Below are 72089 nucleotides of genomic sequence, written 5' to 3' on the forward strand. Positions count from 1 at the left end.
AATGAAACACTGATAGAATGAAAACTATGTATACATATAAAATATGTTTAAAATATAATAATTACAATAAAAACAGAACACTACCAGCCCACTCATTTGAAGCACTAAGTTTACAAAATCCTGTTGGAAGGAAAGCAAGGAAGGAGCCAGACTAGCTTCTGCAGGTTCTGGAGTCTGGGAGAAGCGCTGAGAAGATGCTCTGTCTCATGCCTAAGCTGATGACCATCACTAGATCTTGTGGAAACAAATTTCACAGTTTAGCTATGCAATGTTTGAAGAAGTTCTTATAACACTTTATGTGGAAACTGTTCAATTATGGTTGTGTAGTTTTTGATGTGTTCAATTTATTGTTTAGGACTACCTTTGCATTTTGTAACTTTAACTATGGAAAGGTGGCATACAAATAAATTACGGTTGTTTCCAAATGTCTTTCTATTGTCTGTAAATGTTTGGTTACTTTGTTACCTTTAGAAAATGCCAGGTAAAGTTGTAGAGTACTTAGTCTCTATGCCTAACTTTAGCCTCTTTCAATTAGACACAGCCGGTTTTAATGAGTATTTTCCTACGCCCTGCAACTTCTAATGTAGTGAGATTGACATGGGGTAGTATCAAACTGACATATACAGGTGTGATATTTTTCTACCCCAAACCAACTCGTATGTGTCTGGGGTGCTAAAATATTCTAAAAACCATATGTATTCTATCAGAAGGTATCTACCTCCCCTGCTCGATTTTTGCTCTTAAAAAATGCCCTCCCCCCATATTAACATTGCTTGGGGTTAAAAAGCACCCTATTTGTAGAATTCAGTTGGGTTTCTTAGGATATTTTTGTTACAGAATGATAACTAAATAAAAAGGCATCTGCAAGTAGGTATGTGGTATAAATGCGGGACGTTGTTTACCGATGTGCAGGTGACAAATTAGGAAAACTAAGCTGTAGGTCTACTTCTATTCTGCAGTGAAGAGTGATTCCATGATGAATTACTATCCCATTTTCTTCGAAGTTCTATTAGCCATGTAACATTTAACCTTACAAGGCAGATAATAAAAGTTTGTAATGATGAAGTATTTGTATTCCTCCAATAAACCCATCAGCTCAATTAGGCTAAGAAACTAGAGAACTGTTCATGAGTAGGCTTGTCAAACAGTAAAAATCCAGACAGAAAAAGCTGTTCAGCTTTTCTGGCAAATTCGCAAAAAAAAAAATATGAATCTTTTGAGCTATTATGAGGGGAAATTGCCAAAAATGGCACAGCCAACATGGGTTCCCCAGACATTTTTTTGTGAATTCCACCCCGACACTATTTCCGACTGCAGTATTCTGGATATGTCTGGGTAATTCTGGATGTATGGCAACCCTATTCAAGAGCACCACACTGAGCTTTGTGGCTAAGACAGGCCTTTAACCAAGATTTGCCTAGTCCACAACAACCAACACTTTCCCTTCTACAACACACTTGCTGTTAGTGCTCATTACCATAGCAGTAGTATTGATCATGACACTTTTGAAAAACGTTTCCATTCTTCTCTTTAGAGGTCTTAAAGCAGAGGCTGGATGGCAACCAATCAGGGATGCTGCAGTAGTGGCTTTCCCATACTAAAAGAGGGTTGGATGAGATGATCTTTTTTTTTTAAAAGTGATATTTATTAAGAGTTTAAAGATTACAAAAAGAAGAAAAAAAGTTAAACAAAGCAAAACAATACAATACATAAGAAACGAAAAACACTACTTATCTTAACAAAACAAAAACAAAGACAGAGACAATAAAAACACACCCAATATTCCCATATCTTATCTTTCATTTACTTGTTTCAACGACCTCCTCACACCTCCTTTTTTTGTATTCTAGTTCAGTTAGCTATTTCAGCAAATCCTTTCCATCTTTCTCAATTTTTGTCCTAAAATTTATCTTAACACAATCTAACCTTATTTTTTTCCCCTTTGGCCCATTAACAGTCTATTTTTACTTAATTCTTTATAACAATTCTGCTAAAGCCAAATAACTTCATTCCAGGATCCTTCTAACATTCATTAATTTTACAGTGTTTCTGTAAATAGTCTTTAAATTTTTCCCAAACATATTTTAACCTTATTTTCCATTAATACTATGGTACTTATTTATGCTTAATTCATTATAACATTTCTACTAAAGCCATATAATTCCATTCCATCACTTTTCTAACACTCATTAATTTTGCATTATTTCTATATTTAAACTTTAAACTTTTTCCAATATTCTTCCACCATCTCTTCTCCCTGGTCTCGGATTCTGCCAGTCTTTTCCGTCAATTCCATATAGTCCATCAACCTGGTGATCTTCTGTCCGAGGCTCTTAACTCTTTTCCAAGTCCCTTCTGCAGATCTTCTTCATATTTATACATGCACTTTACTTTGTCTTCTCCTGATCTTGTTCTTATTTTCCTTCCTTTAATGTTGAAGAGTAGATCTCGGGGAAATTCCCACCTAGCAATGTTTTTATTCCTTCTCGACAGGTCGGCCAAATCTCCATAGTTAGAACTAAGATTCAAAGGATATTTCAGGACGTATTTCAAAGTTCCTCCAAATCTGGAGGTCCCCACAACTCCAGTCTCCTCCTGACCCAAGTCCAGGTCCCAAAAGTCAGTAAATCCCTGCATGAAGGGATCTATCCAACTTTCCTTCTCCAGTCCAAGCGGGGCTCCAGTCCTCAAAATCTGACTTTCTCCAAATTTACCCATAAAGAGCATCAACTTGTAGTCATCAAATTGCATCTGCAAGGCTGGGGCTCTCTCCCTCTCCACTTGTACTACTTTAGGTTCAACAACAACAACTTTCTCCCCCGCCTTCTCCCCAATTTGCCATGTCAAAGTAGATCCCTGTGTCGATTCCTGAATGGTTTCTGTAATATTGTTCACTTTTTGTCCCAAATTAGTCACTTTTTGTCCCAAGTTATCAATTTTTATGGTCATCACATCCGTCTTCTTATGGAGCTGTTCCAATGAATCATTTATCTTACATAATGCAACCACTAAGGCTTCTTCTGTCAACATTCTTAGCGCTCCAAGGTCAGTCCCAGATTCTCACAGTTTTTTTATCTTGCAGCTGGAAAATCCCCCAGCTCAGCTCATGTAACGATTTCAAAAGCTTCCTCTAGGGGGAAACAATTTCTATTTGTATCAATCCTTTTAAGCACAGTTCAAACAATAAAGTTGGTTTCAATTTTCAGTTACTTTTACTCCTTTTTAAACGCAGGAGGAGACAGTGGAAACAATGTATTTCTCTTATTTAACTAGCTGTCAACGAACGATCTATTCACAGTCAATGAGCATTTCCAAAACGTTAGTCTTACTGGCAGCCCGTTTCCAGGTTCAGAGCGGTGGTAATTTAACTTTCTTCACTCTCTCCTGCAGGCTTACACGATCCAAAATTTCCCCCCTCTTCTCCTGCTTCCAAGGGGGGTTTGATGATTTTAGCCGATGGAAGTTTAATCCTTTACAGAAGGCTTTCCAAGACTTTAGCTTGCAGCCTCTTTGCTTCAGTCTATTTACAAAAGGGGAAGGCGGACTTCCTGTTTGAAACCTCCCCGTTTCGATGCCAAATTAAGATGTTTAAAAATCCAATTTTCCGTTCTACTCACGGGTAGTTGTTTTAAGATCAAATTGTCCACAGGAAAAAGTCAGCGCTCTCCGGCAACAGCAATGCGGCTTCACTCCGTGAAAGAAGCAGTCAATTCACAGCACCGCACCACTCGCCCCACGTCACTCCGGATCCCCGAAACCGGGTTTCCCCACGAGTAGGGGAGGCGCAAAAGGTGCTAGCCGAATCCCACGTTCACAGGCTTCTCCCGCCTGTGATTTTTTTGTGGGTCCCCGCCTTCGCTGTGGCGGCCAGACCCTAATTTCCACGAAGCAAATCCCTCCCAATCAGAGGAATTCAGCCATTACTGGAGGCGCTAACCCGGAAGTCCCCGGATGAGATGATCTTTTAGGTCACTAGTAACTCTTATGAGTCTATGATGTCAAGACAAGACAGGCATCACACAGAGTTCAAAAAGCCTATGTGAAGGTAACTTGTGTGGAAAGAGTTAGTTCAGTGTAACACAGTTGCTTTTCTTCTTCTTTTGAAATAGTCGTAAGGATTTCACTTCTATAAGCATTCAGTATTAACTCATGAATGAACAGTATCACTCATAACTCATCACCTAGCGATGTATGTCAGTTAACCTTCTTACATCAAGAAATCCCTCATCCCATTAAATACACCATGAAATTCCCAATGATACCCAGACCACAGCAAGCTGGCTTTATTTTTCTACATATAACTCTTTATTTCACAAAGCTATCTGAATTATATGAACAATCACATTTCGCACTATAGTTTTTGGATAAAACTATATTTAAAGAGGCATTCTGATCCACAGGCATCACATACAAGAAGTATGGTTTTCTTTTTATTGTTTCTACAGACCCTCCTTTCCATCAGAAGGGAAGAGACATTTACAATGCGACGTTTAAAAGCATTCTTCATTTTGAAGAAAAAAAGTTCACTTGACCTAGGTTTCCAATAAGAATTTGACTGGTTCATATGTAATGTTTCATTTCCACAGAGTGCCTAGATAAACAGTACTTGGGCAGTCTGGAGTTAAGTACACATGAAAGCACGATGAAGTCACATCACTGTACTCAAAGAAGCTGATCAACAACCTTGGGCCTCCCTTCATTTGTTTTTCTCAGCAGTGTTTGCTTAAGTGCATTGATCTTCTCATCAAGTTCAGCCAAAGAATAGTTCTGCCATTCAGAAAAAAAGAGGTTAACATCTTGGATTTGTTGCATAAACATTTGAAACATTCTAGTCTCTCCCCCCCCCCCCCGTTTTTATAAAAAAAGACCCTGTGCTGCTTTTCTTTTTGTTTATGCACTTTTACAACATATATATACACCATACAAGATTCATCATTATCTCTTATCCTCAGATAAGAGATAATGATGAATCTTATCCCTCTTATCTCCATTATCTCTTATCCTTCCCAGTCCATCTCCCCATGGCATTCTAGGCAGTCTTTTCTCGGCTGCATATTCTATTATTCCACCCATCTTCGTCTCAAATCTTCCTTTATTTAATGTGATCTGCTGTTCCTATGCTCATTCCTACTTGTAGGTTAAACTGACTATTATATCCTCTGAGATATTCTTCAAAACACTTCCACTCATTTCGTGGTCATAGTTACTAATTCTGTGTATTCTATCAATTTATTTTGCCATATTTATTTTGTGGGTATCTCCTTTTCTTTCCATTTTTTTGCATATACTACTCTAGTTGTGGCGGTTGTGTATGAAAAGAGATTGAGTGCCTTTTTCAGGATTACTCCGTGCTACTTTTCATGATAGAATCCAGAAAATCAGCATCTTATTCATGTTCAACCCACTCTTCTCATTGTATTTGCCAATTTCACCACTTTCATCGAGGTTACATAAACCAGTTTCACTTTACATCACATATGGTATGGGCTTCTGAGGGTGCTAAAAAAATCCTAAACTGTGGTTTAATGCTGGACCACAGATCACAGTATGAAGACTGCTTTCATATTGATGTCTGGAGTCCAAAGTTAGACCACAATTTTCCATTTCTGATGTAATAGGAAATTGCAGTTAAAGAAACCATAAAACAAGCATCAAAGTTGGCATGTAAGGAAAGTCTCTGTGTGTAGGATGCTTATCACTGGCTTAATAAATCATGATTTACTATACATCTGAATTTCCCCAGTGACTATGGTGGTAATTATGATGAAAACTCCTAACGTTTTTTAGCTAGAATAAGAATAATCTGAGAGAGAGAGGAAAAAGTCGCGGTGAATTTAATTTGCTATCTATAAACTACCAAGATGATTTCTCATATTGAGAATTGAGATCCAGTGTAACCCTATGCACATTTCCTTTGGAGTTAGTTGTAAATTTCACAGTGTACAAGGGAACTGAGTGAACACACACAGGATTGTGCTGCTAGAGAACTTAGAAGGGCTGATGCTTTGATTTTTTAAAAAATAATTAAATCCTGGATTAGGACAGATTCAAATGTTTGTGGAATGCCATGTTTGGAGCTCCATACTCCTATGGGAACACTGGATTCTGATTCCCATGAGGATTGGCTGGACTATGCGCGATGTCGGTCCCCAGAGATGTGAGATGTTACTGTTTCCCATGCAATCCAGCAGACTGAACTGAGAAGCAGATTTAAGCACTCCCCAAGGTGCCTGGAGAAGGTTTTTTTTGGCTGGGGCCACTGTGCCATATAAGTCCATCCTATCTTTAAGTTGATGAAACAATGAAATATTTAACAGTGCTAAAATATATGCTAAGTTGACAGAGACAAAGAAAATGCATGTGTTGCGGAGGGGTTTCTGGTGTGTCTATTCTAACTTAAGCAAGCTGAGAGTAGAGGAATACCAAAGGTTATAAACCTCTGAATTTTTAATTGCAAGAAACACACAGGTTAGGACAACTCACTTGGTTTTGTTGGGTTTTCCTTCTCTTGCCCGACAAATTCTGAAAAAAAAGACCAACCCAAAAGTCCAAATATAAGTAAAGCATTCTCTACTATGGTTCTTTTGTATTACAAAAACAAGAAAGGGCAATAATTTTTTTCCTCATCATAATGAAAGAGGCACCAACCTAGAGCCCATCCTTCACACAGGGCTTCCATTTTCTATTGAAGAGAAATGTGAGCACCTGAATCCTCTCCTATATAAAATTTGCTTATTCTAATACTGCTAGGAGCACATTATGTGCAAAAAGATGGGGAACCACATGCATTGATGGACTATCAACATGTGGCTTCCCTTTTTCATCCAACCGCTGAGGTTTCACACATGGATATTAAATCCTGCTGACCAGCTGTGTACGAGTGGGTGCTGGATTTACTACTTCCCCAAACAGTTGTCCAGTGAGTTTTTAACCAACCCTAGCAGCTGTGTGTGTGCTCTTTTTAGACTGGAAAACCTGCTGGAAAAAAGCAAGCAAACCACAGAGGACTGTAGTCAGGCTTCATCCCTAATTTTCTGTATCCTGAGTCCTGGAATACGTGTGTGTGTGTGTGTGTTTAAATCCAAATGAGTAAATTAGCTCGAGAAAACATTTTCACCTTTGTAAGAGGAAAATACTCTGTACAGTTTTAAAAAACTAGTACATCTTCCCAAAACAGTGTCTCAAGAATTCTCCAGTGTGTACATAGAACATATCGTATCTGCTGGTAGCCTAGCTGTCCTCAGTAGAGAGCATCACGAAGAGATGTCCCTTCCAGAGAAATGAACAAGACAGACTGTGGAGCTGGGAAAGTACAGCAGAAAACTCTGTGCCTGGAACAAAATGGCTAGATTGAAGTAACTCCCCCCCTTTTTTTACTATAGAGAACCTCCACATACTTTGCTTTGTGCACCTTATTAAGCGCAACAGAGTTAGACTTACCACAGATTGAAAATATTCGGGAGACATTCCTTCCAATTCAAGAATCTTATCTTCCAGCTTTTTTATTCTTTGATAGATGTCTTTTGGCACTGGTCCACCTGTATTATGGGAGATAGATAGATAGATAGATGGATGATAGATAGATATGAAAAGCTAGCATGACTAGAAGCATTCAAAAAAGAAAAGAAAAGAAAACTTCAGTATAGTGTTTAAGATTAATATCTCAACCAAGATGTGAACATAACAAAAGGGTGCATAGGAGGGGAAACATACAACATTAAATAGCAATACTCTGGTGCCAAGACCTACTGAATCCTAGCAAGGCAGGATTCCAAGATTGGGTTTGGGAAGTGTGTTGCTTATATACATGTGGTGATCCAGGGCTCTGAATGTAACTGCAAAAAAGACATAGGTTTAATATTTTGCTTTGTTTTTAAAAAATAAATCTCATCTTGTATTTTACTTCTTGTTCTTTGAAAATATGTCCATTATGCTCCATCAAACAGAGTTAATGAAACCACTGATCAGGATTTCTGCAAAGGGACCTTGACTACATTTATTGTTGTGAGTTGTGACATTTTTCCATCTGAAGAACCATATGCCAGAGTCCTTACACTTCTACTTCAAAATTTTGTGGATGTACTGTACTGGAAGTGAAACATGACTGGCATGAAAAATAAAATGCACACATTTAGATTTGCAGACTATATATATCTCCCAGAGTATAATACCTCTCTTGGATCTTTACAAGAACATAGTGAGTTTTTCTGTCCATTCCTTATATTGGGAAGAGGCTAGTAACGAACATGCTAGGCTGCCCAGCAAGCTGCCTGACAGCAGTAAACATGTCAAAGACCACCAGCCACTGAGTAGTGTATCCAACTAGACTGAACACCTGCACAAGTAATTCCTACAGATTTTTTTTTTGAGGGAGGGACAAAAAGAGAGAAGGAAATGCAATGCATAGTGCTTTTACATGAACAATTCTAATCCTTGTCTCATCATTCTTCAGCCAGGACAGTCCCAAATTTTGAAGTCCAAAAGTAAGAAATAGGACACCAGGGATAAAAGTGTAGCCTTCTCTATAGTTACACTCTGAATTTATACTTCTGATGGTTTCTGCTGCACTGAATGACTCACAACTGAGGGCACGAATACAAATGATTTGCATACACAGATAACAAGCTTTCTACAAACCTGTTTGCAACCTTAAATGTGCTTCAATGTTCTGCAGTCTCTCTTCTACAGCCTGATTCCCACAATCCCGAGAAAGGGAGTTCGCCTTATGAGTGGACCCATGAGCACTGTCACTTCTAGTCTGGGGTCCGTAGGTGTTTACAACTCGAGAAACTAGGTTCAAGAAGTACAAGATGAATATTTTACACACATGGAAGGAATGAGCAAGGATTATCTGCAAGGACAATGCAATGCAAGGACAATGCAATGCAATGCAAGGACCTTTGACAATGCAATTTCATTAATTTCGCTAGAAAAGTAAGCCCCACTGTGTTTAATAGGACTACTCCCAGGGCTGCTTCCTTAGTTAAGAGAATATAATTCTAGCCAATCTCAATTTGCATTTGTCCCTAACTTAAACTGTAATGTTCCGCATTCTACTCTGGTGGTGGCTAAACTGCACAAGACACCTAACTTCTGAATTCTTCAATTACTCTTCCTTACTGACTCAAATACCCCTGCTGTTTGTACGCCTCATGCTGGGAAAAATAAATACGACTATCCCATGTGCTCTGAATTGTTCTTGTCATGTGCACTACTGCACTGTGATTCTACACTAACTTAAAACACCTCCAATTAGAAACTGCATGGCAGAGCTTACTTTCAATATGGTAAATTAGCAACTATTAAGTACTAAAGATTATGTGGTGCTCAGCTTAATAGAAATGACTCACCTGCTCTTCACCCCGCCCCCCCCAAGAATACAATTAGCAGGAGTTCCAGACTCCCACAATAAACGCTCCACAAAAGAGAGAAAGAGGGAGCAATATCATTTGATTCTCCGGACATTGCTGGATTAACAGCAATGGTCATTCCTGACCATTGACCATGCTGGCTAGGGCAGAGGGTGATGGGAGATTGGAGTCAAACCGGTTCCCCACCTTTGCTCCAGACAGCTATTCTAGAGAATTACTCCTTGAACTTTTCACACTGCCATCTTTTTTTTTTAAGCTAGTCATTGATTTGTTTCTTTATTTACAACATTTATATCCCACTTTTCCTCAACAAACCCAATGTGTTTAGCACCACCAAGTTAAATAACCTAGCATTTTTTTAAAAAATGACAATAAATGGCAATAAAGCAGCAATAACTCACTAAAACAGGAGGGGGTGAAGGAGGGAGAACAAAACTATGAAAAATAATTTAATCGCAGCAATTAAAACCACTTCAAAAGCGAAACAACCATTTATGGTCCAAAAGCTTTCCTAAAGAATAAAGCTTTTGCCCATTCTACAAAGGCAATTAGAGAATCAGTGATATAATAATGCAAGGCAACTTTCACCCAAAAGCCATTTTCTACCACAGTAGCCACAGTCTTTTGTAGAATGCTGACAGTCTGATCACAAGCATACTTACTTCAAAACAAGCCCTGCTGAGTTCAATGGGATTTGTTTCCTAATAGGTGTGCTTAAAATCACAGCTGGATAATTTTTTTAAATAACAGTAATAAAAAAATCATCTCCCCAACCCAAGTTTCTAGCACTTGTTTCTGAAAAGCTAAATTTAATATAAAATGACAAACATTTCTAATGCAGCTGAACAAAGTGTCTCTCATTGGCTTAGAAAATGAACAGATGCTGTAATCCCACAACTCAGTTGGGAACTTTTTTTTTCTGAATAAACGTACATTGGCCTAGGTATATCACCTCAATTGATGTCTCATCTTAGAAAGAGAGAGATCTTCCGTTATCAAGTGAATGTCTAGCTCAAGGGCGTAGAGAAACTGACCAAGTTCCCTCTTGCCTATATTAATTGTATTGGTTCTTTTTTTTTAAAGGGTTACTTTAGAGGACAAAATCCCTCATTAAATACACTGACAGATAATGATAAATAGTACTTACCCTTAACATGACTTTTGAATCCTGGGTAAGGTGTGAACACTGCATCAGTCCTTGCACAACTGTTTTCTAAGAGTGTTTTTAATAAGTGATCATTAGTGCAGTCATTTAAAAAGCCCACACTTCGCTCCAGAGGCTTAACAGAGCCAGCTAGCGTACCTAAATAAGATGCAGTATCCAATTATGTCATATTCTGAGTAGACCCACTGAAATCAATAGACTTAAGTTACTGATTTCAGTCTACCTACCTCAAAAATGACTAAAATTGGATTTCAACCTAAAAGCACAGAACACTCAGTGCTGATGTTCAAACTTGGTTTTACTTACTGTAGGCCAGATTACAGATATACAGATTACTGAGATTACTTTTTCTAGGGACAATAATAATATCCACATTTTAGGGTCTTCATGTTTAGCAGTTATTAACTATACTGCTCTATTAATATTTTAAAAAGTAAAAACCCCATTAACACTTAACAAATGCCGATTTCCAGAAGCGCCCAGCTTTCAGTGTTAAAAGATCCAGAACATATGTAGGAATTCCGTACAGGAAAGGTACAATCTTATATGTTCCAAGTGTGCACCTTAGAGAGAGAGAAAGAAATATTGGCAATACTCCTGTGTCAAATATTTAGGATAAGGATAAGATGATTTGCTTTCCAATTAGACTTGTTTTTATAATGATACTCTTAAATGGAGTGAATTTATGGTTACTTTAATTGTTTGGGCAAGGCACTCATTTAAATAATTTATTTTTATTCTTATTTTAAAGATGGATACTTTCTAAAGTCATGTATGTGAGGAATTATATCATGTTTTCTGTTAAATGCTTTTGTAATAGAATGGATTAGTAAACACTTGGTTAAAATTAAACAAGTTTTGAAATTATATATACACACACACACTATAGATATAGATATAAAAATCTGGTAAAAACCAAAGGTTTATTTTCTGAACATTATCATTTCCTCAAAACATAAGTTCCCACTGAACATAAATTTAGACTAGACTGGGAAAATATTTAAGGAGTGATATTATAGAATATTCATGTGAGTATGTATTTACACAAGAAATCAAGTATTCTATATCAACTAATTTAAGGGGAAATCACTTTAAAATCATGTGCAGGTGGTATACAGCACAAGGTAAATTGAGACAGATGCATTTAATACAAGACGATAGGCGCTGGAGATGCTGTCAGTTCTGCTGATGACTTTGATAATTGGTGGTTTGTTTTTTGTTTTTGCCAAAATGTTTTATTTGGGGTCAGACTTTTTGCTATGATTAAGGAAATAAGAGGGCAAAGTTATAATGCACCAGGTTATATAAAAATTATGTAAAATACGAATAGAGAAAAGTGGTAACTAACGTGTTAATTACTGAAAAAACTGAAATTGTTTCCAAGTAGAGAACAGAAAAAAACCTACTGAAGAATGATTAAGGCTACAATTGTATAAACACTTTCCTGGAAGCAAGCCCACTGAACTTAAAGGAGACTTTTGAGTATACATAGATATGGTTGCACTGGAAGGCAAGCACTTATTGGTGGTGAAGCTTACACATTTCATAAGGTTTAAGAAGTGTAAAGAACATCTTTACCAATTGAATGTGTCACCTTTTGGAAAAGACAATATGATCAAAATACTGAAATGGTTATTTGCCTTTCTTAAGATACTGAGGAATCTTGCTCTGTTTATAAAACTATGGAACTGGTGTCGCAGGCATATCACACATATGTATTATTGTTCGATTTTGATTTTATTCATGACATAATTCATGTGATTGCTGTATTCCATTTTTCTCATCTAGTTTAATAATAATCAAAAGCACAGGTGGAAAAATGTTCACCTTCAGAGTTGGTCCTTTTAATACCCAGAAAGCAATACCACTGATGATGAAAGATGACTTGGGCAGTGGTATGATCTTGGTCACTGGTACAGAAAGAGAGAAATGTAGTTTCTGAGGGATGTGGTGTGTTGGACAAGTGATGGCCATGTATAAAATGGAAATATCAATGACAAGCTAAAGGAGCTTAACAACCATGCTTATCTTCTTCAGTACATCTAAATGATGAAATCCAGAAGTTATACTTCATTAAGAGCATACTTTTCTCCTCACGTTTTAAGAATCATTATTAGTGCACATTATTAAAACACTTCTGTGATACATTTCTGTGCACAGTTACTCGCACTAAAATGCAATTAGTAAGAAGAGAACAGGTTAAAAAACCCAGTAAACACAGACTTGCTTAGATTGATTTATAGTAAGGAAGGGGACTCTATTCATACCCCATATAGCTTTCCCCAAAATATTTTTAGAAAAGCCATATTCTTAGTTAAGGGTGCAGTCTGGAAATCATGTACACTTTTGTATGCCACTACAGTTATTGAGAATACCCTAGAATAAGAATTAGATTACACTGGAAATAAGTTTATTGAAGTCACTGGGACCGAATTATAAATGAGTACAAATCAGGGTGTTGTAAACTAAGACTCCCTTTACGTTTTGTCTAACCAATGCCTTTTACATGGTTAACTATGTAACATTGCCCTTTTTTCATTTTTTGTTAAAGAGCTGTTCAAATAATAGGGCAAGAGATCACACTTAAAAGGGTAAGAAAATTAAACCGCAAGTGGACAGCTACCTTGATTACAATCGATAACATTGCAAAATTCTCTGACATTGTTTTCATTGATCTCAGCTTGCTTCCTTTCAATGAAGGCTGATATTCGTCTTTCAATCTGCAGGTGACAGGGACAACTTGTATTTAGATTTTATTATTTCCATTCAAAATAGGGGAGAAATAGTCTAGTTTAGAAAAGGAAAAAAAAGTGGCCCAAGCCTCACTCACTTCAGCTTTCCCAGCTTTTATTTGGACTACTTCTGGGTCAAAATCAACATGAGCCTCTTTCAGGCTTGCAGAACCAAAAGCTGCATGTGTCACTTCCATCTGCAAGTCTTTTTCTATTACATTTGAATTAGTCTCACACTTTCCACCTTCTGTCTTACTGGAATCATCAGCGGGTACAGTGCTTTCTTCTTTAATCAAAGACTGGAGTTTTTCTATAAAAGGCTAAGCAAAAGAAAGGAGAGAGAGAGGGAGAGAGAGATGGGATTCAAACTGACAGAACACTTTTTCTTAACTGGAATCTCTAAAACAAGCTTCTTAAATTAATTGTGGAGGCCATATGCCATCACCTTTGTGTACATAATCCAATCAAACTAGAATTAAAATACAACATCTCTAAGTGTCACTGCCCTTTCGATCAGTGCCTTTTACTAATCTGTGTATTTGGGGGGGGGGGACAACCTCTGGAGGGTCCAGACTATCTGAGAAAATCTGCCTATTACTCATCTGTTTTGTACCAAATCAAAGCAGCACCCTTCGGCACCAATGCCCCTTAATTTACATGCCATTCAAATGCTTACCCAGAACATTAAGGCTTAAGTATTTTTCCTCCTTAACATGAGAGCCAAGACTCTCATTCTGTTAAAGCTCTTGCTTTAACACTACATCACTGGCAGCATCTCCACTTGAAACGCAGCCACCCAAAATGCATGGGAGAATACAAACATTGTACTCCAGGCTCATGCATCTCCCAACACAGCCAATAACCAGAGAAGCAAAATAAATGCACCTTATTTTTCTCATCATTAAAAAAAAGCCCTATTTATAACCTTTGCATTTTCTATGCAAAGTCATACAACAAAATAAACCCAAATACAAGTTAGTTCATCACTTCTTCTGTTACACTTTTAAAGAACCTGCAATAAAAGGGCTAGACAGCAACCCAGCAAAAAACAGCACTTGCAAATCATGCGAACAATCAAAAACCATGAAGTGATTTACAGCATCAGCAATCCCCCCACTTCCATTTAATTGAGCTTAATGTTTATTCCTTATTTGGAGCTACAAAATTAGGATTTTACACCAATGCTATTAATAGAAATACTTCGGTTGGCACTATCAAATTGTCTGAAAAAACAGTAACAAAATAATAACATCCACTTACAAGGTTATTAGTTCTCATACTAGGAAACAATTGCATGAGAGCACTTGTTGTGCTCACTGCCCTGTAAGTTCTTTTCTTTTTTAAAAGCTTTTGATATATACATTATTTAGAATGATGGCACAATCATCGGGAAATTTCTGCTATACAAGCCCCCCACAAAGACAGACAGGAAATGAACCAACATCATTCTGTTTTATTCCCAAGAGAAGTTGCAAAGGAGATGTTGTGACAGGCCACACCTCAGTTGAATATATTCTCATTGTGGCATCACACAGACACCACATGAACTGTGCTAGCATGCAATCAAAAATGACATCCAAAAACAAGGAGCAAGGCAAATAGTGCAACTTCACATTAATAATGGTTTTAAAATGTCAAATGAATAGGATAACACAGAGCAACTGGTTACTTGACAAGATGAAAGATTAAATATCTAAGAAGTTACTTTGAAAAAAAAAATCTGTGCTGGAAATATGGTTAATTGCAGACACACACACCAGGATGCATCATGCTGGGATAATGCCACTTCTTGATCCACTGAAAGCACTCTACGAACCGCAGAACTCACCCAACGCATGGAATCATTATCATAGCATGACACACACCTGCCGTGTTATTGCTTAATTATAACCCACCACAGATGGAAATGTACTGCATTTACAATGGAAGTGTAGAAATCAACAGGACTGCATTTGCGCAATCTACTTATCCACAGTAGCTTGCAATGCTATTCCCACAATCCTTCTGATAATTGTTTTAAGGTAACAGGTTTAAATCTTTTAGAAAGCACCGTGGAACCTCAGGTGTACAATACAGTAAGATGCACCATTTCCTTACACAGCAGCCCTAACTGCTGAGCTGAGGTTCTGCATTTAAGGATTACTCTGAGAGAGCTGAGTTTTTAAAGTTCCAAGAAAAACAAAATTACCTGTAAACCTGATATATGCTGCTGCAGAGCAGTAAAGAGCAATGCGGGTGATGTACTTTGAAGCTTGCTCCAGTCGATGTTAATTTTCACCACATCTTCTCCAATATTAAGCTTCAAAAGTGAAACAAATCATGTCACAAGAGGGCTTCAACACAACAGCCCTTCCAACCACAAATAGCCTAAGAGTTAAACGGGAATTTCACATCAGTCAAAAGCATCAAGAACAGACTGAATCAGGCCCATGGTCTACTCCCCAGTCTGGCAGCAGCTTCCCACACTGACCAAGCAGATGCTTATGGAAAGCAAACAAGCAGGCCTTCCGTACAAGTCATCTCCTGCTGTTGCTTCCTGGCAACTGTTACTCTGTGAGATACTGCTTCTGAACTATGTTCCTAGTCCTCAGGTAAATTTATAGAGAATAAATCTATTACTATCTAAGCTAGTTGTCATTCTCACTTCTAATGACAGAGGAATCTGCAGGTTAATCAACTCAAGTTTTAAAACAATCATGTTCTGAGGTGACATTCTAATGGCGCACATGTGACAGTTAACTGCATAGATTTCAATTAGTTACTGTAGTTTTATTTTTTCTGCTAAAAATTACTGCCATTTTGAGTCTAGAAACCTAACCCCCTGTTCCTGAACATCATTGCTTTTGAGGATTTTTCAATATTCTTACTTCAGACATGCCCTATTTATGCTGTATGTAAATACAGAGGTGGAATTGGGCCAGGAGTTTAACAATTTGGGACACATTATTGGTGGTTTCCACTAGTGTTTTCCCTCAACTGAAATATTTAGTACACTCTGAGCACTTTGGGGTGAAGGGTACTCCAATATTATGAGCAACAGTGGGGAAGGCATAAGCAGCCTAGGAAACCAGGAGCCATTTAACAGATTATTTCCAAGCCCAGGGGAAAATATGCCACTTTTTTCTACATATAAAAGATATATGTTTTTCAGAGGACTGAAACATATACCATATTTTTTGCTCTATAAGACTCACTTTTTCCCTCCTAAAAAGTAAGGGGAAATGTGTGTGCGTCTTATGGAGCGAATGCAGGCTGTGCAGCTATCCCAGAAGCCAGAACAGCAAGAGGGATTGCTGCTTTCGCTGCGTAGCGATCCCTCTTGTTGTTCTGGCTTCTAAGATTCAGAATATTTTTTTTCTTGTTTTCCTCCTCCAAAAATTAGGTGCATCTTATAGAGCAAAAAATACGGCATATATTGAAATCTTCTGCTATGGCGTAATTGTGCACTCATTAGGTAGCAGGAATGATGTGCAAAATTCTTGGATATAATCTTGCATATGTTGATGATTTCAGTCTCATATTTTAAGTAGTCATAATTTTTGTGCTGTAGAATAATAATAATAATAATAATTATTATTATTATTATTATTTTATTATTCATACCCTGCCCATCTGGCTGAGTTTCCCCAGCCACTCTGGGCGGCTCCCAACAGAATAAAACTTCAAACATTAAAAACTTCCCTAAACAGGGCTGCCTTCAGAGGTCTGATGGGAGGGCGTTCCACAGGGCGGGCGCCACTACCGAGAAGGCCCTCTATCTGGTTCCCTGTAACGTCACTTCTCTCAGCGAGGGAACCGCCAGAAGGCCCTCGGCCTATATATTTTTGAATATTACTAGCTTTTAAAATAAAAGATGTGGAAGTAGTTGATGCTCCCATTTTCACTTTCCCTGCACTCATGCCTTGTGCAACTTTTCTCATATGTTCTGCTTCTCCCATGGATGCCCTTGGGAGTTCAGAAGATGTTCTCAAAATATGGGGATAAGCTCAGTACTAATGGTGGCTATTTTCTATTTTAAAATAATGATACACTTCAGTATACTGTGTGTGTGTGTGTATCCTATGTGAAAACATTTCACTGAAAATTTTAATTTCAACTGAGGCTACAAAAAGTGGGAGGAAGATTTTTACCAAATGATTTACACTGGTTTCCTTCCGCAGACATTACTTTATTTAGCACTTTTAGGTTGCAATTCTATAGACACTTTAAGTGAACTCCTATCCCTCCTCCACCCCATGTTGAACAGCATGGAGAAGGGCCATAATTCAGTGGCAGAGCATCTGCTTTGCACCCAGAAGGACCCTGGTTCAATTCCTGGAAGCTCCAGATAGGTCCGAAACCCTGGGGAGCTGCTGTCAGTCAATGTAGACAATATTGAGCTAGACAGACCAATGACCTGACTTAGTATAGGGAACCTTTCAGTGTTCCTATGATGACTGGATGGACAATGTGTTAGGATGGCACATACACGCCCCTCTGCTGGCTTCTACCAGCAGTAGAAAGGGGAAAGCCCTAACACAGTATTACTGGGCAGTTTTTGATGGGATGGATCCAAAGCTCTGTATATTCCCTGAGAGACTAATTCTCAGGCCCTTCAGCAGTGCCAGCCCAGACTTCACTGTGCATAAATAAAAATGACAGAAACTAGTCCCCCAGTTGTCTGCCAAAGCAGCAGGGCTTGGGATGCAACAACGGATCCACCACATTGCCTTTCCCTACACTTAAGACTGCTGTAAGCTGAGTTAAAACCCATCAATGTCCATGGGACTTACTTCTGAGCAGATATGTTTAGGATTGAACTACTGATGTTGAAAATCATTTACAATCTTCATTGCAAATGAAACAATATATTTGTAATACCATCTTAAGAGAAGGGGAACTGATGATGATATATGGCCAAGGCTACAAAATAAATCCAAAACAGCAATGAAGACTTGAGCCCATATTTCCCAGATCTAAATCTAATCCTTTATCCATTGGAGAAAATGCCACTTTCAAAAAGCCAGACAACTAGTTTCCATCTAACTAATTTCCACCCACTTCATGTAGTTTAACAAAAGACGTAACATGACACTGTTTATTGACTCTGATCAATTTCTATTTCTTCTTTAAAGTTCCTTGATCAAACCACTTCTTGAAACTATAGCTATTGAATCTTTTAATTATCTGTCTCTGTAATAGATCCTTTCCTCATTGTAAAGAATTCTTATGGCTCCTCTCTTCATCCTCTCCCACTTTCAACTCACTTTTTTTAAAAAAAGTTTGGACACTAGAAGTGATACTACACTCCAGCAGCCATCTTACCATCAATGCAGATAGAAATAAACCATTTATCTACTCCTCAATCAATATGTGCTTCTGTTTAATTGAAATGCATGTAAATGCTCAAGGGCGCAAGAGAAGATTTTGAGGACAGGCCTGTATTTGTTACATTTTACCTAGGTTAATAGCAGAGGTTTTTTAAGAGTCATTGTAACACAAGCCTTAAAGAGATTTCTATCCTTTAGAAAGGCAGGCTGTAAAATGTGTGTATGTAGGCATTTAAAAAGGTGGCAAAAAAGCAATTACAGAATGCTGAGTTTCACATGGGATTTTTGCTCCCCTTCCTTACAATATGTAAACCACAATTTGAACTCAGTTCTTCAGCTACTTACATTTGTTCACTGCAGATAGACTACTGTTTGTGTGTCTGCCACCCATGTGCCAGTGTCACACAAGTCAAAATAATGAAGGTTATTATAAAAAAAAAGAGTGGAAGAAGAGGAAGAGCCATATACAAAATAGGTTCCCAAATTTGCAGATTTACATTACACACTCGTGAGTGGTGGGGGGTTGGGGTTGGGAAGCGCAATGTACCAAATGCATCAACGAAAAACGAGCCTGGAAAGGCTAAATGAAATATATGAAAGCAACACCCCACTAGGAAAAACGTCAGGATTAAAACGTCCCTTGTAATCCTATTGATTTCTGTGGGGCATGCATGTCAGCAACAACAATCATCGAGGGTGGCAAGAGGTTCCTGCGGAAATCAATAGCAGTTGCTTCCAAGTAGTAGCAAGCTTAGGTTTGGTAAGCTCGGTTCGATGCTCAGATACGCGAAGCGTGACGGAGAAAACGTGGGAAGGGAGCCCTGAAGCACTATGCTAGGCTTAATCATAAGCCTCTTTTCCTTGGAGAGACTCCTTAAAAACTATTTTAACACGATTGTCTCGTGCAGATACACGTCTTTCGGGAAACTTGTGAAGAGATCGGAGCTGGGTGTCAGGGCCGACCTTTTATTTTCCCCTTTTAGATAAGCCCCCCCCCCCTTTCGAGGATGTTTCCACGGCGGCAACTGCCCCTCATCCCTCCTGCCTCCGACTCCGCCGCCAAGCGCGGCTGCCGCGCTGGCTCCCTCCCCGCCAAACTAACCTGCCCCACCAGCGCCGGCAGCGAGCGCAGGGCGCCTCTCAAGACCTCTCCGGCTGCCTCCTCGGAGGAGTCCCCTAGCGGGGCGGAGACCTCGGGCGGGATGGAGCCGGCCTCTCCTGCGACGGAGGCCATAACAGCCGCCCACAACAAACAGCCCCGGGCGCGGCGGCGGGGGCCATGCCTCCCCCTCCCTCCGCCCCTCGCGCCTCGTCGCACGGGGATGACGGAGGAAGGCTCGCCTCCGGAGCGGCTTCAGGGCCCCGCCCTCTCACGTGACCTATGGGTATAGGGAAGGACGCAGCTGTGGGTTTGCTGAGACGCGCTATCTCCTGCCGTTCTCCGTGTAAACGCGGTCCTTCTCAAGGGGAGCGCCTTTGCTAGCCACCAGCTGCTGTTTGAGGGGCGCAGCAGCCGCTTTGATCGTTGCCCAACGTGGATGCGTTGAGAAGCATCTGGGAAAGGAGATGTTTGAATTGTAGAGTTGGGTTATCTAGTCCAACCTCATGCAATGCAGGAGTCTTTCACCCAGTGTGGGTTTCGAACCCACGACCCTGGGATTTAGAGTCTCGTGCGCTGCCGACTGAGCTATCCGGTGAAGCGTTTGTATGTGTGTATATGTATGTAGGACAAGACCCAGCCCTGAGCATCTTACAATCCAGGGATTCGCCTGGGGACAGCAGCTGCGTGAAAAGAAGAGCGCGTGTGTTCAGTGCCTGCTACACGACATTCTGCTCGAGCAGTCAGAATAAGGGCAGAGTGATAAGGTTCATGCCTTAAGCAGATGACTAAATGTAAGCCTTTCATAAAGAACTCAAGTTGAATACTATGCAAATATGATTTGCTGTTCCTTTTAAATGTTTAAGGCAAGGGATGCGGGTGGCGGTGTGGGTTAAACCACAGAGCCTAGGACTTGCCAATCAGAAGGTCGGCGGTTCAAATCCCCGCAACGGGGTGAGCGCCTATTTCTTTGTCCCAGCTCCTGCCAACCTAGCAGTTCAAAAGCACGTCAAAGTGCAAGTAGATAAATAGGTACCGCTCTGGCAGGAAGGTAAACGGTGTTTTCGTGCGCTGCTCTGGTTCTCCAGAAGCGGCTTAGTCATGCTGGTCACATGACCCGGAAGCTGTACGTCTGCTCCCTCGGCCAATAAAGCGAGATGAGCGCCGCAACCCCAGAGTCGGCCACGACTGGACCTAATAGTCAGGGGTCCCTTTACCTTTACTTTAACACAGAGAGAGGGAGAGAGAGAATAAATACAAATATTAAAAAACAGCAATAATCCTTTTACTGTATAAACATTTAAAAACACATGCAAAGATAGCACAACACCCACCCTCGGAAGTTGCTGCCAGTTTTTCGCAACAAAGAGGTCTTTGCCCGCTGGCAAAAGGAAAGCAGAAAGGAGTTGAGTTTGACAATCTGGGAGCAGCCACCAAGAAGGCCCTTGTGTGCTTACCAAGCATGCCTGTGAAGATGTCAGGACCATGAGAAAGGCCTTCCCAGAAGAAGGCTGATGCAGGGAGGTACAGTGTTTAGTTTGAGCCCCAGCTGTATATGCGTGGACTTCCCCTTCACGCATGTCTCTCTCTAGCAGGCTTCTTGCCATGCAGAGGGAGAATTAAGCCCCAAACACCACACAAAGCAGCCCTTTGAAATGTGTGGACAGATACACCTAGTTTTATATAGTGCCTAGCACACAGTTGGTTTTAAATAAAGGTTATATGTTGTATAACATTTTTTAAAATGTAAATAACAGCCTTGGGACTGGAGGGTAGGGTGAGGAAAGGATGTTTAACTCTTTCCAACCCACAGTTTGTAGCTGTTTTTTCAAGGGAAGCCTCTACTGGTGCCAGTGGGAACTTTTTTGGAAATGCAAGTATGGGGGGGCCACCAGGTGGCGCGTTGGAAGATGGCCGACAATAACATCTCTCTGACCCATACGAGGTAATTAAGGGGCTGCTATGGGAAGTATGCAGTCTTCCTACCCCCCCAAGGAGATGGGGGGGCTGCGTTGCCAGCGGTGTTCACAATGCACCCCCTGATCCGAGAGATGGGGGTGCCAAACACTTGGCACGAGCCCTCGATGAAGTCAGATCTTCCTGACGCCGATTCCAATCAGCGTGTGCTGGTTAGCTTCAGCTCGTAATTACAATTGGAAACATACGATTGGAGTGAAGCTGAAGCACATACATCAAGTAACGTTCGAGAGATAAGACTGCTGATTAATGGATCTCTGTGACCGGGAGTGACGGACGGATAAGTAAATCTTCTGATGAATCACCATTAAGAGACTGTATGTTTGGAATGAAGGGTGGGTGGAGGAAAAAACTTTTTTTTTCTTTGCACGATGTGATATTAATAACCCTTCACCCCAGATAGAAATAAGATTGTTGCGTTTTTACTAATCACAAGCAGGAATTCAAGAACTGTGTGGGATGGAGGAGAGAGGATTGGATAGAACTGTTTAATTAAAGCAGTAATATAAGTGATGTTTGGACTCGTTTGGAGTTTTGGACTCGTTTGGAGCTTGATGTATGGGTACCCCCAACAAAATTTAAAATTTGGCTGTATAATTTGGAACTAATGTGATTTGGATAATGTGATGTGATTGGCCTGTTAATAAAAATTATTTAAAAAAAAAGGAAATGCAAGTATGGTAGTAGCTTTGGAGAAGTGATTAAAATTGGGATCCTAGCAGGAAGTGAACACATTAAACTCCTCTCACTTCAAGCTTCAACTCCAGTGCCATTTACATTATATAAAAAAACATGCCATTAAGCACTACATCCATGAAGTGTTTTGAACTTTCAGAAAAGGTTATATAAATAATGGGCATTTTTATCCTGCATCATGTAAAAATGAAAAATAAGTCCTTAGACTTACTTCTCAACACAAAAGTTTTTGCTCTTGTATGTCAGGGTCAAGAGATTCTACTCCCAGAACATCACAACTGCAAATTTTACACTGCTGCCCACTTGTTTCTTTTCAGAAAAGTGTATCTGTCTCTCTAGATTATTCCCCCCATTTATATTACACCATTCTTCCATCATGGAACCCTGGCATGAGAAGGCTGGTCAGAGGTGTTGTCTTGTACTTAAAAGGAATTGAAAGTGTGGACCCATAGACACAAATTTGCATATGCTAATTTGTGGACTCAAGTTTTAAATTTAAATCTCACAGAATGAAAACCAACTCATTTCCCATCCAAATCTCCTAGATAAATACTTCAGTTAGTTTGCACTCCTGCCTAGAACATCCAAAATCAGTTCCCCTCCAGCTCATTTACTGCAACAGGTCTTGCTCTCTAAGTCAATTCAGTTTCCCTTTGTTTACTCCCAAAGCATCTCTAGATAACAGCATATTAATCTTCCTCACTCACCTATTAACCCAGATTAGTAACCTAGATTATGCCCCATTTCAATTCCCCCTGAATTTATTACCAATCAATCAATTCTTTATTGCAGTACAAAGGTCCCAAAAGTAATTTATTATCCATCCATAAACACACTGTGCACTTAGGAAAATATTTGGGAGCTGTGCAATACCCCTAGAACTAGACCAGGAACCCTTGAGATGAGGAATGCAGGGTTGTCAATTACTTGGCCTGCTTTTGTGCACCTTCCTGATCTCCTACTGTTCTTTGTTGTGACACGCCTCCATGATGCAGGAGCTTCCCCGGAAATAGGCAGAAATAGCCCTCAGTTTCAGTGCAGCGGTAATGGCGAGGTCTCAGCCTTGGGTCAAAGGGCTGAGGCTTCTCTCCCTGATACTGGGAATCGATTACTGGATCCTATGCCCTGCTGTGAAGTGGTGTTTATGATCTGGCTAGAGGGCTTTTTACATTAAGGTCTTGAGAAGATCTAACTGTTCAGTGGTAGCAATGTTGCATTGAGATGTGGATAGCTGACATTCAGAAAATGTTCTTTCTTAAAATAACAAAACTAGATGTTTTTTGTTGGCCCTGGTTATTGTCTGTCTGCTGCACTTTCAGGCATGTGTAGTGAAAAATGGATGACTCTGCTTTTTATCCTCCTAAGAGAAGCAAATGCAAATGGGAGTAGGGAATAAAATCCCACTCACAAGACAGATCCTCAAAATATAAATTAGAAAAAAAACCTTAGGAGTTGTGATGCCTATGCTCCCTGACTTATTTCTCATATTCCACATTTAATCCCACTTTTCAGACAAATATTGTCTCCCAAAGTGACTTGCCCAGCAACAAAGAGGCATATAAACCTTTAAAAGGACAAAGCACAGCATGGGGAATGGAAGGGAGAAGAAGAGGGAGGTCAGTGGGGACAAGGATGGCGAACAATGTGTTGAGCTGTAAAACAGGCATTTACATCCTGTTGGGGTCAGGCTGATCCTCCCTTGCTGGTGGTCTTTCTCAAACAGAGCTGCTGCAAGTGACCCAACTGCCCTTGTTCCTCTGGATACTGGCAGAGATAAGTGTGCCATTCCCTTCTGTTCTGAAGTCTGAAGACAACTGGTAGTGAAAACCAAGTGTCTTTTCTGGCAGGTGATGGGGTGGGAGCAAGCTTATGGCAACTGCTTTGATAGACCTTCTACTCTGGTCTTCCCCTAGTTGTGATGTTCTTGGTACAACCCCCCAGTGGCATTTTGTCTAAGGTTACCAGATTTTTTTCAATGAATCCAGGGACACTTTTCAACTTCAATGGATTTTGTATGGGGACTGATTTGTAAATCTGGGGACTGTCCTCCGGAAATGGGGACGTCTGGTAACCTTAATTTTGTCTGCTGACTGCAGGGATAGAGGCCAGAGTGTGCTTCTCTGACTCTTCTGCTGTGCAGTTCCAGAGCAATTTACTAGGAACTAGCAGTGAAAGTCTATGCACTTCTATTAAGAAGTTACCTCTGCTGCTTTTAATGGAACGAACTCTTAGGTATGTGTGTACAGAACAGCAGCCTAAGCAAACTGGAGACAAATTAAACATGTTTTGGACTTGCTTGTTGCAGTTTTCATGTTACATTGCTGATAATAGATGTCCATGCAGAGCGTTAGTTACTTGATTCAGCAACCCCATCCTAGAATGTAAGTCACCCTTGAAACCTAGGAGAGTTTCAAAAGCAATATACAGTAGTATGTGGTGTAGGAGACTGCTTTGGTGGGAGAGGAGGAACAAAATCCCTCTGCTTATGTTCAGGTCCTTGACTTGCTGAGTTCTGCCCAGGTTGTAGCTATTGGCTGGGATCCAAGAAGCTACTTAGGCTCATATAATGTGGTCCCACCAGTGAATTAGAAGAGCTGACTCTGTGCCATATTGCAAACTGCTTTTGAAACTTCCCACAGCCACGATTTGTTATAGGATGGTTCTACTGCACTCCAGCAACATTTACAGACTTTCCAATGAGGGAATCCAAACTTTTATGATCCCAATTCAATTTAGGAGGAATGCAAAAGGATATCAAGCACCTGCACAGTGAAAATGGTCTCTCTTTTTTTACACAAGCCAATCATTTCAAGTTGACATTTTTATTTGACTTATATGCATCAAACTGATCTTGTGAAAGTTTCAGATCTTTGTAATGTTCCATCTGAATCCTTTCTGCTGCTTTTAGTGGGTTTAATCAGGAGAGAATAGGGTACAATCTGGACACTGTTGAACTATCTGCAGTTCAAGCAGATGGGGCGTAAGTTCAACATTTTAAAAAAGTATTGTGTGAATTAGCCTTCGTATGAGAGTCTAGTACTGCATTATTATTATTATTATTATTATTATTATTATTATTATTATTAAAGTTGACATTATGACCGGGTTTGGAAATACCATACTGCATTTCTAGTTTAACCATTCAATTTGAAGTTTCCTTTATGTCCTTTCTATTTTTCTGCATGCAGCCCAAAAGATGGACATCTGACAGGCCATAATAGACTGCTCCTTTCCCAGGTATCGCCTGCTTGTTTCCTTTATCTGTGAATAGGAAATGGCTTAAAGGCACCTGTGTTATGAAGGTCCCAGGGGCAGCTGCCTGGTTAGTGAATGCCTGATTATGTGTTAACATGCTTTGTCAGATATTGGCAGAATCTCTTCTCTTCTCTTGCCTTTTCAGCAAGGGTGCCATTGACGGACTGACTACCCATTTATAGAAATGTTGTCCATCAAACTGTGAGGAAGGACAATGGTGTTTTTCTGTGGCCAGTGACTGTGGGAAACTTTTCTTTGGCTATTCAGGCAATTTTTGTAGCTTGCTCTGAAGAGGAGAGACTGATGAGTGCAAAAAGTACAATTAAGCAAAGCCAGACTTCAATTGAAGGCTGTAGTGTAGTCTGCTGTTCCTATTTTTTTCGTTTGTAGGAGAGGGAAAAAATCTATGGGTTTTCACTTTGCTGTGTGGCATTCAGCAGGGGGCTATTACAATCCTAAATTTTTTTCCCCTGGACCACCTAATTCTAAGTAAAAATTAAATGTAATGAGAGCCACTTGGAGTTCTGAATATTTTAAAGCATAATTCCCACAGAAGGGATTCGACCTAAACTGCAGTGAGCATCAGTTGGCTAATTATAGCTGCATTTATATTACAGCAGGTGTCAGATGCAGTCATCTCAATAAAGTCCACATAATACTCAGGGGAGAAAAAATGACAAAAGCTTTTCTCTGAATGTGAGTACTAATTTCTGCTAGGTGTCATATGAACGTTGATACTTCTCCTTGGCAATAACGAGGACCCCGCAGCACTCAGAAATGCATTTTGCTTTCGGATGAATTGACACTGTAAAGCACTTGCTAGTCAGACTTCGCAGATGTCAGTAGTTAATACTAGCATTGCAGAGGTTAGAATATAATGCGGAGAGTCTTATGTAAATAATTTTAGATGATGGGCAGGTTTGGAGAAGGAGCCTGAGCAACATTCCAGCTCACTTGACGACATCTGAAGAGATGGTAGTGGGAGATCTCTGCATTTCCTTCAGATCTACCTTTCTGTGCAGAAAACCATTCCTAGATCTGCCACAGCGCAGAGGCAGATCCTGAAGATGGCTGAGAGGCTTGGCAAGCACCTGTTACCAAATTCACAATCACTCATTAAAGCTGTATAGTAGTCAGCGGTGTGGCGTGGCCGGGGTCACAGGGGGTTGGAGACTTTTTCTGAAGCAGAGTCCCTTCTCCAGCATCCTAGAGCTGCCCAATCAGCATGAAAGGGGTGCTGTGCAGCCACTGTATGCTCTAAAGCTGAGCATTTAGGAGCACTGAAAGCACATGGTGCTCCAGTTTCAAGAGAATGGGGTGCAAGTTCTGTTCTGTACAATGGGGCTTCATTGAAAACACAGCTTAAGGAACGCTGAAAGATAATGGAGAACTCCAGATCATCTATATGCACAGGCACTCCAGATCATGTACATATGTGCTTTAGATATATGCAACCTTTATTATTATTATTGTCCAGTTAAAAGTTTATTGCATAATTTTAGAAGGGACCCTGCTCTTCTGAATTTGCCACTTCTGATAGTATCTGTAGTTTGGTAACGGTCAGGACAGCAGCTGGTTGGCCTCAAAGCTGCACCTGTCTAGTGGTAGCCTCTCCAAACAACTTACTGGCAGATAGGTTGGCTAAGACGAAAAATTGTAGTTTCTTGTACTTCCATGTATTTTATTATGCATGGGTATGGGACAGGCAAAGAAGTAAATGAACAGCATCAGAAGGAGGGAAAATCTCTTTTGGGAACTGTTGGTGTTCTAGCCCTGCCTCTTGTGCTTTAACCACATCGCCCTGTCCGTCTTTGCCAGTGCCCCTTTCTCATTTGTGGTATGCTGCTCTTTAGCCACTGTGCAAATGCAGCCTGTCGCCACATATTTGGAAGTTAAGAAGCAAGGCTTAGAAGGCATCTCTCTTTCTAGACGTTATGAATTGCATCTAATGTTGCACAAGTCGAAGGTAAGTGTGTGGACCAGATCTTTCCCCATCTGTCCTCCTCCATACAACACTCTATGCTTGAAAACACATCTTCAGAGGGTCATGTGTCCAGTGCTGTGGTGGCGTTTGGGACTTGCATGAAATTATTTGGAAGAATCTTGCACAAGTGGATTTCTATAATTGCTTTTATATCCCACCACCTTCCTTCCAATAAGTTCTAGACATGTTCTTTCCTGCCTCCCGTTTTATCTTCATAACATCCCTGTGGTGTAGGTTAGGCTAAGAAATAACAACCAGCTCATTTCCTTACCTTCCATCCAGCTCACATGTGCAGAGCAAAACTACCGTATTTTTTGCTCTATAACACGCACCCGACCATAACACGCACATAGTTTTTAGAGGAGGAAAACAAGAAAAAAAATATTATAAACGAAACAGTGGATGTATGATTTTTGTGGTTCATGCTGTGGCCACAGACATGTGATCTGACAGTGAGTTTGGAGTAGCCCAATGCAAAAATCCTGAGGATCCATGTGCATCCATGCTTTGTAACCACGTTTTTGCACCACTGCGGCCCCAGGCAACAGCGGGTGCGTGATTTCTTTGGTGCAAGATGTAGCCATGGACACGTTATGTGATCTGATGGTGAATTTGGGGTGACCCAGTGCAAAAATCCTGAGGATGCATGTGGATCCGTGCTTTGTAACCACGTTTTAAGTGGGGAGGGAAGGAAAAGCACTCGGGACAAGGAACACGTGTGGGGTGTGTGGAGAAGGATGCTGTTAATAATGCAGAAGAGGGGTTTAAGAGGAGAAGAAGCATGCGTGGGGTGGGTGGAGAAGGATGCTGCTAATAATGAAGAAGAGGGGTATAAGGGGAGAAGGCTCCTCTTCTCTCCCGCTTTGCTCCTTTAAAGCAAGCAGGCTCTCTGTCCCTCTCTCCTCTCCACTCAGTGGCTCTTCTCCCGCTTTGCTGTTTCAAAGCGAGCCACGGAGGAGGGAAGGAAGGAGAATCATGGATCCTCTGCTCACGACTTCAGCAGATCCCCCGCCCCCGCCCCCGCCACCTGTAGGCATTCCCTCCATAACACGCACAGACATTTCCCCTTACTTTCTAGGAGGAAAAAAGTGAGTGTTATGGTGCAAAAAATATGGTACTTATACAGGTATAACCAGTGTGGTGTTCTCCAGATGCTGCTGAACTCCAACTCCCATCAGCTCTGACTACTGGCCATACTGATTGGGGATAATGGGAGTTGTAGTCCAGCAAAATCCAGTAAGCATCATGTTGGCTACCCCTGTACTAAGGAAGGGGGGAAAGGGAGCCACATTCTCTCTCACTGTGTTTGTTTGCCACAATTATGTGCGGACAAAACTAGCGGAGGATTCGAAGTCCAGGCTCATGCTCTGCTGCTGTGGAGCAAGTGGGTGATGGGGCAGTTTTGTGTTTTGCAATCACTGTGTTAGGTTCCTCAATTACCTGGAGTGTTGATGTTTTAAGGTTCTGCACCCAGTTCAATCGATTGCCTACCAAATGACAGAAGTGCTACTGAAGCTAACTTGAGTATTACCGCTTTCTGTTTCATATTTGCTACTTTTCTGGTATTAGAGCTGGCACAGTCGCCAGTAGGTTTTCAAAGCTGAAAGAAAATGTGTTTGCTGAATGTGTGGCTTCCTGATGAAAGTGAGCAATTTCATGATCTTTACACTTTTCAGATTCCAGCCCTGCTGTCGCCCAGTACCATGTTATGAATGAGCAATTCCTTCAGCTAGCATTTGGGGGACTGTGGCAAAATTACTGTACTGGATCCAATGAACAGCTTTCACTGCGTAGAAGGTGCCTTGATACAGCTGTCACATACCATCCAAGTGTCCTTATTTTTCAGGGACAATCCCAGAATTATGAAAGCCATCTCGGCTTCTGCTTTGATCCCAGAATGCCCCTATTTCCCCTGCCAGTGCCACCACTGCCAAACTTGGGGAGGAGGATAAGCTGGCCCCTGTTCTGAGCAGTGGTGACTTCAAGGAAGCATCCCATTGCCTCTCCATGGCTGTCACGACCATTCTCCTCCCTTGGACCGCTCATGGTGACTGCTTGAGAGCAGGTGAGGAGGAGGAGAGGCTGCCACCACACTGGCTCTGAGGTGCAGGCAAAGGGCAGGGCTGCTCTGCGTGGAAAGAAAGGAGGAGTGGAGCAGAGCACAAGGAATCTTGTGTTTTGTTTTTAAAAAATGCTTTGTGTGTCCGTGTCTAATCTTGCTCCTTTCTAAAATTTCTCAGGCTAGTGGAGGGTGTGTGTGTGCTGTGTCTGGTTGGTGTAGTGGTGGAAGTAATGCTCAGTGGGGAGGGGACAAAATGGTGGATCGAGGAAGGTCAGTTATGTGGAGTGAGAAATGTCCCTATTTTCAACTGAGGAATGTTGGTGGTATGCTGTCCTTAAAGATGAAACCCTTCCCTCTGCATGACTGTAGAAAGCTTCAAATGCAAGACAGGGGTGCCATGGTCATGGAATTGATATAAGGTTTGTTTGAGACAGTAGTGGTGCTTCAGCGAGTGGCAGGGCCACTGTGCTCATGCTGCTGAAGGAGGGAACAAAACAACAACAAACAAACCTATGGTCACGTAAAGCATCCTCAATAAACACACGAGAGGTAACTGGCTGTGTTCTTAGATAAATAAGGTAATTCATCAGATCAAATTAAGAGATTTTTTTGGTAACACGCCTTGGACACCGGAGCCTTTTAAACGTAAATCTACCTTCATTCCGGTTTCTCACAATCACCTTATTAGAACATTTCAACATTTAGTACATCGTGACCTAAACATTAGAGAGAAAAAGATAAGGAGTTGCAGGCAGTACAATTTGAGTAAGCAAGATTCCTTAATCCTGAACTAATTTATCGCTGATAAAAATTTAATTATAAAACCAGCAGATAAAGGAGGAGCCATCATATTAATGAATAGGATTGACTACATTAAGGAAGCAGAGCAACAATTAAGCAATGCAAATTTCTATTTACCTTTTTCTAGTGACCCCACATTGCCGCACCCCCTGGGATGCTCACCGTTTGCTGTGGGCAGCGCCCCCGGGACACTCACCGTGGGTACCCTACTGGGACGCTAGTCCTGCCCCCACAGGCACCTAGTTCTGCCCCCACAGGCGCCTAGCCCTGCCCCTGGGTGCACAGCATGTGCGCTGCTCCGGGTGCCGGAGCAGCTAGCTCCGCCTTTGCTTGGAATCCAGCACATCCAGGGCCAGTTCAATTCCTTCCTCAAGAACACCATGTGTAGGAACTTTCTGTGGGCTACCACCAATATGGATCCCACCAGTGGTACTTCTGCCCATCGGCAGGTGGAATAGGGAGCGCCACACTGGTGGAGTGATGGTGGCAGGGCTAGGCAAAGGAACATCGTCACCTAATCAAGCCACCAACATCCCAGCCGGGGGGAGAGGTGATTTGCATTGCTGCCTCAAATATCGCTTCAACATGGGAACTTCAAAAAACTACATCTACAAACGTATCTTTTGGCTGCATTCTATTATCAGTCTGTAGCAGTAATATTTTTCTGCCTTTTATTATGGCACCTTAAATCTCTTGGAAAGAACAAGAGTCTATGTGTTAGAAAGAATGTTCCACTGTGATCTTAAAATCAGTCGCAATAATACATTGGTGAACATATTTATAAGAACAAATATTGGCTATATTTTTCTGATTTGAGCCATAATTTCAAGGTTATTTTTGTGATAACACAGAAGCACATCTATTTCCCCCCTCGTTCAAGCCACATTCCGAGTGCCAACCTACTACAGGTTATGTTAAAGGGCATTTAAGAATCAGAATTCATTGCTGAACAAATTATATCTGCCTACCTAATACACAGTAATTTTCATTAAGTGAACCATGTAAAATGCACAGGCTTAGCCCTGCTTTGACCAAGAGCACAATAATATACAATCATACACTTTGTTTTAAAAGCTATCATATGTACAGTAAACTCAGAGTTTACAGTGGCATTTCAAGCAAAACCCTGTATTTTGTTGATTCTCATTTAAAGCTTGGCCCAAGGCACCTTCAGCTAAAAACCTTGCTGTGTGGGGGAGAGGAGATCCCTCTGCCATGAATGCTTTGTCTCCTCAGGTGAGGGATGGGGGAGATAATATCTCTTCTTCAGTGACCATTTGATAAAAAATAAAGTTTAAAGGCTCAAGCAAGACCATTGCCTAGTTTTACACAGCCACCTGTACTGATTTTGGTCCTTGTTTATTTGTTTAGAGAAGCCTACCCAGACATCTAATGTTAATAAATTATTATTAATATATTATTATTAAATTATTAATAGATTGTCATTGTTGTGATTAAAGTTTACTGTGTTCATTTTTATTTTGATAAATTTCATGTCAACTTATTCTGAATGTTTGTTTCATCAGTATCTTTAGAAAATATTGTGGTAAATATTTTTGGTTGTAGCCAGCTAAGTTCTCTCTCAGGGTAGGCCCACTGAAATTAATGGAGCCAGGTTAGTCATGTTCCTTAAATTCAGAGGGTTCTACTCTGACCTGCACCATTTATATTAACGTATGCAACCTGTTTAGATATTTTTGTGGTTTAAGCAGCATATAAATCTTGTTAAATGAATAAATGTTTGCTCCCAAGCCTCTCATGATGTGGGTCGGGTGGAGGGAGTGTTTTCACTCTCTCCCAATTGATAATTTCAGATGTACAAGGTAGCAACTGTCAAGAGATCTACCTGCCCTGTCTGGCAAGGATGTCAGGTCTTAGGCTTTGGTTTTGATGGGTTCATCCTGGTGGCCTCAAGGTGCTGAGTTTAATAGTTGGCCATCAGCGAGTCCAGGAGACCTGCTGACTTTATAGCTGACTTTATAGCTTTTTCCAGGTGTTCTGGTAATGGCAGCTAGTGCAGAATGCAGTAGCTCCACTGTTTGCCTGATTTCACTGCCATGTTACGCTGCTTCTGAAATAATTGCACAGGCTACCAATTAGCTACCAGGCTAAGTTCAAGGTGCTGGTATACAAATATATTGTGGGCTATTGAAAAGAGTGTCAAACCAGTGATTCATTGTTTGCTATATAGGCACACGATAGGAACTGAAGCGCACACAGTTTTCCTGTAAGTTTGCTAGAGAGAACTCTGAGAGACACTCCCACTGTGCCTTTACAGAGGGAGAGCATAGCCATATATATTCTCCTTACCAGCATGGACACACTGTCTTTCTTTTGCCTCTCTTCACCCCTCTTCATCTCATCACCAAGCCAGAAATGTGAGGACAACTGCTAGGTCTGAGCCACAGCTCAGGCTCTATCTGAATTACCATTTTAAGCCTGCCTGAACAAAGCTACCGTTATCTGTTACTCTGCAACAGAAAACTCTGAGTGAGCAAATGTTATGTATACCATTTGCAAGACTGTTAGTGTGAGAATTGTTTTAAGAGGGAGAAAAGGGAGAAATACCAGGAGAATCCAGTTTGCATGAAAGCGTCCTGGATTACTTAGAGACTAAAACTACTGTAGCCTAGCTAAGCTTCCTTTTAAACTGCAAAGGGATGGCACTCTCCTGAACTCACAAACACGAGGAAGGAAGAATAATATCTAATAAATACATACTCTCCTAGCCTCTATTCACATCCCTCCATATATACCATTTCATCAGGAGGTTGCTTCCAATCCATACTATGTAAAATTGGGCCATTAGTGTGGAACTCTCCTCCATGACATATCAGACCAGTATTATCGCGATGGCCTTTACGGTGCCTATCAAAGACCTTCCTTTTCCCTCAAGCCTTTTAAGTGGATAATTTTGCATCCCATTCTGTGTTGGATTTGAAATTGTTTTATGTATGTTTTTATTGTTAGTTACCACAGAATGTTTCATGGGAAGTGACTAATAAGTAAAACGAATGAATAAATGAATTTCCCTGATTTCACGTCTCTAGGTGATGGGCTCAGCACTTTTACCACTGTAACATGCTCCCTGGCCTCACATACATATGCAACACTGTGACATCAACCTTGTGACGTCAGCACTGCCCCTTGGGATTCCACCACCTGAGGTGGTTGCTTCAGTCCACCTCATGGGTGGGCCAGCGATGGCTATGCAAAGAAGCCTATTTAAGAAGAATAAGAGCTCAGTGGTGGTGCATGCAAAAGGCCTCAGGCTTGGTGCCTTCAGATAGGACTGGGAGAGCATCCTATCTGAAATCCTGGACCAACAGCCTGAGGTAGTGTGAAGCAGCTTCCTATATTCCTGTTTCTTTGGAAGCATAGTGGAAATGTAAAGCAACACGTTAAATCAGGTCCCAAGGTGTGAAGCTCCCCTAGTATTCAGAGCTGTTTAATTTGGCAGGAATCTTCAAGCAAGAAGTAACAATTGCCAAAGGAGGACAAAAAGCCTCTGTCTGGAAGGAGAGGAATGTGCAAAATCCTTTTGACGCCTGGCGAATGGTTATTTTTGTCTAAGGGTATATATACACTGGCTGCTGCTTATGATTCTAAAATATAATCCATTGGAACGACCTGTTTATATTTTATAGAATTCTGAAGTGCATAACCCACATGAGAAGACTTAAAAAATAAAAATCTCGTGTGTGCTGAATTGGAGTTTCACATTCAGAGCTTAGCATCAATATCTATAGTTAGTTACAGGGCAAACTTCACTATATCCTCTCAGGAATATGTCATATTAAATTCAATGGGGCTTATTCCCAGGGAGATGGGGTTGAGATTGAAGCCTTAGAAACAAAATTATAACCAGAAATACAGTGATTGGTACTTCACCACTAGCTCATCTGTATAATAAAAGTGGCTTAGTGTAAGTATGAATCCCTTAACCAAATTTAGTCTAACAGCAACATTAGTTTATAGGAGTAAATAACCTTAACTTTGAGCTGAATGAGTATTGCAGCATGAACCCCTTTGAAATGTTCTCTTACTGGAAGTTGTTTGGGAAGGGCTTGTCCACTGGGTACCACACTTTGAATAAACAACAAATATATATCCAAACCCCAAGATCATGCTAAAGCTAAGGGTTTAATATAAAATGTGCTGCACCTTTAACTCACATGACTAATTAATAATGCAGTCCAGTCATTACTCTTAAAATAAAATCAGTATTGCTGATATTATTGGTATTATTGCCATTTTAAAATATATTCTCTTGCTGTTGCTCCAGAATATCTGATTATTATTTTTAAAAATAAAATCCCTAACACATCTTTGTCCAACATACATAGCTTTTAGATGCACAATTATCCCAGACCTCCTTAATGCTCTCTGAAGCTTTGTTTTTGAACGTCTGTGCCATCTACTTCATTCCCCTTGTTATTCTTATCCTTAGAGAAATCCAGAAGTTAGTGAAGCATGACCCTTCGTTCCCGAGACTGCGCTGGCCATCCTTAATCAAGCTGTGCTTTTCTAAATGTCTCCATTTAATCTCCTAAAATGCTTTTTAAGACCTCTCCCCCCTGCTACAAAGGAATCAAAACTAAATGGTCTGTAATTTCCTGAAGTGTTCCCAGATCCTATCTTAAATAATGACATTTGGTTGGCCACTTTCCAGCCATCAGGTCACTCCTGAATGCAGTGACTTTGTAAAACCTCAGCTGAATCTTGGATAAACTCTCCCCTACTGTCTTCTACAATCCTAGATGTGGGCTGCTTGGCAAGATGTGTTCTGTGGAATGCTATTCTCAACTCTGCTGTGTTATATAATGCAAAATACATAATTTTTAAATGAACGGTTTCTGTAAAAAGTACCTTCCAGAAATTAGCAGGAGATGTGCTCCTTATGGCTGATATATTCAAAGTTGTCAGCGTTGATATCACTCCATATAAAAAGCAGCTTCTTCAAAGTATACTGCAAAATGTATTGAAAAGTATTCACAGGTTGTTGTTGTTGTTTTAAAAAAGAATAAAACGTGCAATTTTGTATTTCCTTTATTTGATCTCATGTGTTTTGAAAATGCTCCTCTTCAAATTCTGACTAGGCTGTAGGTAATGAATATGTGCACATAAAATAGTGTGGAGCAATGAAATGTAAAGCAGTTCTCAGGAACACTAGTTCTTCAGCTGGTGCGTTGGAACCTGCTAGTGGGTTGTGGCCTAATCCATCATGGGTCACAACAGAAGCACTACCACCATGAAAATATATGGCAAAAGATGGAGAAATTGGTCCCCAAATGCATGTTTGGGTTAAAAGTGGGTCCTGTTGAAGATATCCGTACTAGGACACACGGAAACGGTGGTCCAAACAGAAATTTTATTCCTTGGGTGCATACAGAGCCTTCTCATAAACTGGCTTATGCCTTGCAGAACCTTCATTAATTTTAACATGAGGGGGAATCAATGATTTTTTTATGTGTGTCCATGTGCCAAGAAAAGTTCCTGCTAGGAATCTCTGCAGACAGCAAGTGAACACAAGGGAGTGCTGGAAACATAGAATTGTAGAGTTGGACGGGACCCTGAGAGTCATCTAGTCCAGGCACATCCATTTTTTTAAAATAAATATTTATTAGAGTTTTCAAGGCACTGCGATCTCCTCACAGTATATATATATATATATATATATATATATATATATATATATATATAAATAAACTGGCAGTGACCTACCCATTGTCATTGGAGCAGTGGCGTAGCGTGGGTTGTCAGCACCCGGGGCAAGGCAAGTAATTTGCGCCCCCTAACACGTTGATTTGCGCCCCCTAACCTGTGGATTTGCACCCCCTAACCCTAACCCCCAGGTGTTGCGCCCGGTGCAGCCGGCCCCCCCCCCGCACCCCCTACGCTACGCCACTGCATTGGAGGATGGACCAAAGTTGTTGAGCATTGTTAAGGAAAGCTGTTGAGCTTCTTTCAGAAAGTCAAAGCCAAAGTTGTTGAGCTTCTTTCTTTTTTAAAAAATACCGTGATCGACCTGTTGGACATGCCTGATCTAGTCCAACCCCCTGCAACCGTCCCTGGGTGGACTCAAACCACCAACTTCTAGTTAATAGCTCCACCACTGGGGGACTTAAAATACTAATTAGGTACAGCCATCACAGCATACTCACAGTATTTTGCACTATCAGATCTAGCTCCACTTACACATTACACTGTTAGCCCTATGCATGTAAATGGGGAAGAGGGGTTGGTGATTGTGGCAACAGTCCTCCATACCTTCTGCATGCCCAGCTCCACACAGCCAGACATTCTGCATTGTTGCCTATACACATAGGTGGGAACTGAATGAGTGATACAGTGCACAAATGGGTTTACATACCTCATGAAATATGCACTTCCTGTTCCTGCATGGTGTGTGTTATGTTACACATACTTGGTTTACCTTATATCACAAACCCATATATTCCTAGTTACAGGTAGGAAGCCGTGTTGGTCTGCTGTAGTCAAAACAAAATTTAAAAATTCCTTCCAGTAGCACATTAGAGACCAACTAAGTTTGTTATTGGTGTGAGCTTTCATGTGCATGCACACTTCTTCAGAGTGTCTTCCTAGTTCAGGCTTGGGGAATTTTTTTCTGTCTACTCCTTCAGGGCTTGCTTTCTCTCTATCCTGGAGCGAAGCTGAGGTATGTGTGTGAAGGCCATAAGTATTTGGTGGCTTGAAGGTCAGAGCACACTAGTTTCTGGTAGGTCCAGTGATTGAGCCTTGCACAAAAGCTAACTATTCACTTAAATTATATGAGGGCGGGAGATGGCTGAAGGGAAAACACACACAGAGAGAACATTGCCTCTGTTTTTCAGGCAATTTGCCCCCAAACATAAAAACTTGCCTGGCTGGGGTTTTTGTGGCCAGTTGCCAACCCTACATAGACTACATTCTGTTGTTAAATGTGGACTTTCTGCCTTTCCATGTGAGTTAATTGGTATTCATATATATTTATTCATTGTCGAGCATGGTCTCAAACCAAGAACAAGAGACTGGCAATAAGGCCCAATTTCAATTAACTAATTAGATGACTCATCCTGCTCATAAATGAACATTATTGACTCCCTTGTAGTGATTGTTGAACCACTGTAAATTAATTATCTTGTTGGAATTTCTTTTGCTTATAATCTGCTGCTATCAGGCATTATTAAGAGCAAATGTGATGCACAGTGGGAAATCTTTGTAGATATCAAATGAGCATGGTCATCTTAGAGATCTCCAATTAGGCAGGCTATTGTATGGCAAATACATTTTGTCTGTGCTCTGATGTGATAAACTTATCACAAATGACCCATACTAGTGAGAATCGTATGTGTCTGTGCTACAAAACCATTGCAGAATAAAAAAACTATTAATTAAAAATTAAAACGTGCTTCTTCCATTCATTTTGGGTTTTCCAATAGTTTCAGAAAAGAGAAATGATTTAACAAACTTTTATGGATCTAGATTAAGTGGAGTTCAGTGAGACTTTTGCAATCATAGCCATGTCTGCTCAGAAGTCAAGGTGTTTACTCTGAGGTGAGTGGGGTTACGATTGCAGCTTTAGTCTAGATCTAACCTATGCTCAGTGGCGGAGGGGGCGATCCGACCCGGGTGCCATCTCTGAGGGGGGTGACAAGAAGGCACCCTGCGGGGGACTCGCACCCTTGGGCGCGGTGGCGCGAACCACCGCCATCACGCCACTGCAGCCATGTGTGGAGGATCCTCCACTCATGGCTGCACCCTCCGCTGCCATCCATATGGTACTGAAGCAGTGCCATCAGCAAACCGCCCGGTGGTGCATGTCCGGTGCCGCTTGAGCACCGTACGTATGGCAGCGGGAGGCCTCTGCTGCTGCCACAGCCACAAGCAGAGGATCCCGCTGCTGTACGTATGGCATGCACGCACGCACCACCGGGCAGTTCGCCCCACCCCGGGTGCCAGGTCTCCTTCCTTCGCCCCTGCCTATGGTCCTTTCCATTGGCTTCTGCTTTCTGAACTATATGTGCAGTCAATATATCCCTAACCATAATTTTTGTTAATAAATTTTGTTAATACAAGTGCCCTGTCCAATAAAAAGTGGCTTTTTGTGCCTTTCACCTCTAAATTTGAACACCACAAGACCAAACAAAAAATCTGATCTATTATGCTTCCTAAAGGAAAAAGGAAAAGTGGCAATGTTTTGTTCACCTGAATCAAAGACCAAATGTTAAAGGTAAAGGGACCCTGACCATTAGGTCCAGTCATGGCCGACTCTGAGGTTGCAGCGCTTTACTGGCCAAGGGAGCCAGCATACAGCTTCCAGGTCATGTGACCAGCATGACTAAGCTGCTTCTGGCGAACCAGAGCAGCACATGGAAACACCGTGAGCGGTACCTATTTATCTACTTGCACTTTGACGTGCTTTCGAACTGCTAGGTTGGCAGGAGCAGGGACCGAGCAACGGGAGCTCACCCCGTCGCGGGGATTCGAACTGCCAACCTTTCTGATCGGCAAGTCCTAGGCTCTGTGGTTTAACCCACAGCACCACCCACACCGCAAAAGACCAAATGACCGATCCATAAATAACAATAAGTAATTGGGAGATTGTTGTGAATTATGGGCAGTCCCATTGCTGTGTCAGGATTATGACTAGGACTAGGAAAGTGCACTTCCCCCAATGTGGATATGAAAAGTACCAAACCAATATTTTGGGGTCATGGGCCCATTTCCAAATGACATAAATAGTCATGGGCGGCCTGTGGCATTTCAGCACCTGAAGCGAAATGCCCTGCTGGTACCCCCACAATGGGGGGTGTGAAAAATCTGGTGGTGGTTGGAAGGTCCTCTCTGGTTCCCCCCTCCCAACCAGCAGTGGGGCATTGCATTGGCTCCTCCTTTCAGGTCAAGCTGAAGCAAAGCCTCGTCACATCACCGGATGGAGGGGAGATTCCCCACCCCCAGCACAACAGCAAAGCTTGGAGGTGGACCGCCTCCCCTCTCACCAACTCAGCAGGAGGGAAGGAATTCTGCAGAGCTTTGCTGTCAGTCCCTCTCTGCCCCTAGGGGCCAGGGATACCAGCAGCAAAACTGTGTGGTGGAATGGGGTGCCGCCTCCTGGAAGGGTGCCGCCTGAGGCAAATGCCTCACCAAGCCTCATGGGTGGGCCAGCTCTGTGGGCACCACACGCAGCCCACAGCCAATCACACACAGCACCCTCTTCTATTGGCTGCAATATAATAATAATAATAATAATAATAATAATAATAATAATAATAATAATAATATATTATTTATACCCCACCCATCTGGCTGGGTTTCCCCAGAATGACTATTTCAAGCCTGCTTGCAGTATAGGGTGCCTTGTGAGTGTCAGGGATCGTGGCTCTGAATCTGCAGGCGCCACGTTGGCAATTCCTATATGTAAATTCCTATGTAAATTCTTCAGCTCCAACTCAGTAGTAGCCACCTTCCAAATATTTACGTTTCTGTAGCAATAATAACACAAGAAATTGTTCTCCCTTTACAATGTGGTAGGACAGTCTTGGCAATTTCAGAAGACGTATAGGAGAGCAGCAAATGCACACATTTACTGGAAGGAATCCGCATGCCTTTTCTAAAGCAGCAGCTCTAGTACAGGGATATTAGTATGTATGTCGGTCAAAGCACTTGTGGTTTGGAAAATGAAATCTTTCCCCTCAATTGTGATAGTGAACACGTTGGGAAATTTGGTTGTTTGAATTTCAGAGGCAGCTCTTGGATATTACCTGTGATGGCACAGGTGCCACAGTTGACCTGTCTAATATTTTGTTGTTTGGAGATTTGATTTGAAATGTTGATTAAAAAAAAAATATTGATTTCTAAAAAAATTATTTAACAAAATCTATATCCATCTAAGCAGCTTACAAAAAATAAAACAAAATAACATTCTCAAGAGAAATCAGTTAAAAGCAGGTATTTTAAAACATTCAAAAGATTATCAAAATCAACAGCAGGTAAAAAGAGATAATACACATATAATTTCTGCATGTTTGGATGGGCTTGCCTAAACAAAAGTGTTTTAAGCAGGTGCCAAAAAGAATATTGTGAAAGTGCCTGCCTGGTGTCAACACGCAAGGAGTTCCGAAGTGTAGGTGCCGCCACACTAAAGGATAGATGGAAAGAGTTTGCTGTGACATCTGTAATACTGTCAGTTCCACAAATTGAAGCACTTGAGTGGGCATTTAGGGGGTACGGTGATCTCACAAGTAATCTGGTCCCAAGCTCTCGAGGACTTTACAGTGGTACCTCGGGTTACAGATGCTTCAGGTTAAAGACACTTCAGGTTACAGACTCCGCTAACCCATTAATAGTACCTCGGGTTAAGAACTTTGCTTCAGGATGAGAACAGAAAACGTGTGGTGGCAGCAGGAGGCCCCATTAGCTAAAGTGGTACCTCAGGTTGAGAACAGTTTCAGGTTAAGAACGGACCTCCAGAACGAATTAAGTTCTTAACCCGAGGTACCACTGTATATACGATGAGTAGCAACTAGAACTTTGCAAATGGGCAACCTGAGCAGAAGTGTTAGATACAGGCAGGGTCCTGCCAGTGGCGGAGCTTCATGCTGCGGCACCAGGGGGCGGAGACCAGACGGGGTGGGGCTGATGCGCGTCTCGGGGGCGGGGCACGCGTCCTGGGGGTGTGGTGAGCCACCCGGGGGGGCAGCCGTGATGGCACCCCACTGGGATCGCGCTGCTGGGGGCGATGTACTCCCCCGCCACTCCTCTTCCTCCGCCAGTGGGTCTCTCTCCTGTCAGCAACTGTCCCACTCCGGCATTTTACTCTAACTGCAGCTTCCAGGTGAAGTGTGAGGTGAAGTAAGCCCCATACAGAGTCCACTGCAATAATCCAATATCTCAAAAGATGCACACCATCCATGTCTCATGCTTTTGTGCATCTCTCTCTCTCCCTCTCTCTCTCTCTCGTTTTAAAAAGCAGCACACGTAATCTCCTCATGGTCAAGATATTTAGCTGTTGCCTTTGGACTGGGAGTTTGCAGAACAACCCTGCTAAAACTAAAAATGTGTCAAAAGCACCTTATTACTGATCATCTGGATAAGCCCTTCTGAGCCTGCCTTTCTTCCTTTTGAAACTGTTTACATTTTACTACAATCATAGTTTGCCTTATCACTGTCTCTGCAGGTGGGCAATCATCAGTGAGATGCACTGCGAATACACGGTGCCTGATGTACCTAAATGGAACCTGCACTTATAGCCAGACCTGTCAATAACCTTAGCACTATTATCGAAGATAGCTTCTCTCAAGATTAGTTTCTTTTCGTAAAGATTATTCAGTACCCTACGCGCAAACAACAGCAGACGTTATTGCTCTTTATTCCTCACTTTTCCCTTCCATAGAGAAATGCCTCACATTTATTATGGTGGTTTTTTTGTTTTTATTTATTTGTAAGAGCAACGAAGAATGGCCCAATCTTTCTCATCAACTGATGATAACAATAGTTAGCACTTTCCGATTTTCAAGCACTTTGTGTTCATAATCTAATTAATTTTCAGCGCAGCTCTGGAAGGCGAGCGATGAACCACAATCTCCTTTTATAGACGAGAGAATCTGAAGCAGTGGCTTTATCAATGACTAGAGTGTGGGACTAAGATGTAGGCTCAAATCCCCACTCAGCCATGAAGCCCTCTGGGTGACCTTGGGCCAGGTACCTGAACTTACCTACCTCACAGGATTGTTGTGATAATAGGATAGGAGAGACGACTTGGAGAAAAGAAAGGATGTAAATGAAATAAATGCATAAATATGCATTAGCTTCAGTTCAAGAGTCATGCAGTCTCAGTTCCTACTGATGGTAATCCAGATATACATTTTCAGCTATCTTCTGGTAAAATTATTTGCAGAAACCACAGCAAAATCAGTATCTGACACCATACCATAATTTGGGAGTCCCTCCTAGCAGTGCCGGATTACCAGATAGGCAGAGTAGATACCAACCTATAGGCCGCATGCCTTTTAGGGGCCCCACAACAATGGATCAAAATAATTTTGATTTGATTTGTTTAATAACATTCATAATTTTTAATCTTTGTTTTGTGTGATAATTTTGTGTGTTTATTAAAATTGCTGGTTGGTAAAATCAAAATGGTACTAGGAGGTAATTTGCGAGGGGCGCTTTCGACTGCCTAGGGGCTTCCACAAGCTTTAATCTGGCACTGCCTCCTAGGGATACGAGGGATTTGATTAAGTTAGCATTTAAAGGCAAACTCACCAAATTTCTGCTTTGGGAAACAATATGTGAACTGAAACATAGCCGTTTTTCAAAATTCGCGCATCGCCAAATTTTGCAATCTCGTTCTCCAACCAAGTGAACAAAAATGTATGTGCTCGGGTGAAGCGAGCATAAAAATGCATACTTTAAAGGAATTTTGCATGAAAATAACATGCAAAATGCATATTAAGAGAAATTGCTTTGAAAAAATATATATATTCGGCAAAATTGCTAATTTATTCATTAAAATGCTGGTGAATTTTCAGGAGGATTGAAAAAAGAACAACACTTGCAAATTGCTGCAGAAAGCTAGGCCCGTTGTTTTATGTAGGGGACAATCAATACATCACCAAGTAAGGGAATGATGCATGCTACCTTGAAGGATGCAGCCAATCAGACCCCGCGAAAAGAAAGCATCGCACTGTTACTTCAACAACTGCAGACCCAATTTTACTACTCCCTTTGTGAGTATGATAAGTAACTACAGAGCTGGTCCAAGAAAAACATTATGAGAATAGCCATGGGTTACTGCAAGGCAGGGACATAGCCTATCCCAGGGGTCAGCAAAATTTTTCAGCAGCTTCCACTGTCCCTCAGACCTTGAGAGGGCCGGGCTATATTGAGGGGGGGGAATGAACGAATTCCTGTGCCCCACAAATAACCCAGAGATGCATTTTAAATGAAATCACACATTCTACTCATGTAAAAACACCAGGCAGGCCAGAGATGCATTTTAAATAAAAGCACACATTCTTATCATGTAAAAACACTGATTATCCACGGGCCGGATAAACACGGATAAATCCACGGGCCGGATTTAAAATGCGATTGGGCTGGATTTGGCCCCCGGGCCTTAGTTTGCCTACCCATGGCCTATCCTATTGTTGGAATACTACATCTCAACACCAAGTACCCCACTGTTGGTGGACCAATTCTGTGTCATAAAGTCTGAAAACGTGACGTGAAGTTTGGCAACATTAATCCCGCCGTGTGAGAATCCCTTGCAGACGACTGCAGTGCTTAAAGACAGACAGTCAGGTCCTGTATCCACAGCAGTGACCAGAAGAGAAATTGCCACTGGGAGGAATGCAGAAAGAAGAAATGCTGTGGTGCATATGCAGAAGTGAAACCGGATGCCTTCATCTACCCCACTCATTACAAAACATATCTCACCTGTATTGGTCTCTACAGCCACAGCAGGTGCTGTAACTCTCCAACAGTTTGACTTTACTCCCAATGGCACACTCTTCCATTGTCTCTCAAGAAAGACAGATGCCAACAGGAAAATCAGGAGGAGAGGAGCAGCACCTTCTATTCATCCAAAGGCCACTTCATGGAGGAGGAGATACCAAGAAGGCAGCAGTTCTGGCCTCCACCGTAGCAGGTGATGCCTTCTTTGGAAGCTGAATCTGCTGCCCCTGTGGATCCTGCTGTTTGAGGCACTCGCCTCACCCTGCCTCATGGGTGGGCCAGCTCTGCCTTTTAATACCAATGAGAATACAACAATGGCACCCGAGGTGTGAGCTTCTCCAAGGTTGATTTTCTCTTGAGCCACAAAAACTGCACCAGAACTTGGGTGGCAGCTGCACAGAACCCAAATGTTCAAGCAGAAAATGCAGGCTGGATTTCATGCAGCACAGGTGACTTTATCCTGTAGTACCATGCAATCTAGCTAGGGCTGATATATTTTTATTCCATTGGAGTATTTTCTAGCACACACCATTGAGCTTCCTTGAACAACAGGTCTGCACACGCAAGGCAAGATGCATTACACTAATGCTTCCCTGATTCTTGGTGTTGCTGTTTTACCTGGCGTTATGATCCTTAATCAGTGGAATTGTGCAGCATGTAGATATTTAGTGAAAGTGCTTAATAAAAATCATTTAATTTTAAATTGCAAGAGTGCACTTAACCCTAAAGATAGTAAAACCGATCATTTGATACATTGCAAGGGGGAAGGTAGAGGTTTAAAAATAAAGGCACCCTTCATTTGCTTCAAAGAGAACAGGACTTGTATCCCTTAGTACAAATCATGTACTAATGCTTTGCTTCCATGTGATAATAAAGTAATCCATTATGGGCTTTTAAAGCTGTACTTAAATCAGCTCAGTGAAAAGAAGGACTACATTTTCTGAAATAAGAATCTAAAATGAAAGCTCATCTGCTTACATATCTTATGTAGGGTTGAGCTGAAACTGTTAACTCGTCTTTATAGCCACTTCCACCTTTTTCTTGTTTGTTTATTTATTTTAGGGAACTACGTAAAACAAACAAACAAACAAGGGAACCACCAAATGTACTTGTATTTTCATTCAACACTGCTCCGTGAGTGATAATCTAATTTAATAGCATTGCATTTTATTCCTGCCATTTCTCCAAGGAATGCACATGGTTTTTTACTACTGGATCCTCATTGATAACCCAGGTAGGTTCAGTTGAGAGAAGAGGTGGCTTCCCCATGACCGACCACCCAGTGAGCTTCATGGCTGAGCAGGGTTTCGAACTTGGGTCACCAGGGAAAGGGAAATAAAGTTGCCAAAAATTAGCTGCCCTCTTTTCAGCACCTCAACCCACCCAGAATGCTCATGTGAACACAAAGTAAGCCAAGGAAAGGAGAAGCAAACATGTTCGAAGAAAAAGATACCGGTACTCTCTCCCTTTTTACAATTGACTACAATGCCAGTCATGGGCGTAGCCAGGATTTCTGTTGGGGCAGGGAACAAAACCTCAGCTAACTATGTATTTTTATTGATTTTTTTATTGATTTAGGGGGGCAGCTGCCCCTCCCTGCCCCCCAGCTATGCCCAAGATGCCTGTCCAAAAGCAAGACAACAGAACAGCTGGCTGGTGTTCATTGAGACTGGTAGGGTAGCAGGCAGAGAGACCAGCAGTAAGTGACAGGTAAAACCAACTTAGTCTAGTTTTGTTCTCAGCTTCTTCCCTGTTCAGTTCCACAAGGACCACCCTGGAATTAAATAGGAAGCAGACAGGCTTTGCCACTCCACCTGGACCGGCTGCAAGTAAGAAGGCAGGCAGGTGGGGGTTGACTGAGGACAGGATGATGTTGGTGGGGCTTTGCCTATTTCCCTCAATGGACGAGTCCCCACTGCAGAAACACACACACACACACATACACACGCCCCTGAATGCACTCAGAGCAAAACCCATTTGGCTCAAACAGGTGTACCCCCCTCCCCCTGCAGCCACACACAGTCTCTTAAGTGGATTCCTTGCCCTTCCAATGCAGTTTTCATAAAACAAGGTGAAGCCCTATCTTAAATAATGGAGGTTGATGCAAAGGTCTTTCAAGGTCTTCAGAATCTGGAAATTGGTTTAAAGCATGCACTCAGTGGCACAAAAAAAGGGGGGACATAAATACATATGCACAGTTTTGAAGAGAGTATAATGTATCTTTGGAGAGCATTCTTGTTATCATATGAGATGCCACAATTCTGCTGGAGGGCTTGTAGCACTGTGGAAACTTGCCTGGTGGTTGTGGGGAGAGCACTGAAGCAAAACCAAGACTACCCATTTCTTGACTGGGCATTTGCTGAAAATTTAGGCCCCTTTGTGGGGGGAAACAGATTTTCATCCTGAACATTGCATTGTCCTGCAGGGAACAAGCTGGGGAAGCAGACCACAGCAGGATTGAATTCTCCACTCGTGAGCTGGAGGATTCAATGTTGCGTGTGCAGGATTCTGATTTGCAAAGCAGCACCCAGCAAGACTGAACCCTCCGGCTCACAGCGCAGTTGGTTGATGTAATATTTGTTAGTCACTTTTCTTACAGAGTAACCCATAGCAACAAACATTAAAACCCATTAAGAACAACAGTAAAAGAAACCCTAAAAGCACGGATGTAAAAGGCAGGACTTCAGGTCCCACCCCATTAAAAGAAGCCGCAATGCCACTTTTCAAATTAAGGACCAAAAGCCGGGGTAAAGATAAAAATGTTGGCCTGGTGCTTGAAAATGGATAAAGATGGTGTCACACATGCCCCCTGGCAATCCACAAGTGGGAGCCACCACTGGAAAGACCAGTTCTCGTGTTGCCAGCCTCCAAACATCCCATGGAGGGAGCCCATAAAGAAGGAACTCAGATGATGATCGCAGGTTCTGGTTTGGTTCATGTGAGGAGAGGCGGTCTTTGAGGTACTGATGTCCTAAGTCACATATGGCTTTGTAAGTCAAAACCAGTACTGTGATTTGAGCCCCAAAGCTATTTGGGAGCCAGTGCAGTCATGCCAATATATATATTCAGGCCGTCCTGTCCCACTCAACAATCGGGCCACCGAACTGGGCACCAGCTGCAATTTCCAAGCTGGCTTCAGCATAGGAGAAGTTAGGCCATCCCTATCCAGATAGGGGCACAGCTTGGCCACCAGTTGAAGCTGACAGAAAGAACTCTGTGCCATTGAGTAGCCACGGATAGGATTTCACTGTTAGGATCACGTGCAATTTGGCTGAGATCCTTCTGTTTTCAATGTATTATTTCACTCCTTCAGTAGTTTTACAGTTTTTCCCATCAACAAGAATAATCTGCTCCTCAAAGCACCTAGATTTAAAATGAAATGGCCACTGTTTTTCTTCCTATAGTAAATTCATATTAAGCTATTCATTGTGTTGTAGAATAGAACAGAAGCAATATTTGCTCTCAAGCAGCACCGCACATCCAGCCCTCTCTCACTGCCTCTCTTTTGCATTCCAGTCCTTCCAACCCAGAGTAGGTACTCCAAGGCCCACTCTTGTTGGTCCTCTCCCCAGAAATAAAAATGACAGCTCCTGTGAAGGAGGAAATGCTGCAGTGAGCTACATGTGAGAACAATGCCCAAACAAGTAGCTGAACCTTGAAGGGAATCGCTATTGAACTCAAATACAATAGCAGAGGCTAATTCAATTAGCAATTGATGCCTGATACTTGAACAAAGTTAAACTGTTTTTTTTGTGCAAGCAGGAAATGAAAAGCCGCTGAACAGGTTGAGGAGATAAGAAGTTTTAACCTGTACAGATACATATTTTTTATAATGTGGAACAACGTCTAAGGCCTGTTTAGCTTACTTTATCAAAATTCTCATTTGAGTCCTTGAGTTGTGTAGAAGGATTTCATGACTCCTGAGTCATAGACTCTTTGCCATTCCACTTCCATAATTATACAATACAGTAAACGCTGTGTTACCTTAAAGCGGAGGCGGGCAACTGTGGGCCCTGGCTGAACTTCATGCAGCCCTGGGCCTAATTCAGGAATGGAGAACTTGATGGGCTTCTTGATGTTGTGTTCATCAAATTGCAATACTCTAAAACAGGGTGGGAAACCTGTGGCCTTCCAGATGCTGTTGGACTACAACTCCCATCATCCCTGACCATTGAATGTATGGGACTTATGGGAGTCAGAGTCCAGCAACAAGTTAGCCTTCTTTCACGTGGATGTCAAAGAATGGAAAATGAGGGAAAGAGGGTGGCAGAGGGAGGAAGTACAGAGGCGTAGCCAGGATTTTTGTTAGGGGGGGCAGAACCTCAGTTAGTTATGTATTTCTATTGATTTGGGGGGCAGGTGCTCCCGTGTCCCCCTGGCTACTCCCATTAGGGAGTAGAAAGAAAGAAAGTGAGTGCTTGTCTACCCAAGATACTGGGAAATTTTGGAAAAGGAAGGGGACAAATTGAGATTGCAGAGCTTTGAGAAATTAAAAGGGAAGGTGAGAGACTGGTTGCACTATCATCAAATAAATGAAGCGTTTAAACTGGACAGTAAAATTGGCTTCCAGGTGGAAAAATCAAAATTGGAGACAGAACTGTTAGAACCCAGTACAAAGAATTTGTCAAAAATGTACAATTTGCTGCTGAAATGGAATACACAAGATGAAACGGTTAAATCGGTCATGATTAAATGGGCTCAGGACATTGGTCATAATATTTTGTTTGCTGACTGGGAAAAGTTGTGGACCACCGGGATGAAATTTACGGCATGTAATGCCTTAAGAGAAAACATTATGAAAATGATATATAGGTGGTACATAACCCCAGTCAAGCTTGCAAAGATTTACCATTTGCCTGACAATAAATGTTGGAAATGTAAAGAAATTGAAGGTACATTTTTTCATCTTTGGTGGACTTGCCCGAAGATTAAGGTTTTCTGGGAAATGATCTATAATGAACTTAAAAAGGTATTTAAATATACTTTCCCCAAGAAACCAGAGGCCTTTCTCTTGGGTATTGTCGACCAAGGGGTGTTAAAGACGGATATAACTTTCTTTATGTATGCTACAACAGCAGCTAGAATACTCATTGCGAAGTACTGGAAGACGCAAGAGCTACCCACGCTGGAAGAATGGCAGATGAAGGTGATAGACTACATGGGCTTGGCAGAAATGACGAGCAGAATCCGAAACCAGGGAAGAGAAGCAGCGCAAGAAGAATGGAAAAAATTTAAAGACTATTTAAAGAAATATTACAAAATTAATGAAAGTTAGAATGATGTTGGACTGGAAAGTAAATGGTTACTATTAGCTATGGTTAAGACAAGGAGAATAAGGAAGATTAGTCTAAATTTAAATTAAAACAAGGGAAGATTTGCTGAACAATTGATAAGAATTTGGAATACAGAAAAGGGAGGCATGAGGAAGTCGGGGAAGAAAGGTATAAGAAATTAGGATATGAAATGATACATGTTTTTTGTTCTGTTTTTGTCTTTGTATGTTTATGTATGTTGTGTTTATATGGAAAAAATAAAAATATTATAAAAAAAAAAGAAAGAAAGAAAGTGAGTGCTTGTCTACCCACTTTTGCCTGAGGGCCCATCAGAGAATGTGACCTTTGACAGGAACAAAGTTTGCTCGCACCTGCCTTAAAGGCTAGCTATTTTCATCTTTGAACATTCTTGCAACTGAATCAATCATTTTACTCCTTTTTAGAATATCGTGAGATGCCCTGAAATGTCTAAATACCTTAATATCATGTGCCATACTCAAAGCAGGCAGATGCATTATTGGAAGCAAGTTTCTTCTCACCCATCTGCCATTTTGTTCTGAAAAAGAAGAGTATCATAAGGTGGCAGAGGAATCACATGGTTCTCTTACTCTAAACCATGCACTTCCAAAGATGCTCACAGAAGGGCTAATATAATTCTGCAAGCTCATTCTCCCACCACACGCTTCCCCATAGCAGGTCATAGCAAGTAAAGCTAACATAGGCCAGATGTGAAACGAAACTGGTACAGCTTGGTGCAAGCTGAAAATTCTCTCTGAGCTGTACACTAGGTACCTAGGAGCTCCTCCCTTACCAGAGTAGTGGAAGGATTCCTTTTTAATGGGTGAAAAAGCGAAGAGAGAACTTAGTCACAGACACTGCGCCATGTGACAATAATGCAGGGCACACATTATACTTTTAAACCACATTTGAAGCACATTCTTCTTCTCTAACAACAACAGCAACAACAACAACAACAATAATAATTTTATTTCTACCCCAGCCACTCTGGGCAGCTGATAGCATATCTAAAAACATAAAACATCAAGCGTTTAAAACCTCCCGATACAGGGCTGCCTTCAGATGTCTTCTAAAAGTTGTGCATTTCTTTATCTCCTTCATATCTGAATGGAAGGTGTTCCACAGGGAGGGCACCACTACCGAGGAGAATTCTGGACACTGTAGTTTGTTAAGGATTGCTGAGAACTGCAACTCTGTGAGGGGTAAACTTAGGGTTGCCATATGTCTGGAATTTCCTGGGCAGAAATTGGCGAAATGTCTGGGAAAATCCAGATGTATGTAAACCCATGTCGGCAGTGTCGTTTTTGCTGATTTTCCATAAAAATGGGTCAAGAACGGCTCTTTTGCCAAAAAGCTCAACAACTTTTCTGTCCAGATTTTGGGTGTTTGAAATATGGCAATCCTGGGTAAACTACAGTGCCCAGAATTCTTTGCAGGGAAAATGTGCTTTGAATGTGCTATAAAGGTACAGTATGATGTATATGCAGCCTAAGTCAAGAACTCCAAGGACAATCTTTCTGAGAGAGAACATTTATTCAGCCCAGTAGGGAGATGATGGTGAACAGCAATGTCCATCCTTTGCCCTGTGAGTTCTTTCCAGAATTCTGAGCAGATGAGATGCTTATAATCTAGGAAAGGAAGAATCTGCTTCTCCAGGTGGCATTTATTATAGAGATGAGTTCACATTATCAGCCTGTGGTTAACTATACAGATGATATATTTCTGGTGTAGCAAATTCCTCTTAATTGATTTCAGCACATCACGGTGGGATGACCAAATGTTTGTTTTGTATCTTGCTTTTCAACCACCAGGTCTTCCAAATGACTTGTTCTTTCTCTCACACACAATTCCCTAACTATGGGCTATGATTCTGCTGTAGGCCATCCCTTCCCAACATCTTACAACTCTTCCTCTCGCACCATTTTGCAATAAATTGCAACCACACCATTATACTCGCAGTTCCAAATAATATTCCCAAGCAGAAATCCTCATTCCCAAACCCACTTTCTGAAGGGAAACCTGATGCCTCTTCAGTGCTGTAGATTACATTGTTGTTTCTGAACAACAACAACAAAAAGTCATGGAGCTGCATTCTTATTCTACTCGCCCTCTTGCCCTGCCAGAACACTGGACTGCAACCTTAATATCCCAGGAGTCAAATGCTGTATAGTTGTAGTGGGTATACAGAAAACTAATAAGAGGGTCCAATGTGATAAGCAAACAGGATTGAGACTTCCCCTGCTAGAGTTACAACAAACAGTTCAGAATCCGATAATTAATATTTACCATTTAATAGTGACTCTTTGTTTTCACAGCTATAGATCAAAATCTGTGCTAGCAAAACTTCAGCACAAGCAGGATTTGCTGCAGAGGAACCTGTGTCACTTCTCTTATTTCTCTCACTCTGCCCCATGAAAAAAATGGAAGTGGAGACAATCTGCAATTTAATTCATTTGGATGGTTTTCATTATCAATTAAATCTTGCTAAAGTGGTCTAACTTTCACCTAACTGCTCTACCAAATGTTGCCTTCATTTTAGAACATGCTACTGAGATCAAAACACGAAGGTTGAGTAAACAAAAAATGTCCACATTTCCTTCAGGAAATGTTATTTGATCCTTTCTAGAAATGCTTCTTTTACCACAAATTGGCTTTCTCCTGCACTGCTATAATCTAGTCTTACTACTCTCAAGTTAAAGTTTGTATTTGTTTGCCTATGTGAACTCCTGATGGAAGCCTAAATCCTACCAGTAAAATGCCTTTTAAAGGATTGCAGCCATTCTTGTCTTCACCCCTTGTCATTAATGGGCAAATGACTAATTTATTTCCTATTAGAATTTATATGGTTTGCCGCAATTAAGATAAAAAGCATAATTGCTGTCAAACCCAGGGCAGTATTTAAATCACTTCCTTGTTGACAACATATTTCTCCTTCTTAAAAGAGAATGTCTCTGAAATTTGATTTGTGCAGAACCCTTGTGGACTCATCATTCATATGTACTGCACCTGTCACCTGTGTACTAGCATTCTGCTTAAGGATCAATTTACATAACCTCATTTAATGGGTTCATAAATCATACCCATTAAGCCCAGCTAACAGGAACCAAGGGTTCTAATTTATGCTGCCTTTCATAGGAGAAAATTGGGAGGCTGGAGCCTGTGGATAAAGAACCCAGGTCTTGCCTTTGATTGTTGATTGTGATGGTAAATGTATGGATGATGAGAACAGATTTTCACTTTATTGATTTCCTGCCAAAGCTCAGCATGCTTTATTGTGAAAGGGGGCCTTTTGGCAGCAGTGCTAAAAGTGGCAGTTGTTTAGGAGCCCTTTGCCAAGATGACATCTAAGACAATACAGACTGGTAAATACTAAAATAATATCAAGCTGAAAAGTTAACCTATTTTTTTTTAAGGCGCCCTCCCAAACCATCATAAAATCAATGATGTATTCTCACATTTACAGATCTGTCTTGATGATGCATAGGAATCGACATTAATATGTGAAGTTAAATAAGAAATTTTGCATTTTTCGCACTGTAAATTGTACTGCCCTCAAATTTATTCAGACATTGGAAATCCATCCAAGAAAACACACAGACACAAAACTCTAAAGCTGTTTGTCCAGCCGTGTTTTGGTCCTGGTATTGTTCAGTGTCGAAGTATGATAAAAGGAACTTTTTCTGCTCTGTTATTTGCTATCCCTGCCATCATGATATTATGTGTGACTCTGGCCCTCTGCCCAAACACTTTCAGGGATTCGGTCCCATCTGAAATTAATGAGAAGATCAGAACCTATGTGGCTTTTTTCAGAACTGGGGTGTCTGCCTGTGATATTTTATTTTATTTTATTTTATTTTTTGCAGTTTTCATCTCAGCCCTGCCAAGCACAGGATACCTCAATCTTTTGTTGAATTTAGTGGCTGAGTCTAAATCAGGTCACTGTTATTCACCTCCAACTCTCCACAGCAGAAGCCCTGGTCTCAGTTTCACAACAATGTTGGCTGAAGACATGACTTAGGAGGGTGGGATAATGCTTGCTAACACCACCCACATCTTCTGCACATTCTTTGGAGGTTGAAGACAGAGTTATACGCATGAACAGAACTCATATATGCACACCTGTGCATACAGAACTCACTTCATCTTTTCCACTGAAAATATGGAAGCAGAAAATAGCAGCATAGCGTGGTTTGCTGGCACCCAGGGCAAGCATGGGTCATACAGGGTGAATGGAGCCCGCCACTCCAGCCCAGCCCCCACCACCAACACTGCCAGACCGACACCAATCCTGAGCCACTTTGCAATGCTGGGATCTGAGCTGCATGATTCACGAAGAATCATTCAGATCAGATCCCAGCATCACATAGTGGCACAGGACTGGCAGGGTGGCATAAGTAGCGCTCCCCCCCCCAAATGCGGGTAGAGCCATCACCTCAGAAGCATCCCCATGCTATGCCTCTGGCAGGAAGTTAGCTCACTGGGCACAATCTTGGTCTCCCCTCCAAGTGCTCGATCTATTTTGATGTGAAGGTGAGAATGGGACTCAAGGCTACAACTCTTATGGAGAAAGGGAGAGTTAGTCAGATAGTAGCTCCTTAGTGGCTAACATTTCAATTATCTTTAAAACATAAAATGTTCATAGGTCGCAGCCTCCTTGCTCTAAACCCTAATGGGATATAAGAAGCTATGCTAGATTGTCATTTTCAGATATGTGGTAAATCAAACTTCTTCATCACCAGGGTTGTGTGTTCCTTAATGCACATGGAAAGAGCCAAACCTAGCTCCTGGTTTTGGACTTGACGAGAGCCAACAAACTGAAACTCAACACAGATAAGACTGAGGCACTGTTAGTGGGTGGTTCCCTAGACCTGATGGCTGGGAGGTTGCCTGGGTCCTTTGCTGTCACAGTGATGTGGAGGGCCTTTCATCAGCTTCAGCTGGTGGCCCAGCTGCACCTTTATCTGCACAGGGATAGCATAACTACTTTTGTCTATGCTCTGGTAACCTCACTTGCAGTTAGATTACTGCAATGTGTTATACATAGGGCTGCCTCTGAAAATGGAAACCTCAGCTAGTGCAGAATTCAGCAGCCATGTTGCTTACTGGGGCAAGACAGTTTGAACGTATTACACCGATCCTGGCTACTAATTAGTTTCCGAGTCCAATTCGAAGTGCTAGTTTTGAACTATAAAGCCTTAAACAGCTGAGGACCACAATACCTCAAGGACTGCCTCTCCCCATACGAACCTATCCGGACCGTGAGATCATCTTCTGAGGCCCCTCTTCATGTGTCTCCTCCATTATATGATTCATATTCAACTTAGGGATTTGAAAGGGAGAAAAACAGGTTCAAATCCCTGCCCTCTCTACCTTATCTACAGCAAAGGGCTGTTATGAGGCTAAGGGAGTAGGGAGTTATGTAGATCTTATTTTGCCCCTTGGAGAAAGATGATAAACATGTAATAAACCTTAGCCACTACACTATATCATTATACAGTTATTATAATAACTACTTGAGTTTTAAGTTTAGCAACTTGAGAGTATGTCTTTTTGAAATATAGCTGTACAAAGTGACTATGTGAACACAGTTGATGGTATATTATGCATTCAATGTTCACTGAAGTGTCAGTGTAAGAAACTCAGGTGTAACATTTGACATGATTTGACCCTATAGTAATGTTAACAGTGTTCCTTAAACAACTTAACTGGCATTTCCTGTTAGAAGTAAGTATTTGTTTATTTGATGGATGAATTGTAATGGGAGCCTGAAAGTGTGCAGGTTCAGACATAACTACTTGTTTTCACTCATGATATAAACAAGAAATCAACTCAAGCTCTCAGAGGTGAAAAGCTTTTAACTTCATTTCACTTTTCGATATCTGCTGTGTTGACAACATAATTAGCTGTTGTGTTTCCGTCTTCAAGATTCCATTTGACAAAGTTAAGTGAACCCTGGAGACAATAATGTGATAATGCCATTCTCTTTAATAACCAAGAGCTTGGATTGAAGCCAGTTTAGTCTCTAAATCAATAAACGAAAGGGATAGTTCATGAAGTTGTGTCTTACATTGGTCAGAATTTTGGAGTGAGACATGGGTTGAAATCCCCGTTTCCAGAAACTCACTGGGTGACCTTGGGCCAATAACAGACTTCTTAGCTTAACCTGCCACATGGGATTGTTGTGTGGATAAAATAAGGAGACAAGAACCATGTTCGTCTCCTTGAAGGAAAGGTGGGACAGAAATGTAATAAAATCAGCGTTGAGATACAAAGAAGCTGAACCCCACCCCAAAAAAGCTGAACCCCACCCATATTGTGTGTGTTGAGCTGATTTTCAGAATGGTCCAATGGTCATTGAGATCATGATTCACCAGATCCTCATCAATCTGCTTTTGAAGATCCTTCAGGATATGGTGATTTGCGTTGGGCCAAGCTATCATAAGACCAATTAACAGGTAAACTTAATATGTTAACATGTCTTGACTAACACCTTAGAAATGAGCGTGTTAATTAATCTTAAAATAATTGGACTCAAGGGGCTCTGGCTGCCTGGATCTGCAAAAATAGTCTTGGGTGTATTTCGGTCAAATGCTTGGCAAGTACTATATATGAAGTATGTTCAGCTTGGTGAATCACAAACTGAAGGCACCAGGAGTGAACTGCATGCAAAGATGGGTCCTGATTTTCCACACAATCTGTGAAAATGGCTGGTGGGTTGGAGGTGAAGTTGGTGGGGAGAACCAATGGATGTATTCTTTTCCCCTCCCTTTGGTCATCTATGTGGTATAATGGAAGCACGGCAAATGCTATAGCACTTGGAGATCTACGCATTGGGACATGTAAATGAGTTTTTATTTAAAAATTCAGCAATAAATCTGAAGTCTTTTTGCACATAATAGTAGTTTGGATCCATTGCTCCATGTCCGCTTCTCTTTTAGAAAAAGAATGGTTCTGATCCATTTAATAAATAAATATGTTAAAATTATTGCTTGTGTATTTAATTAAATATATTAATTGTGTATATTAAATAATATTAACTAAGTTGCAAACACTTTAATTTAAGATATGGCAATTTATTTCAGTGCGTGGCCTGCAAGTTCTGTGTCAAAGAATTCCTGCGGCCCACTTGGCCTGAGAGGTTGGACCACCCTGCATTGGAGCAATATTATTTGCCCAAGGGGATCAGCACTTGCTTTTGATGGACAGCACTCAAGCCATGATATAGTTCTTCTTCCCATCATTCATCAACCTTCTTGCCTGCCTTCCCTATGGTCACCCAGTTTTGACCTCATCAAATGCAAAGGTTTATTTCAAAAAAATAGTTTAGAAAACTCAGGTATGCGTTTCTGTATCAAAATGTCTCCCCACTGCCTACTTCCGCAAATTCATTTGTCATTAGCCAAAAAGGTATTTAGTACTTCAAAATGGCAATCTAACTGCATCTCTTCACTGGTCTCGAGTATTCCAGACAATATACATGGAGTCGGTGTCACTGGCCAATTGCCATCAGATGAGACCGTGTATCCCCTTTTGACTTAACGAAGTGAAATTAATTTACAATCTGAGAACTGGATTCTTTCCCACTTTCTTTGAAGTGAAGCAATGCAGGCATTTGAGCCTTTGGGCTTTCCAGCTTCAGCTAGCATTCTTACAACATTGTAATCAAATACTCAAAAGCTACTGAATATGCATATTTATAGCCCAATTACCTGAATGTTCCAGTGACTTCCCTTTAGTAAGGAATTAATAATCAATTAATTTTGATCTGACACTGAAAGATATCAGAGGGACATTTGCCTACTGCAGCTGTCGTCTCCTTCAAGCATGTTGACTTGAAACAACTCTTTTACTTTCTTCCAGGTCTGGTTTTGATTACCCACCACAATTTCTCCTGTAACATTTTAAAGCATCTGCCGAGAAGTTTTACCTACTGATATCAGGGTCCAGAGAGCCACAGCTCCTGGAACGAGGTGCTCTCAGCTCCTGCAAATGGAAGATAGGGGGAGGAAAATTGATGTGCACTTACTCCTTCCTATTGGATCCCCCCTGCACCACAAAAAACTGTTGGGGGGGCTTCAGATTACTGCATGAGGGGGTAGTAGTAGTAATAATAATAATAATAATAATAATAATAATAATAATAATAATAATTTATACCCCACCCATCTGGCTGGGTTTCACCAGCCACTCTGGGCAGCTCCCAACAGAATATTAAAAACACGATCAAACATTAAAATCTTCTCTAAACAGGGCTGCCATCAGATGTCTTCTAAAAGTCAGATAGTTGTTTATTTCCTTGACATCTGATGGGAGGGCATTCCACAGGGCAGGCGCCACTACCAAGAAGGCCCTCTGCCTGGTTCAGTGGGGAACCCTGCTCTAGGAAGCGAACTCTCTGCCCTGAGCCAGGCAACCTTGGACCACTCGGAGGCTCCTCCTCCTGCCTCTCAGAAATGACATCATGGAAAGGGGGAGGGCAATTTGGTCCCATCCATCAGCCAGAGAAGGAGCTTGCTTCCATTCACTCACCCTTCTTGCCGTTTTGCAGATCTTCAGACTTAGCGTCCTGGGCAGTGACCAGTGTTCTGCATGGTCCCTTGCACCATGTTTGCCCGAAAGAAATCAGCAGCGGTAAATGTATCCTGTACTCCTGAAAAGAAGCTGAGCTTCACGTGCCATGTTATCCATGCAACATTTACAGAACTGCCTCTTTTTATTTATGCCGTGATAAATGATTCTTTACGTCTAGGAAGTGCCAAATGTTACAAAATGAGTTTATCAACTTCCAAAATTTGCGAGCGGGAAAGAGAAGTCGATGATTCAAACCAGTAATGACTGTTTTCTCCCACCATCATGTATGTGTGCTCACACACCCATTTTGAGTAATTGACCATTAATTATAATATCAATAGACTGTAGATAAGCAAAGCAGACACATGTTAGGACAACATTTCATTTGTAACTGTTTTGTATATATCATAAATCTCTAATATTGGGCTATTGTCACACATGATGAATTATTGTAAGCATGTCAGCACATAGTGGAAGTCAAGTACATTCAAACGCTACTCAGTCAGAATTGAATTTGGCATGATAGTCTCATAAAAGAGGACTCAATTGAGAGTTTCCACTTGCCTGCTCTAAACTTGTCACTTGTAGGTGCTAAAGAGCTTGTTGTGTTGGTTTAATTAGTCAACAAATCGGTCCTTACTTGATTGCATGGTCGTATCACATATGTTAACACTTCAGCATTTGATGGAGATATTAACAAGTTACAAGAGACTCTTGGTCTATGGACTTTAAAGAAGAGAAGCTCTTCTATATTATTTCATTTGGTCCTGCCAATATTTATTAGATCATGCAGCCAGCAGGCTGGCAGGGTGAGAAAGACAACACAAACATTTTTTCGGGGTTATGCTCATCTGTATCCAAAAGAAGGGTCACCAGACAATCGATTGTAGAAGAGTATAAGTAAGATAAGTGTTCTCTGCCGCAGCTTACAAATTCATTATTTGATACAGTTTGCTGCAGACCTCCTTTCAGCTTTTGTCACTTAAAGATAATTTATGACAAGAACAGAGAGAGAGGTTCTTGAAAATGCTATAGCAACTAGAGCTGAATGATGCTACTTCGGCATTAGATGCATAGTCACCAGAGGCCAAGAGAAAGGAAGTTTGCATTTGTATGAAAAACCATGCGAGTTAAGCATTCATGAAGGTTGGATAAAATATTCCTATTAATTGTCGCTGGAAGATTAAACAGGGGGGGCAGGGGAGGAAAAAAGTTCCATAATTAAAATGGCTTATTCCCAGCAGTGGAGTGAGAGGGGGGGGGGGAAAGAGAGTGGGGGGGGAGTTGATTCTCTGTAGGTTTGCAAAAGGGCTCATTTATTCAGGTTTTGTAGAGCAGCAGACAAAAGAGACGCACATACTTTACATCATCTTTTCACTTGGCCACCATTGGGGAATAGCTTTTTTATCTGTGCTGAAATAACCAAGTCTAGAAGCCATGGGCTGTAATAAAAGAAAAGGTACCACATGAAGGAAATCTCATTTCTGCTTTTCAGCAACTCCTGTGTCAAGGTGCAGCGCAGCTCCCTTAGAGAAGTGTGGGGCACTTGGGGGGAGGCGGAGGGCCGAGGAGAGCAAAGCTTATGGGGAGGGTATGATCCCGTCAGAGGCAGTGCCTGCCTTCATGCTCAATCAGTCACACTGATGACCCTTCTTGCCCCCATCGCCTCCATGTGATTTGAGAAAAGGGGAGTTCAGAAAGGGTGCCTGCTTTGTTATAAAAGGTTCCCAGTGTGTGGCTTCAGGATCCAAGACACCCCATCTTAATTTATCTTGCAAATACCAGTGTGGTATTACCACAAACCAGATTGCTGCATGCACAGAAGCTCAGGGGATTATTTTTGCATGCTCGTTTGCAAAACAGATCATCGGTGTTTCATTGCTCAGAGCTTGAAGACAATGGCAGCTTAGGAGGAGGACCAAAGTTTGACAGAGGTGAAAAATAGATGTAGTGGGATGAAGCATTTCATGAGGCTTTTAAAGCCATTGCTGTTATAAAATGTGCATAACAAAGAAAATACATAATGGGATCTTTTAATGTATCTGGAGGAGAGACATAGACTACTTGTTTAGTAGTTATTTTCTAACTGTGGAAGTTGTTGCAATAAAACAGTGTGGATTGCCCACGTTCAGGATTCTAGCCCGCCAGCCCTCTTTCAGGGTACAGTACCCCATTCCATTCATCCTCTACCACCATAACAAAATTCAGCATTTTGTGGCCACTGAGTGGATTCTGTCCTCATTTGGGGGGGGGGTCCCCGCTTAGGGGTTTTTCTTAACTTATTTGTACTTCTGAAACCTTTTGGGTTATTTCAAGCCTGCTCTTCCTCATGTGCATGGATGTCTACATAAGGAGCAGAACTCAAAAGATTTCATTTGCCATAGCAGAGTTTGCCAACCTTTTGGGGCTTGTGAGCACATTTGCAAACGAGAAACTGTTGTGGACACGTTGCACACACTGCAATCAAGCAGCCACTGCAACCTATTTTATTGGCTACCTCAGTATGTGTTAGCCAATCTAATTTTGGGGTGGGTGGGCCTATGGTCACCATGTTGGCAACCCCTGTGGCAAAGGATAGCATGAAGCAGATGAAAAACAGAATTATTAGGACTATGATGGCAAGAAAACCATTGGGATTGCTTTGGTCCAAAGACCACACAATCCAAGGCCCTCCGTCCTGATTGTGGAAGAATCCAGATGTCTATTTTTGTGTGGCTCATTTCCACCTCATTTAAGTCATACAGCTCATCTAAAGGGTGTACAGCAGGGGTAGGCAACCTAAGTCCCAGGGGCTGGATGCGGCCCAATCACCTTCTCAGTCCGGCCCGTGGACAGTCCGGGAATCAGCTTGTCTTTACATGAGTAGAATGTGTCCTTTTATTTAAAATGCATCTCTGGGTTATTTGTGGGGCTGCCTGGTGTTTTTACATGAGTAGAACGTGTACTTTTATTTAAAATGCATCTCTGGGGTATTTGTGGGGCATAGGAATTCGTTCATTCCCCCCCCCCCAATAAAATATAGTCCGGCCCACCACATGGTCTGAGGGATGGTGGACCAGCCCACGGCTAAAAAAGGTTGCTGACCCCTGGTGTACAGCGGTTAGGAGTTTGTTGTTAGTTCTGCATTGTTGCAGCACTATCAATTCAAAGATGGAGTTGGCAGACGTTTTTCCATCCTGTTGCAGCTTGCTGGTCAGGCTGTAGAGCCCACTTGCCTTTGGGTAACTTTCTAGGAGAATGAAACTGTTGTCTGACACTGCCTCTGAATTTCTCGAGGACAAGTAGAGATGGAGGAGGAATGGGAAGACCAAAACAGGAAGGAGTCAAAGGAAGTAAAGGAGGAACTGCAAGCAGTAGCATAGTGTGGGTTGCCAGTGCCCAGGGCAAGGCGGAGGGGATGAGGGAGCGAGGGAAATGGATGGGGGGCACGTGCACATTCATCTGCCTAACAGCACCCACATCACCCAAGAGATCAAAGCTGCAGAGATAAGAAAAGAGTCGTTCTGTTGTCTGGAGAGGTCACTTCCTGGTTCACAAAGAGACGCCGTTTTCAGCGGACCCCAATGACTGAAGTGCACAGCTGTATTGAGGCAGCACTGCTGGGTGTTGAAATTTTACGACCCTAAGAATTTTGCCCCAAAGCAACCCTCCTGTGCCCCCCTCCATGCTACACCACTGACTGCAAGATAGAGATGCACAAAATCCCTGTGAATGGGAGAACAGGAAAGGGGGGCTACTTATAAATGGGGTATAGAAGAAGGAAAGGGAGCTGCAGAAGAGAGAAAAGGGAGGATGATTAGAGAGGAAGGTTCAGAAAGATAAAAGAAAGCATGCTGTGGGGTACAGAGAAAACAGTGCCCCCATACGTTGGGTTGGAAAGAAAAAACTTTAACTGGTATTATGAGGCCGGCAGTGGTTATCCAAACATTCTAGCACATCCACAGCTCTTAAGTGGCCTTAAAGTAAGCTCAAATGGAAGAATGATCAACTCATGAAAAAAAATAATACTCGGTTCAAGGGCAAGATGAATAAACCTGATTTTGTGTGGGAGTTTATTATTATATTTGCAGGAGTTTATGTAAGTATGAGATGAACCAGATTTTGAGGGGAATGTAGAAACTGAGTAAGCATTCCATTTCTTAAAGATAAGACCTGCTACTACAGAAAGTGAGATGGTTTGGCTCTGGTTTATTTTTAAATACGTCATATTGGCTCTCCTCACACACCTACAATTCTCAGAGTGCTTTAACAGTCAATCCACTAGACTTCCTCTGAGGTAAAAAAATGTGTATTCCTATGAGTACATCTATCTGCAGTTTTTCTATCATGGTGGGACTTTGAGATAGAACCCCAGAGCCCCACATAACAGAATGAGCGGAAGGGTCTTCAAACACAGCAAGGCTAACTTACTACATCTCTACGTTGTTGCTTTTTAAAATAGTAGTAGTAGTAGTAATTTCAGTACTTTATTATTCTTTCTGTCCCTATAAATTCTGGAGGTGTTTTGGATCTTGCTAAAAACTCATTTATTTTCTCAGGCCTATATTGACTATTAGTATGAACTAGTTGTGTCTATTAATTTGATGTCTGCCCTGGCATATTGCAGGCTGTTATATTTCATATTGTAATTTTCAATTAATTTACTGTTTCTTAAGTATACACCATCTTGTGATTTAAAAGTAAATGTGGTATATAAATATTTTAGATAAATAAATAATATGTCCGTAATTAATGCAATTAGATAAAATAACTTTTTGAAAACCAACGTTTTCAGTTTATGTGTCATAACAGTTATGAAAGAAATATTAAATATGCATATTTTGAAGTGCACAAAATGTGCATGTTTAATATTAAGACAATATATATTATTGTAATCTAAACAACGGTCCCCACAAAATCATTCAGTCTAGTGTCTAAATAATTTCTTAACCATATCTCCTCCAACAGAATAAAACTGGTTGAATAGTCATTTTTTTAATGCCCACTGAACTCTGGGAACTACGGTTTTATAGGTTGGGGGTCTCTAACTGAATTCCCAGCAGCATGAAATTACAGTCCCAAAGATTATTTGAGGAAGCCATGAATCCTAAAATGAATAAATTCCAAGATTCCATAAAAAAATATGATTTTTTAAAAGTGTGCAATAAGGAACACAAAAGGTTTTCTGTTGTTACTTGGACTACAACCTACACTGACATCAAAATTCAGCATCTTTAATGGACCTGAAGAGCATTGTGATTGTTGTGCAATATCCAATGTTACTGCCATGTGTTCTAAATCTCTTGTGCTGGATATGCCATTCTGCCATAAGGATTAATAGGGTCATTAGCTTTCTGTTTACAAGTCCCTTTAGAATAAATTGTCGTGACTGGTGTCATCCTTTCCCCCTCCCCATTTCCTGTTTTATTTTTGTTTTTTGGTGTTTTGGTTTTTAAAATGTTTTCCGCTATTAATTTTCTTTGCGAGGTGGCTTTCCTTACTTGACAGTACTAGCTGCATGTGTACACCCCATTAAGTTTGAATCATAGCCAGTATCTAAGGAGATGAAAGAACACGCTGTACAAATGGAATTAGAGGAGACAACAGAATGTTGGAATAAGCAACTGGAATAAATTCAGTAGGCATTTTGCACCCTCTTTGACTAAAAGATTTCAGCAAAGAAAAAAAGAAATCCTGGACTAAACCTTAGAGATTTTCTGGTTTACGTTATGAAAAATTGTGTTATACTGCAAGCAGCGTGGGCAGTTCCCTTGCACAAAGTGCCAAGCTGAGGGGGTGCAAAACTGAGAAGACCCATAACTGAGAAGATCTATTTGGGAGTGCCAAATTTTGGCATTACTCAGGGTGCCATAGGACCAAAGATTACCCAAGTCTGCCCCTCCTGCAAGGGTGGCTAAACTGTGGGCCTCCAGATGTTGATGAACAGCACCTCTCATCATCCCTGACCATTGGCCATGCTGTCCGTGGCTGGTGGTAATGGTAGCTGAGCAACATCTGAAGGTCATAGGTTAACCACCGTCCTTTATTTAAACCAATCGCTAGTACCAGATTATCAACTGGTGTTTCATCAGTGGGAGCTTAAAACAGATCGTCTTGTATTCGCTGATAATCCCTTTCTAGTTTTTGGTTTTTCCCTCAGAGCTTGGGAAAGATACATCTTTCATTGAAAGAGAACAGTTTGGAACCAGTTTGCAGTTTGATTTTTCAGAGTGGAGAAGACACAGAAAAGAAAGCCAGGAATTCCTCCCTAATGCAGCCTTACCTGCTGTAAGGTAAGCCTTACTATGCTCAGCTTCCATATTTGTAAATAAAATAAATATTTACAGAGGGGCCATAAATGCCTAATACTTTTATCATCCAAAAAATGCTGGATGCTCTAGTGCTGCCCCTGAACTTAATGAATGCTTTGGGAAATAGAGAGCACTTAAGAATATTTTTGCTCTGTTATAGAAGTGTTTACCTTTTTTATATATATTCCGATCACTCCTTCCCCACAGATTTAAATTGGAGGCATACTTTGCAGTCCTCCCTCTCCCTCTCCCTCTCCCTCTCTCTCTCTCTCTCTCTCTCTCTCACACACACACACACACACACACACTTCTTAATCAACTCCCAGTGTGCATAAGACTGCCACCTTAGGTTGTCACTGTGAGCATTCTTTTTTTAAAGGGGTGTTTAAATAATAATGATCATTCATGATAGGCACATTACAATTGCATTCATCCACTGGGTCAAGAGGCATCCCCAATACAGATGATTAAAAGCGTGGTCAATGGAGTCCGTATTTCAGGAAGATTCTGCCGGTGAGGGATCCCAAGGGGAACCACTGTGAATTCAGATAACCAAGTGCTTTTGGTTAACCGAAGCTGGTATAATAAGGTTCCTACAGTGCTTCTTCTTGTGTGATCATGCTTTTGTATTCAGAAGAGCACTTTGCCTTCCTGTGTCCTACTGTGGGAGCATTACAATACAGAGAGTGGCTGGAGGGAGCTGACTTGGCAGGGAGCCTCTCCACTGGGAGTGGGTCAGCTAATTTTGTTGTAGCTCTGAATAGGATATTACCAGCTCCTCTGGGGAATTAAAAGGTATATTAATGTCTGATCCTCCAGTTAAAATTGTGTCTAAGTATGTAACACTTTAAAAAATCTGCCGGGGCCCTTGATTCAAGTACCACATCTTCCATTAAGAAGGTGAGATTTATCTCTTTACAGTGTCACAGATCCTCATTTTAAGCTGTGTAGGATCACTAGATATCAGACGACAAGTGCATCACTGATCTAGGAATGAACACTGCCCTTCTTGAACCACACACCATTGGGATTTGAGTAGTAATAAATATAAGATAAAAGGAGAAAAAAATGTTTCTCCCTGACTCTTTTGTGACTTTTACGAAGTTGTAATATAATAAGTAATCTCAACATTTCGTGCTGAAAGTACAATACTCTGGGCATTTCAAAAGTGCCAACCTTGAGAATCTGAAGAACAGTTTCTTCCTCTCATTCATTTTTTTTTTTAAGGAAAGAAATGGAGTTACCTTATGTTGTTATTCATTCAGATAATCCAGAGGTGGCCAACATGGTGCCGTCCTGATGTTTTTGACTACAACTATCTCCAGCCACTCTCTGTATTGTGGGTTAAACGCGGGTGGCGCTGTGGGTTAAACCACAGAGCCTAGGACTTGTTGATCAGAAGGTTGGCGGTTCGAATCCCCGTGACAGGGTGAGCTCCCGTTGCTCGGTCCCTGCTCCTGCCAACCTAGCAGTTCGAAAGCACGTCAAAGTGCAAGTAGATAAATAGGTATCGCTCCGGCGGGGAGGTAAATGGCGTTTCTGTGCGTTGCTCTGGTTCCCCAGAAGCGACTTTGTCATGCTGGCTACATGACCCGGAAGCTGTACGCCGGCTCCCTCGGCCAATAAAACAAGATGAGCGCCGCAACCCCAGAGTCGGCCACGACTGGACCTAATGGTCAGGGGTCCCTTTACCTTATGTCCAGCCAACATGACCAATGGTCAAGGATGTTTAAAGTTGCAGTCAGCAACATCTGGACTTTCGCTACCCCTGATGTAATCAATATATTGCCCATCCTCTTACCTCTTGGCAAGATGTGGTGAGACAGCAATAAGCAAAGCCAATTAACACCAAACGCTCACTACAAGTAAAGCAGCTGAACTGGTGTGTTTTTTTAATGACCAAACTTCAGTCCTCTATCCCTAAAAACCAGACCAGATAAGAAGACCTCTATCATTTCCAAAAGCTGCTCAAGCTTCAGCTTTACTAATTGCAGACCGAAGAGAAGGCGACCCATCAAATTGCATCTGAACTGGGCTAGGCTGCCCAGCTTAGTCCAGAAAGTAGAAACTAGCCAGGGGTGGTGTGTCCAGGGCAAAACAAAAAGAGTTGCCCTACTCTGCTACTGCCTCCAAAGCATCCCTTAACTAGGTTGCATGGCAGTGTGAAGCAGCAACTACAATGGTGGGTTCTCACGAGATCTCACTGAAATATTGTGAGATCTCACACACTTAGAGATTTCAGTGGTGCGGCAGGCAGACACCCATGGAGAAGAAGAAGAAGAGTTTGGATTTGATATCCCGCTTTATCACTACCTGAAGGAGTCTCAAAGCAGCTAACAATCTCCTTTCCCTTTCTCCCCCACAACAAACACTCTGTGCGGTGAGTGAGGCTGAGAGACTTCAGAGAAGTGTGACTGGCCCAAGGTCACCCAGCAGCTGCATGTGGAGAAGCGGAGACACAAACCCGGTTCACCAGATTACGAGTCCACCGCTCTTAACCACTACACCACACTACCTTCAGGGCTTCTGCCACCTGAGGCAGTTGTTTTAACCCACCTCATGGGCAGGCCATGAAACTAGCCAATGTGGATTTGCAGGGGAGAATGATCAAACACCCCTCTCCACCACTGCATCAGAGTTAGGAGGCTGAGAGCCTTCTGCTTCTCAAGGTGTGGTCGCACCCTTTGAAAGAAATGTCAATGCAATTTTCAATGTCTCTCGTTCAACTTTCTCCCACTGCGACTGGTGCCAGGTGTTCAGAGAGCACAAGATGCTCAAGAAGTAAGGCACATTAACTGAGAGATCCAATCTCCGTTCTTCGCATGATTGACAGTAGGCCGTGTAAGAGGTGTACTACCAGCTTGTACATGGGATCAACAGTACAACTCTCAGATGAGCCAAGTGGAGAGCAGTGGTCGCAGAGCTGTCGCTGGAGCTTCTTGAACCCAGTTATAGCACAAAGGATCTTTGGATATTTCACACTCAGTCGGAAATAGATGCCAATTTTGTTAAGACGACAGAGAGAAAGCAACCGGACATCCTGATCCTCCCCTGGCACAGAAATGTTTCAGCCATTCATTAAAAGTGGTCTTCTATAAAGGAATTCTCTCCCTCTTTTTTGGATTGGCCAGAGACTCACAGACAGACAGAAATAAGCTGCCATTCTTCCATTTGATAGCCAGACGCTGCCAGTTGTTGCTAAGGCAGTCATGCTGTTAAATTAGGTCTAATGAACGAGTAATTGCTTTAGGTATAGTGAACCATTTGAAAGAAAACAAGGATTCTAATTGATTTGCAATTTGTTTGGCACATTGCTTTGTCTGGGGCTATTGATTAGTCTTCTGGATTTCACTCTGCATGTGTTTCCCTTTATTAAGGGAATAACAGGTTACTGATTACTTTCCTTCTGGGTTTAATGTAGCGGTTAATGTCTACTTTGTTCTTGTGTCATGTCCCAGGCAAGGAAGGAATAATATGCAAGTGGGTGGCCCTTTGCTAAGAAACTCCCCTGCTGCTTAGAGCTGTGTACTTTAAGATGGGCTGAAAAGCAGATCAAGAGAAAGGGTTAGAATAGCAGGACGCACAAGTTACAGCCTGAGTCAGGCGAGATGCAGGCTGGCAACTTAGCTTCCCTGCACAGTCAAAGCATATCCTTCAGCGTGGAACAGTTGGTGGTAGATTTTGCACTTGTGGTATTTGACTGTGTACATGTACGCATGAATGGGTGTGCCTACTGTCAAGCCAGTACCCAGTCGACTAATTGATTGATTAATGAAATTTAAACAAATTTGTCTGTTGCTGAAGCCTCAGTACAGATGTCTGAGAGCACACCTTTATTGAGACAAATTCACAGTTAGTAATCAAAGCCCCTCTCATGACTCAGAGGAGAGGCCTTTTAACATTCTTGTAATTCTGCATTATTGACAGAGAGGCATTCATGGGGATGCTTTGTCTCGGAATTTCCTGCGTCAATTGGCGAGTTGGACTAGATCGCCCTCTCTCAGCTCTGTGATGTTTTAAAATCCCTATCACGGTAACAACAAAGGAAAAATAGCTTCCGGTATAAACAGTGACAGCCCATTTCAGTTATCGATAATTTCTCTAGCCATCAAATGATACAAACAGAGATGAGTAGGTAGGCAGGTAGATAGATAGAGAGATAGATTAAATAGAAAATACACCATCCTGTACATTTTGTAAATCTACTTGTGATCTTCTCTGATGAAAAGTGGTATACAAATCATTGAAATAAATGGATAATGGTCCAAAATCCCACTCAGCCATGAAGTTTGGTGACCTGAGGCCAGTCACAGTCTCTCAGCCTAACCCATCTCATGCAAATGATGTTAGGATAAAATGAGGCAGGGAAAGGCATGTACATCACCTTGAGCTCCTTGGAGGAAAACTGGGATATACATAAACCCATTAAATAAATATATATTTCCTTGCAGAATGCCCAATACAATAATTTGCTTGCACAATATAATAGTTTATGTTTATGTTTTTGTTTTTAATTTGGGTTGGTCCAAAGCTGTCTGTTATTTTCTTTCTCTCATCTCCACTCATCCTGGAAATATTTACTGCGTGAATAAAACCTTTGAACTCCAGAAACTGTAAGTGATTGCTTCAATCTAATTCACCAAAGCTGCAAGTTCTGTTTAACAGGAGATTCGTTTTGTTTTTGGCCTATTGGTACAATGAGCTTTTCTTGACTGATGAGACTTTCTCTATGCAGCTCTTACCTTCGATCAGAGCTACCTAGTGTTGCACCCATTTCCCCTGACTGATACAGATCATTGGTCTAATTCACTGTACACCAGCATCAATGAAATCTTGTGCCAAGACTTGTCTCCATGCAGTGGTACTGGGACCTGCATGTTTGATCTTATGAGCAGCTGTTGCAAGTCTTTATGGCATCAGGTTGCATGTATATTTATTGCATTTGTATCTCATCTTTTTCTCCAAGTTGTTTGTGGAGGCATACATGGTTCTCACCTTCTCATTTAAACTCCACAACTACCCTGTGAGGTAGGTTAGGCTGAGAGGAAGTGACTGGCCAAAGGTCACCCAGAGAACATCATGACCAAGTGGGGATTTGAACTTTGGTCTCCCAGGTCCTAGTCCAACACCCTAACCACTACATCACACTGGCTTTTCATGAATGTGTAAAAGATACATTGAAACACATGAAATTTGCTATCATGTAATATGTCTTCTGTACCAGAGCAGCAGTCAAATTATCCTAATAGAAACCACTGCTAGGTGTAACTGCCTTGTGACTTGCATTGTATAAGGTTTTGCTAAGCCTAGTTATAGTTAGACAAAGGTATCCAGCACATGCACACACACAACCCTCTGCTGTTCTCAAATTCAGTGAGTTTATTCCAAATTGAAAAAAGCATCTTTTCAGGGAACGCAAATGCTTTATGCTCATAATGCAATCTTTGAGGAGGGATTCCTACCCCTCAATTATAATAGGATCACAGGATTTTGAATGTGATTAGTCCATAAACACAGTCTTCTTTGCCTTATTAGGAGTATATTTATTCCCGAATGTTTTGAACTATGTTGAAGAAAAGGATTATGTAAGGAAGTTCAGGTTGAGCCAAGAAAATATTTTAAATGAAGGGCTTTCGTTCCTATCCATCACAGCAGTAACAAGTTAAGTGCTTTCAACTTATTCCACTTTGCTATTGTCTGAACCCCTTGCTAAGTGTTCAGGATCATGTGCTGTATCTATTACTCTTCACTACCAAAGTCATTAGTTGCCGCAATATACTTTCTTTTGCAAGCTCGCAAATTGAGATTATAACATTCTGCACAATGTATTGTATAGCAGTAATCAAATCACTATTATATATAAAATGAAGTCTTAATAATATCTTGGGTACATAATTTATCTGTTCTGCAAATAGAATTCAGAGGGGAAATGTAGGCTTCTCTATTCATTTAAAAGTAAAAAAAAAAAACTTTCTTTCAGTTGTGTCAGATTGTGGTCCATTGTGTTGCCTGGTGGAGATGAAAGGGATGTGGGTTCTACAGTCTTCTACTGCAGAGGTACCTGTGCTGAGCTCCATTCACATCAGAATTCAGGTGAGCTTAATATGCATCTCTGCATTAGTCAAGTTACCAAATTAAGTTTTCTTCTTCTTCTTCTTCTTCTTCTTCTTCTTCTTCTTCTTCTTCTTCCTCTTCCTCTTCCTCTTCCTCTTCCTCTTCCTCTTCCTCTTCCTCTTCTTCTTGCAGATTCCTTTTAATATACAGTGGTACCTTGGGTTACAAACTCTTCGGGTTACAAACACTTCAGGTTACAAACTCTGCTAACCCGGAAGTAGTACCTTGGGTTGCGAACTTTGCCCCAGGATGAGAATGGAATTCGCGCCCCGGTGGTGGGGCGGCAGCGGGAGGCCCCATTAGCGAAAGCATGCCTCAGGTTAAGAACAGTTTCGGGTATAAGAACGGACCTCTGGAACGAATTAAGTTTGTAACCCGAGATACCACTGTGTATAATACTGTCAAAACAAGGAGGTGTACACATTATGTGGCCAAGGCGCCGGCTTGCCCCTGCTACTGAGGGGGCTGATATCACATGACATGCTGACATCACACGACATGCTGACATCACACCCGACATTACTGCTCAATATTTAGGGGGCCTAGCCTCCTCCTTAAGAACTTTGAGGGGGAGGTCGAAGTGTCTCAGCCCCCCAGCTAGCGTGCCTGTTATTTAGTAAAAGCATTGGACAGTTTTGAACTGGAAAAAGTAGGTCCTGCAACAAAATGTTGCATTCTGCGGTGCTCCTATTCAGTGTTTCAGTCAGTGAACCATGTGCTCCTCAATGATACACCATTTCATCCCTACTTATATCCAGATTTTCACATCCTGTCCTACCAGAAAGTCAGCACCCCATGCCCACTGAGCATGCTGCCAGAGAAAGATGTCTTGCACTGGGCCAGACCATCGGTCTATATCAGGCACGTCCAACTCCCAAGAGACTGCGATTTACTCCCAGTATAAAAACACTGGCCATGATCTACCCATCCAATGGGGAGAGAAGCCAAAGTTGTCGACCTTTTTTTGGGGGGGAGGAGCCAATGTTGCTAAGCTATTTTTTTAGGGGGGAGGGGGATCACAGTGTCACTATCATAAACCAGAAATCGTTGACATGAATAGAAACCGATTTGACAAAACAATGATACACAGAAAGAGAGCTGAGGGGCGGAGCTAGGGATCCCAAAATTAACCAATGACATCCGGGGATCGACCTGCCAATCCCAATTGACCGGTTGGGCGTCCCTGGTCTATATACCGGTAGTTCAGTGTTGTCTACACTGACCAGCAGTGCTTCTCTAGGATTTGGGGCAGGAGTTTCGCCCAGCCTTAGGAACCAGAGTTTAAACCGGGACTTTGTGTAGGCCAAGCAGATGTTCTACCACAGAGCTAAGGCCCTTCCCATTCTGACTGGACTGGGCTGCAGCCTCCCTTCCTCTGTGTTTTTCTTCAACATTTTTTAAAACGTACACCTGCAGACCATCCTTTCCTAGAGCCTGCTTATATGTATGGATGCAGAGCCTGGTCATTATGGATGGTTGGTGCCATTTTGGGTATGCAAACAACCACACTGACTTCCGGACAGTAGTGTTAGGATTGTGCATATTAATTGATAAAATGTCTGGTACTAGACTGTGTACAAGCCAAAATATATACAGTACACAGCTTTCCTCTCAGATGCAGGCTGAATTATGTTGCCGCAGATATGTCTTCGAAATCTTTTGTTTGTTTGTTTTTTTATAAGATATTTATTGAGATTTTACAAAACACATAAGTTTACAAAATAGAAATCTTCGAAATCTTTTGGAAGTGCTAAGCTAACCCCATCGTACCAGCATTCTAAAATTACTTTTTGAATAAGCAATTTCCAGAGGGGTGGCTTGGTAGCCTGATGCATCAAAAGCAATTAAGATCCTTGTAGTGCTTTAAGGAGTAACACATTTATGAAGAAATAGTTAACTTGTTGCACTAAAGAT

General features: G+C 41.6%; 1 protein-coding gene across 1 annotated transcript; it reads right to left on the reverse strand.

Annotated features, from left to right (window-relative positions):
- Positions 1-4282: 4282 nt before the first annotated feature.
- MBIP (MAP3K12 binding inhibitory protein 1) lies at positions 4283-19893 on the reverse strand. The gene is made up of 9 exons (XM_083619261.1): positions 19680-19893; positions 15457-15567; positions 13367-13588; positions 13160-13256; positions 10519-10584; positions 8638-8790; positions 7441-7538; positions 6484-6522; positions 4283-4767 (listed from the first exon to the last, which is right to left on the reverse strand). Exons 1-9 carry the CDS (start codon positions 19809-19811, stop codon positions 4663-4665), a joined length of 1023 nt encoding a protein of 340 aa, XP_083475387.1. The 5' UTR covers positions 19812-19893; the 3' UTR covers positions 4283-4662.
- Between the last annotated feature and the right edge of the window lie 52196 nt (positions 19894-72089).

The sequence above is a fragment of the Podarcis filfolensis genome (assembly GCF_964270895.1).
Source record: "Podarcis filfolensis genome assembly, chromosome: 1".
In the NCBI taxonomy this organism is placed as follows: domain Eukaryota; kingdom Metazoa; phylum Chordata; class Lepidosauria; order Squamata; family Lacertidae; genus Podarcis; species Podarcis filfolensis.

Excerpts from the sequence above, each read along its gene's own strand:
- MBIP (XM_083619261.1), bottom strand. The coding sequence starts at position 19,811 with ATGGCCTCCGTCGCAGGAGAGGCCGGCTCCATCCCGCCCGAGGTCTCC. Across the intron at positions 6,523-7,440 it reads CCGAATATTTTCAATCTGTG|AATTTGTCGGGCAAGAGAAG; the intron begins GTAAGTCTAACT and ends CTTTTTTTTCAG. Across the intron at positions 4,768-6,483 it reads GGAAAACCCAACAAAACCAA|AACTATTCTTTGGCTGAACT; the intron begins GTGAGTTGTCCT and ends TCTGAATGGCAG.